This window comes from Polypterus senegalus, chromosome 14 (assembly GCF_016835505.1).
Source record: "Polypterus senegalus isolate Bchr_013 chromosome 14, ASM1683550v1, whole genome shotgun sequence".
NCBI lineage: Eukaryota > Metazoa > Chordata > Cladistia > Polypteriformes > Polypteridae > Polypterus > Polypterus senegalus.
This window is the reverse complement of record NC_053167.1, coordinates 77,170,808-77,242,896: the sequence shown is the minus strand read 5'-3', so window position 1 is coordinate 77,242,896 and position 72,089 is coordinate 77,170,808. Positions and strand designations below refer to the sequence as shown.

General features: G+C 38.3%; 2 protein-coding genes across 2 annotated transcripts in view; both read left to right on the top strand.

Annotated features, from left to right (window-relative positions):
• The window catches only part of LOC120514328 (calcium-activated chloride channel regulator 1-like), a 19,987-nt gene extending 11,553 nt beyond the window's left edge, over positions 1-8,434 (top strand). The window contains exons 9-10 of the mRNA XM_039734651.1: positions 4,261-4,497; positions 7,998-8,434. Coding sequence (XP_039590585.1) covers positions 4,261-4,497; positions 7,998-8,434 — 674 coding nt within the window. The remainder of the gene's footprint in view (positions 1-4,260; positions 4,498-7,997) is intronic.
• Positions 8,435-23,922: 15,488 nt separating this feature from the next.
• Positions 23,923-62,493, top strand: LOC120514327 (calcium-activated chloride channel regulator 1-like). The gene is given in 15 exon segments (XM_039734650.1): positions 23,923-24,081; positions 29,419-29,559; positions 32,247-32,270; positions 32,272-32,398; positions 33,374-33,482; positions 37,732-37,906; positions 42,175-42,396; positions 42,519-42,746; positions 46,947-47,052; positions 49,590-49,696; positions 49,779-50,000; positions 50,724-50,943; positions 52,669-52,836; positions 59,728-59,961; positions 62,081-62,493. Coding segments are annotated over 15 exon segments (2,655 nt in total).
• Positions 62,494-72,089: the final 9,596 nt, after the last annotated feature.

The window sequence follows — 72,089 nt, the reverse complement described above, 5'->3', positions numbered from 1 at the left end:
GAAGCCAAATACATTTGGAAATGTCATCACATGCTTTGTTGTTCCATTATTTAGCAGTCAATACTTGAAATACCCTTCCACTCTACTACTGCTTTATAGTTAGTTTTTAAATCAGTAGGTTGTCAGTAACAGTATGTTTATTTATACTACATGGTACTCTAATTGATAATGAGCCTGGAATGGTGTATTGATTTGCAGTTTTATAAAGGATTCAAACACAAAAAAGAATACCAACCCAAGGTGTCTGTCATGCTTTATTTAAAATTTAATCGTATATAGGATTGAAAAGCCAAACTATAAGCCATAAAGTATTTTTTAATTTCTTTTAAACAACTACCTAAATATACTGAAGAATGTTTTATTTATTTATTCAATCCATTGTTGTGCTTTTGTTTTCTGGCTTGGCCTATTGCTAGGTGACAGTATTTTGTCACTCTTCGTCAGTATTAAAGCATAGCGTCAATGTCCTGAGTCTCTGGTTTCCTCAGAATTCTCTCCAGTTTCTGCTACATTTTCAAGATTATTTTGTGTTACTATTATTTAGAAGGATTTTGAATTTTTTTTGGTTCTCTTTGCATTTCAACTTCCACATGCATACTCCCAAGTTTTGACCGGAGACTACAATATCTTATTAGTCCAACAGAGAGATCTGAAATTTGATACGGCTGTCCAGTGTCGTGCAGGGGAACAGTAAAAGTAACACTTGTGATTAAACTTAGTGGATCATTTTAGAGAGAACTTGAGCTAAAGTGAGAGCTATTCCAATTGGGGCTTAGAGATGAAGGCTTTCAGTATTCACTGACAAATTGGATCTTTCATGTGTCTTTCATTGACATATGGAAACACAAATTCAGAAACAGCGATTAAAATAAAAGAAAGGGAAGTGGTGAGAAAATAATTCTTAACAAGCCGGTAGTTTTAGTTTTAGGTTGTCATGTATTTGAAACAGATAGCTGAATGTCTTAAAAAATGGATGGGAAATTGGAAACTGTGAGCTCATATTCAACCATAGCATACTGGGTTCTGAATTTTTGTCTGTAACTTTTAAATCTTCTTGAATACTGTAGAATATCCATCCATCCATTATCCAACCCGCTATATCCTAACTACAGGGTCACAGGGTCTGCTGGAACCAATCCCAGCCAACACAGGGCACAAGGCAGGAAACAAACACTGGGCAGGGTGCCAGCCCACCACAGGGCACACACACACACACTAGGGACAATTTAGGATCACCAATGCATCTAACCTGCATGTCTTTGGACTGTGGGAGGAAACCAGAGCACCTGGAAGAAACCCACGCAGACACGGGGAGAACATTCAAATTCCACGCAGGGAGGACCCGCGAAGTGAACTCAAGTCTCCTTACTGCGAGGCAGCAGCGCTACCCACTACGCCAACATGCTGACTGTAGAATATACTGTATGAAATTTCAAATGTCTCTCTTTGACTAACAAGATACTGTAGTTTTCAGTCAGTGCATGTATAAGTTAAAATACAAGGAGAACCAGCAGTCATACCATATGCACTTCAGAACAGGTCACTGTGCTGTAAAAATGGTGCCATCCTTTAAATGAGATGTTGAGAAGTAAAGCCAAAGTCCTAATTGTCTATCATCATAAAAGATCCCTGGGCATCCTTCATAAACAGCAGAGTGTATGCCGATGTCCTGGCTAAATTGTCCACCATGGCCTAGTCATTCTGGGCCCCTAATCGTCCCTTGTCTCTAATTGGATATCTCACCACTTTACCACCTAATAGCTAATGTGTGGCAAGTGTACTGGCGCAAAATCACTGCCATGGCATCATCGAAGTGGATGCTACACTTACTATGTAAAGCACTCTGAGTTGTGAGAAAAAGCACTATATAAATGTAAAGAATTATTATTATTATTATTACTTATTCTGCTAAAGTAATTGCTAATAGTAAATTAACCCTGTATGTGTGTGTGCAAAATTGTGTCTAATGTAGAATTTTCATCTCATTCAGAGTGCAGGTTTCCATTTAATTTCTTAATGTGGTATGAGAACTGGTAACCTGTGCACAATATAAAAGGATGGAAAATAGATTAGCTATGGTTTGTAGCATCACACACTGCAATTGCTTAACTAAGCAGAATTCTGTGACCTCACGGACAAAATACTACACTTAACTGTTATAAAAAGAAAAGAAATTATCTTTATAGACTACTTATTATGCATAATAGTGGGGGTCAAGCAAAACTGCTCAGGAAGCTATGGCATGAAAACTTAGAGAATAAGAAAACAGAGCTTAAGAAGAAGGGAAGGGGAAATCAGTAGTAGAAAATTGTTGGAACAGAAAGAGACATTTTAGGTTCTAGTGATCATGCCATAGTGGTGACCTACTGTGAGGGTAGAGAGGGAAAGGTGGACACAGACGACAGGAAATATAGTGAACTGAAGAACAGTTTATTTGTTTGCCAGGTTCAAAAAAGAATAAAGGAATAATGGCAAAAATAACAGAAAATATAACCTATGGGGCCATTTACAAGCTGAAACTCTATAAGTAATATCTCTTTAAAATTATGGCCATGGAGGATGCCCGAACTAAGCCAACCCTGGTGTTTGCGAGACCCGAAAGAACACTGTAAAGTAAATATTCTGGCTTCCACCTAGTTCATGGACCTACAGCATGGTCATTTTAATCTTCAGCTTCCACGGTTCCATAGAGCTCTGTATTTAGTAAAAGTAACAGCAGTAGTTTTAATATTGTTAAATGTACAGAGTATTCACTTGCATGTCGGACCAACATTAAACGCGTCACCACTCTCTGGCAGCATGATGAACAAGAACACATTAATATACAGAGCTTCCTTTCAACAACAGAAAACTCACATTGATGTACCTGATGCACTCCTTATTCTTGTTTCTGCGATCTCATTAAGTGAAACCTTGTGGATAAAACTGTTTCTAATTACATCTGGCAGCTGGAGCAACATTTATCAATCAGTGTTCTACACAACAGGTACATTTGTAAAAACACGACTTATTCCATGATGCTTCTCAGATAATTAGTTTTGAAGTGAATTATGACCATCTATTTATCTGCATACATCCTCAGCACAGATTGCTCTGATGTAATATACAGTATATAGCATCGTATGTTTGCTTTATACATGACTTCGATATTCTTTCTTTTGGGTGGTATAGTCATGCAGTGGTTAATACTGCTGCTTTACAGCTCCGAAGTGTTTTAGGTTCAAGTTATAAGTGTGTACACTCTCCACAAGTTCTGTGGAGTGTGGCTTAGTTGGCTTCTGGTTATTCCACAGCCATTACTGCTGTACCTTTTCTAAGCCAACCTTCCACAGTTTCTTCCATGCAGTCATCTGCCTTGTGTGCTTGTCTGGACGTTCATACAGCCGGTACTGCCTCGCTCTGCTCATTTGGTGTTAGAGGTAACACCATCTGCACACAATTTCCCCAACTCTGTATGCTGACCCAAACCAGGATCCTTATGGAGCATTGCTGGTGGCAATATTCTCAGATCAGCAGAAAAGCACCTAACAAAAGTAGTTTCAGACATGTGCTCTGCAATTTCAGCCGCTTGTTTCTTCCTCTGCACCAAAATAAATTTTGCCATGCTTTTTCACATTGAAAATAAGGTTCCAGATAAAATGAAAAATTATAAGCTAATACTGCAAATTTTGCTTTTTCTTTGCAAATGTTTGGCATTCAGTTATTCAGTTTGCTCAAAAGATGCACATTTAGTAGGAAAAAACCATAGCATAAGAGAAAGTCAAAGAGTAAAGTCTGTAACTGAATACACCTAATATGCAAAAGGGTATACAGTATATGAGGACATAAAACTATATAGCTATATATTGTAAATAAAATTAATAATAAAAGAGAGAAAAGATGGTCCACTTGTCAATACTTAAGTTAACAAAAGAAAGTTGGTTATAGTGAGACAGCTTAAATCTAGTATATAATTTAGGAAGTAACAAGGATACAAAAAAGTCAGTAGTTGTAAAAATATTTTAGAATTTGGACCATTTTTGCTTTGCTCAAGCATTAGGGTAGTATTTCCAACCCTTTTTGGTAACGCGACCAACTTTTTCCCATATAAGACCAGGACGATAGCATTGAGCACATGCAGCAACCCACCTTGACCCACTGAAACACACTTCATGAGCAACTCCTATTTTAAACAATAGCAACTTTTGGGAGCCACCAGTGGTTGAGAAATACTGCATTAGAGGAAGCCACATTTTTCTAAAACAATTTCTTTGTCAACAGGTAAAATTGAAAAGAACCCAGACAAACCCCCAGTACCTGAAGAAGACCTTCAAACTGATTTAGGAAACTTCACCAGGACCACTACTGGAGGCGTATTTGTGGTGACAGGCTCACCGCCTGGCGCACAGCCTCCTGTCTTTCCACCCTGCCAAATAACAGACCTGGATGCAAATATTAAAGATGAAAAGGTTTTTCTCAAATGGACAGCACCTGGAGGAAACATGGACCAAGGCACAGGTAAGTTGATTTTAAGGGCAAAATGCCCTCTACATGCAGAATTAATTCTAGAAAGTTGGCTCTTTCTAAAGGGACAACTATGAGTGCTCGATTTCCAGAAAAATAGGAAATAAATTCTTGAGTAACACCTTACAGGGGATTTTCATATTTTGTATTGCTAAGAGCTACATAACTATCCATCCATCCATTCATTAAAATTGAAAAAACTGAAATGTGTGCACACTGGCTCCTCAACACCCAACACAACAGACACTAAGCACAAGTGCAGCAACACACCCATTTATTTATAAAGGGGAAAAGCTTTTCCTTCATTCCCCTACAGCACCAAGCACAGTACAATAAGCGCGGCACTTTCTTTTCTTTTTCCTCTCTGTCACTCATTCTGCCTCCACTCCTCCTCTGGTAAGCTTTGTCATCTTTCTCCCCACTCTGGCACTTGGACTGAAGGCAGACGGCTCCCTTTATGCTGCTCCCTTTAGCTCCCCCTGCTGGCATTCCCAGAACCCAACAGGGCTGAGCCGACAAATATTAACTCCCATAGAGCCCTGTGAGAATCCGAGGTGCTGTTGTATCCCATCGGGGCTGCCAAGTAGCAATCTGGGGGAGATAGCACCCTTCAAAACCATCTTCCCCTGCCCTTCCTTTAAGGAGGCATCCTGGCCAGGTAAAGATGCTGGGCGTCCCTCACAAAACTTAAAAAAAAAATATATATATGTGTTTTACTTTTTTTTAAAATAAATAAATGATAGCATATAAAATATCAGCTGTTTAATAGGAAGCATTGCAAGAGGCAAAGGCAGTTTGAATATTATGAAATCCAAAAGATTTCTGTAACACAGCAGACATATTTTAAACTATTACTCATATTATCATAGATTTGTATTAACAAAAACGTCACTTGATGTCAATAGACACTAAACTTCATTTCACATTTGAATATTCAACCGCAAAATTCACTAAAAAGGGTGTTGGAGTTTAATTAGACGGAGGGTGAAAGAAATGAACATTATTCCCTATGGGTTTGGCAACACTGTCCACTCTTTTTGCACAAGTCTATTTCTCAGTAAAGGGTTTAGATGAAAGCAAAACTGTCAGCCTGGCTAATCACAACCAACGATGAGACAAAATCACATACTCTGAGGTGAAAGCTACAAGGCAATGAAATTGTATCCAGATTAGTGGAGAAGGAAACACTGAATCTAAGGTTTTAGGTGTCCATTCCGCTTTGAATGGCAGAAAACCTTGTGCCCGATGATGACAGTGTCCTCCCATCAGCCCCAGTACAATCCTGCTACCTGATGGGAATGGCAGACTTCACATTGGTAATGGTTATTCCATTACAACCTTTCTCCCTGATATGCCATATAGATGATACTTTAATCTGGACCAATGGCTACTCACATGCAGAATGATATGCAAATCAGTTGCACTGCTTGTGCGTGATCGGCAAACAAACAAACAGACGAGCAAACAGCTTATGATTTTATTAGACATGCACATAGAAAGAACTGCACACTAAACATGTCAATAAGGAAGTCTTCTATTTAAGATAGAAAATATGGTGAAAATGTTAGTTTTCTAGGTTATTGCATTTTAAGAACAGTGCTGGAAATAGACCAAGTTAAAATTTGGTTGATTATGGAGTAGAAAATGATTCATTCAGTAAAACAATTTCAGCTATTTGTTGGGTTTTCTAATTATTACTGTTGGCTCATGAAATATTTAAGTACCGTAAATGTTCTTACTACTCTTTTGACTAAAAATATCTAATCTTTTATTTTTTACATCTGTTAACGCATCAGAACCATCCCTGAACAATTTAATGAATAATTAACAAATTTTCTCCTGGGAACTTGTTGAAGGCAGGAACCACTGCTAATATTTTATGCTGACATTAGAAGAAATATTGCTTCCTATTTTTTTTTTTTAGCATCAGTGAGTTTTGTGACTGGGTAAGACGACAGTTTAACACAAGCAAACAAGCACAAGGTTATTTTAACAGGCAGCTCTGGCATCAAATACAAAATGAGAAGATTCTTGTTCAAAACATCATGGCATGGGTCAGAACTAAACTAATCTAATGAACTGTAACAAAAAAGCAGCCTAATATTATGATAGTAAACACATTGCCACTGTTATAAATGGAATCATGTCAAGATGTCACACAAAACAACACTACTGATCATGTGGCAGCAAAGCCATTATGAACAAAAGATGCTATCGCTATATAAAACTGCAGTATACATGGGGTAAAATACCAGCACACGATGGTGGGAAGTGATGTCATTGTCATAGCAGAAATACAAATGAAAAAACAATGTCGAATAAAGAAAAACGCATTCAAAAGTGAAAATAGACACAGATCATGACAATTCTGAAGTTGGGCGAGAGAATTGTGCTTTTTTGCTTTGATTTGATGTACTTTATTAATCCCAAGGGAAAATTATCTTTATGCATGACCTTTGGAGGTTAGAGTGCAGGGACAGCCATTGTACAGCACCCCCCGGAGCAATTTTCAAGTTAAGAGCCTTACTCAAGGGCCATATTGGGTCGTAAAGTATTCTCAAATGGGTTTACTTTCCTTATTATTTGGTAATTTCTGAACATTTCCCACTTTCCATTTGTGTTGACTGAAATTCGGTTCACTCATCACATCACATTGCGCCATTCTTGCCATCCTTCTCCAGTAATGGTTGATGACGAAGATGGATATAAATGCTGAAGTGCTAAGGTATACCATACACTGGAAGGGTTATGGGCCGAAGGATCGCTCTTGGGTTCCCATTACTGGCATTCGAGCTGCAGAAAAACCTTGTGCTTTCCATAGCATAGATGTTACCCTGGTAAGCCGGATGTGTGTGTTGGGAAGCCCACACCTTAGAAGAGGGAATCTTATCATGATTTCCTGGGCTTCATCAATATAATTAGATTTTTCAAATTTGTTGTATGTATAAGTTTGGTAAGTTTTGATAAGTTAGGTTGTGGAATATTGTCTGACAGATGCTCTGTGTCGGTAATGTATGGCACTTTACATGCAATATAAAACATGGCACTGTGCAGAGATCAGCATGCTAGTTTTTTTCCTGAAAATATAAAAAACTCTTTTTTGCAAATCAAATATTTTGTTTTCGATAGTTAGAGCTAAAATTATCAGCTAGTGTTTTACTTTCTGCTTTGTTCTTTTGACCCCTTTTGCATATTGGGCTTCTTTGTGAGCTTTTTCATGTCCCGAACTCCTGCCAGCCTTGGACAATGTCTTTAGTGTTTCCCTCTTTACAATTATTCATTTTCTGGTCCTCCTGCTTTAGGTAGGCCTTTGTTTTATCGATTCTTTCTGCCTCTTTTTTAGGGTCTTTGACCTCTTTTAGTTGGCTCCTTATCAAGATGCATAGCACCCTTACTGGGCTTGTATTGTGTTGTTGTCCACCTTGGTTGTATTAGTGATCAAACAGAATTACAGATTAAATCTACTCTTTTTTAATGTTTTGTTTTCTTTACAGCCGCAAAGTATGAAATACGGATGAGTACAACTTATCAAGACCTGAAAGATCAGTTTGACAATGCCACAGTTGTAAATACATCTAATGTTGCGCCTCAAGAAGCAGGCAACATGGAATCGTTTTCTTTTAAACCTGAAGACATTACTATAGAAAATGGAACAATCATTTATTTTGCTGCAAGGGCTGTTGGCAGCTCTTCTCTTATGGCAGACGTTTCCAACATCGCCCAAGGACAAATGGTACTCCCTTATATCCCTGCAGTGCCTGACCCTAACCCTAACCCTAACCCTGGTACTTCCGAGGGGACAGGTGGTATAAATATTACAACTCTTGTTTTAGCTATAACATGCTCCATTGCTGGCATCTGCATTATTGCAAGCATTAGCATGTGTATTGTAAAGAAGACTCAAAGAAGAAGAATAGCTCCAGCCGTATGAGCACATAAACTGGTGTGAGAGACAAGTAACTTAATTATATGTGATTTCAAATATAATAAATGGCATCATAATATCTTTAAATTGATTTTTTTTACAATATGCAACATGTTATTTTTCTAAACTGTTTCAGAAGATTTAAAGTTGTTTGAAATTAAATGAATATAAACTACCGCAGTAGCTTTGCCTAAAGTTGAATTTCTTGGCTTGATGTTTGTTGCATACAGCTTAATTATGCAGTTTAAATGTTAATATTAGTCACAGCCATGACTGCTAAGTGATGGCAACAAATTGCACAAGAAGAGTTTGTGCTATAATCAGGCCAGTCAAGGTTAATTATGAGCTTGACATCCAAGTAATTATGTAAAAGTCTAGAAGAATGATGAAGAGGTGACATTTAATATTTACATACTGTTAAAGATGAGACATGTGCCACAAAAAAGGGTTGAGGTAACCACCCGTATAGTTTTTCCTGGCTGCAAATGGATGAATGTTTATTACAGATGTGTACAGGTTTGAGTCCAAAACAAAACTAACTGGTGAGGAAGTGAGGTAATTATGACTGGAACCAGAAGTGACATCATCAGGCTCATGACCGGAAGGGGTGTCTTCTGGACCAGAAGTGACGTCATTGGGTTTGTGACTGGAAGCGGCATCTTCTGGACTGGAAGTGATGTCATGGGGCTCCCAACCTGAAGTGATATCATGTAGGCCAGGTGGAATATCACGTAGTGGGTCTGCAGTAGAAAAAGAGAAAGGATAAGTGTACATCGCCACCCTCTGGTCTGGTGTGGAATTACCTTCCTTCGAGCCCTTCGAACCTCCCATACGCACGTGTGTGACATTACCAAATATATAGAGTTGTGTTAAACAAGTAATCTGCTTCCAGACGTCTTCCTGGTCTAATGACAAATGCATGACTTCCACTTTCTACTAAATGAAGGCTTCCAGACTACAATGTCCCTGCACAGATGACAGCAATATCATTTTTGTGAAAATTTTCTACAAGTACATAAAGCTGTGATCTCTGTCAGGTTATAAACATTCTTACAAGTGTGGTCACAATGACAGCAGCATATAGAGCTCTTCACATTACAGCGTTATTCCAAAATTTGGTAAGATTTGCACAGTAACAAAATTAGACTGACTGGTTCAATTCCCAGGTTGAAAATCACATTCAGCATTTCAGGATGATGAAAGTCACATTATATTAAAAGACTGTATCCAGAGATGGGAGAAACTGTTGCTTTTGCCCTAAAGAAATGATCTGGAGAGAGCTGTGAAATACAATGTCAAAAACACCTGGTAATTCTAAAATTAATAAGAATTTTGAGCATTCATGTTTCCAGACCTGTTTATACAGGGTGAAAAATTAATGCCTTCACCCCAAATGCAGAATCACTTTGCAACTGCATGACATAGCCATGCCCTACTCTGTTAGTGTCCCGGCATTTTGGATGGAAGAATAAAAGATTGCCAGAAGACAGATGTGAAGGCATCCATGGAGTCCAGATGAGAATATTTCTTTATTTACACAGAGTTATGCACAAATGTCTCAGTCCAGGAAGTGAGCAATCAATTAAACAATTCATCTGCTTTTATAAGTTTTGCCTTATCTAAAACATCACGTCATCTGATTCTTAAAATGCAGAACTTTATCACCTTATCCAACTAAGGCCACCATTAAAATCTGACTTCTGTCGACTCTCCCATTATTCTGAGCATTCTGAGCAATGCTTTGTTAAGAGGGGTGTTTCTCTCACTGATCTTAGCACTGCTTCATAGGAGGGGTGTATGGGCTTTCCTATAAGTTTATCCCCACTTTCTGGAAGGGAGCTCATTACTCATTTACCTCGTTCTAACACTGGAAAATTACATTGATAGCTTCTGTGAGACAAGGCAGAGACTTTATGTGATTAAGCTTTAAGTTGCATTTAGTTAACCTTTGAGTTACATTCAATCCTTTTGTTCTTTGTTCGTTATGTTTAATAATTTATTCTGTTCTAGCTTCATATATTTAATGTTTCTTTGCTCAACTGGGAAGCCATGATAAAGGAAGGATATGAATGTATGGGCATCCCAACCCGGTTGACTAGTGGTATCTTTCCAGGTTGGGAGGCCATTATGAGGGAAGGATAGAGGAATACTGCTCGCTGTGGCTGGTTGGTGGAATCCGTCTGGTATGGCTCCCTTTTGGACACCTCCACAGGGCTGCATGGGAGTTGCAGGTTGACTGGGCAGCTCTGTTATGGTTCTTGGTTGCCACTAGGGGGCGCTGCTAGGAGCAGGCTACCATGTTATGGAGAGGTTCTGCCAGACACGGAGGTGCTTCCAGGTGGTAATCCTGTTGCACTGAGAATACTCCAGGGTTTGGGCTGAAAAGCAGCCACATTTCCTCATCTGCGGGTCAGAGTCAGGAGGAAGTGGACGAGTCTTGCTTTGAAGGGAGTGGAGATGATAAAGGAAAGAAAAAAAATTCTGTAACAGGTGTTTTGTTTAATAAAGATATCTTTCTTTGAACACATGACTTTGTAGTTTGTTTGTATCTGGGTGTTTGGAGGTGCTGGTGTGCAATTCACATACTTCAGCAGCAGCATACTGATAAAAAAAATATATATTAAATTAAAGAGTGATAAAAATGCAGGTAAAACAGACAATAACTTTGTATAATGTTAACGTTTACCCCCCCGGGTGGAACTGAAGAGTTGCAACGATCTCCTCAGTCAACTGAAGAGTTGCAACGATCTCCTCAGTCTGTCAGTGGAACAGGACAGTGACAGCAGTCTGTCAAGCAAGCGCGTGCGAGAGAGAGAGACACACTCACACTCACACACACACACACACAGGCAGGCTTGCATGGGGGACAGATATGCACGCACACACACGCGCGCAGGCCCGCGAAAGAGACAGACATGCACGCACGCACACACACACACACATACACACACACACACACACACACACGCACAGGACAGAATCAGACACGCACACACACACACACAGGCCCGGGACAGAGTCAGACACACACACAAAGGCGCACGTGTGCATTGTTGCAATGTTTCTTTTTTTGGTTGTTTATTACATTACAGATTTTTCAAATGTTCATTTTTTTCCCTGTGCTTAAAACTCATTAAAAAAGGTGTTTTTAGCGAGCGGTCGTAAGGCTATAGCGAACTCTTGCAGTGTTAGTTTTCTCTATTGTTCAAGATTTTCTTAGTGTTATTCAATGTTTTTACATTTAGTTTACTATTACGCTGTGCATTCAATGGTATAATTAACTATATTTGTGCTTAAAATCTTAAAAAAAATATATATTTACATACAGTTCATACGGTCTGGAACGGATTAATTGTATTTACATACAATCCTATGGGGGAAATTACTTCGATTCCACCGAGGTTCCACTGTATTACTGTCCAACAAAATTACAGGCATTTTACGAAAATACAAACCAGTATTACTGAGAGAGAAAATGAAAGGCACACAATACAGTGACACATATTACAGCTACATACAAGGTCCCTTGCCATTTAATATAGACTGTTCCTACTAATGTTTATGCACTACTGTTCTAGCGCCCGTTATTGTAACGGGCTTAATGTTTAGTATACTGTATATGTATAGTAATGTGCAAAGTTTTAGGCAGGTATGAAAAAATGCTGTAAACTATGAATGCTTGCACAAATAGAAGTTAGTTTATTTTAATCAATTAACAATACAATATGAATGAACAGAAGAGAAATCTAAATCAAATCAATATTTGGTGTGACCAACCTTTCCTTCAAAACAGCATCAATTCTTCTAGGTACACTTGCATACAGTTTTTGAAGGAACTCGGCAGGTAGGTTGTTCCAGACATATTGGAGAACTAACCACAGATCTTCTGTGGATGTAGGCTGCTTCAAAATCCTTCTGTCTCTTCATGTAATCCCAGACACACTCGATAATATTGAGTTCAGGGCTCTCTGCAGGCCCTACTATCACTTCCAGGACTCCTTATTCTTCTTTTCACTGAAGATGGTTCTTATTGACTTTGGCTGTATGTTTGGGGTTGTTGTCCTGCTGCAGAATAAATTTGGAATCAATCAGATGCCTCCCTGATGGTATTGCATGATGGATGAGTATCTGGATGTATTTCTCAGCATTGAGGACACCATTAATCCTGACCAAATCCCCCACTCCATTTATGGAAATGCAGCCTCAGACTTGCAAGGAATCTCCACCATGCTTCACTGTTGCCTGCAGACACTCATTATTGTACCGCTCTCCAGGCTTTCAGTGAACAAGCTGCCTTCTCCTACAGCCAAATATTTGAAAGTTTGACTCATCAGTCCAGAGCACCTGTACCATTTTTCTGGACCCCAGTTCTTATATTTTCATGCATAGTTGAGTCACTTGGCCTTGTTTCCACATTGGAGGTATAACTTTTTGGCCACAATTCTTTTATGAAGACCTCTTCTAGACAGACCTCTCTGGACAGTAGATGGGTGTACCTCGGCCCCATAGGTTTCTGCCAGTATTGAGCTGATGGCTCTGCTGGACATTGTCCAATTGTCCACTTTCAAAGGGAATGATGTGTCTTTCATCTGCTGCAGTATATTTCCTTGGCAGACTACTGCATCTACAGTCCTCAATGTTTCCCATTTCTTTGTGCTTCTTCAAAAGAGCTTGAATAGCACATCTTGAAACCCCCGTCTGCTTTTAAATTTTTGCCTGGGAGAGACCTTGGTTATGTAGTAAAACTAATTATCATCTTGTTGATGTGCTCAGTCTTGCCATGGTGTATGACCTGTGACATGAAACTGTCTTCCACAGCCTCACCTTGGTAACAGAGTTTGGCTGTTCCTTACCCAGTTTTAAGCCTCCCACACAGCTATTTCTGTTTCAGTTAATGACTGTGTTTCAACCTACATATGAAAATGATGACCATTAGCAGTTGTTTGGTATAACTGGTTAATCATACACCCGAGTATAATTCTACAAAATCCTTGACCTTTGCAAGTGCACCTAGCAGATTTGATTCTGGTTTGAAGGCAAAGGGTAGTCACACCAAATATTGATTGGACTTAGATTTTTCGCCTGTCAGCTCACTTTGTATTTTTTAAATTGAAAAAAATAAACAATTAAACATTATATTTGTGAAATCATTCTTACTTAACAGCATTTTTTCACACCCACGTAAAACTTTTGCACAGTACTGAAGACCTGTGGTTCATTATGTGGCTTTTATATGTCCCTTTAATGCACTGCTTTATTGAGTCACCAGGTGGCGGTATCACAATTCCGTGTAGCAGCTCATTCAGACATACAGTACAGTAAAGAGGCTTTACTGACAGTTTCACGTTGAAAGACGAACTGCTAATCTTTTCTAGGTGGGCTTCATTGAAGAGGCTAATTTAAACTTACTGGCATAACTAGACTTTGATGGGCCCTAGTGCCAAAAAAACTAAAGGTGAAATTAAATTAAGTTCAATTAAGAAATGGCCACCAATAAATGAGATACATCAAACAAATAAGCTATAAAAAGGGTCAGTGGTTATAATTAAGCTTTATGGAGTTGAGGGCAAACATGTTAATAATAAAGCCTCTGAAAAACAAAAAACATTCTATGACCATGAGTCCCTGGGTGTTGCTCTCTGCACTCACTGCCTGTATTTATGCCACTGTTTGAACTACATTTTTATTTTGCTGATACAGCACATCCTTTCCCTTCTGATTAACACTTGTATTAACTTAACAGATGACAACAAGAACTTGTCTTTTGCATTGCTTCCACAAGTTCCAGCTATGAGTCAGTTTAATGCAAAAATCCTTTCTTACACTGTGGGTTGTACAGTCATACCTGGTCACCAGACTGGAGTGGGTTTTCCCAGAAGAGACAATTGTACACCCTTTTGTGTTTATCACTTTTATGTTTATTCCTTGGTGGTCCCGAGTGAAAGCATGGGTGAATACCAGGCTCAGCTGTAGATCTTGTACAAACTGAAGCTCATTGTTATGCTGATGCTGGATTCAGGAGGTTGTCCCTAAACAGCAGTGTGGTGGGGTGAATCTGTTTCATTCACGGACCATAGAGGGATAAGCCCATACCACATCAGGGAGACTCTCGTCCTAATCCTGCTGATGTTCTGTTGTCAGACAGGGAATGTGGATGACTGGTGCTCAGTTAAATCTCTCCACAAGGCTAGTGCTCTGAGGAAGGATACATTGATGATAGCAGACCTACCAAATGACCTCAGATTTTAAGTTTTTCTAGAAGATCTAGAACATTCCTGTGGCAGCACCAGAAGGCAACTTACACTAAGTCAGGAGACTGTTCTCTTCTTGGGGGTTGTGATTTCTTTGTCCTTTGCCCGGCACGGGTAACTGTCCTCTGTCTGCTAAGTCTCTGTAGGGAATTACCAAAGGCGCACACGCTGCTGGATCTTCAGCAGTGCCAGATCTGGTAGAAAGTCCTGCCTCTCCTGCTGATCCCCAAAGAATTTAATGTTAGTGATTGAATGTCTGCTGTTGATGTCACAGGTTTTCCATGGTCCTTCTGTTGTCAGGGCACTGCGAATGTGCAACTCTATTTTCTATTGCCCGAATCGTCCTTCCATTCCCATTACCAGTACAGCTAAGTTACTCTGGCCCCCTGGCTGCAAGTTAATTAAGACATCCGGTGATTCTTCTTTGTGCATAAATCACAGACCTTGGGTCCTTCCATTTGACAGCATTGCGATGTTCCTGTTGTCACACACGTGTACATGGGAGGCAGCTAAAGGGCTTGAGTGAAGGCAGTTCTGAGGCATGCCGGGATATGGCAGAGTGCACTGACTCTTTTTCTTCCTTTCCTGTAGGCCATTCCCGGGAGTTCCACCTGACTCTCTTGATGTCACTTCCGGGGCCAATGGAAGTAGACCTTAGCGGCCCCGGCCCCTGTGATGTCACATCCGGGCTTGAACCAATGATTGATGAACATGGGCCCGATCCTTATGACCTCATTTCCTGTCTTCCCCTTTAAAAGCCTACCCTTTTCCCTCAGTCTTGTTCTGGACTCAGTTGTATGCACTTCAGTGCTGATTATTGGATAAAAATGACTTTTGCAGCCGGGATACCATATTATACGGGTGGCTGCCCCAAACCTTTATCTGTTTATGTCTGATTTTTGTGACACTGTATATGTGTTGCGAGTCTGGACCTGAATAAAATGCCTACATTCCCATACATATATCAAGTACTTTAGCAGTTCCCCTCCCCTTCCCTTCTACATCTGTAACCTTAGGCAGTTAGATGGAGTAAAAAAACAGGCAGGAGTTATGTTATTACATATTTAATTATGTACTTGTACTATTGATAAAATGCCCAAAATATTAAGAAAGCAGAATACTATGTGAATATTAGCAAATCATATCCTTACATCTTAAGTAGCAATGCATCTTTTGTCCATAGGCAGATCTCAGCTTATCTTCAGTCCAGCTTGCTTGGCTACCTCACGGCCTTCAAATAGAGTATTGAAACAAGCCACATGCCTATCTCAATATGGCTGCTAAGACAGATTTGTCCTCATCATGGTCTTCTCTTAATAACCAGATTGTGAGAGAGAGGTAAAGGCAAGATGAATGACTTCATACCATTCTTAGCACAAAACACAAACTAATGGGATGTCATGGCCTTAGATTCAAAACCAATCATAAACAGCTATACATTAAGCCAATAGAATTAATTTTCCAGTCCCTTCCTCACCTCTCACCAATGAAAGCAGTCAAAAACAACTTATCCCCCAGCTGCTTTGTTTTGGCAGTTTATGACCTTCCTGCAGTGGATGCTCCATAGCCCTCACCATAAATTTCACATCTGGAGTCAGTCCTAAAGACTGGTGGGGTTGGTTAAGTAAACATCAAACCAGCCCTGTTCTTATTAAAAAATAAAAACATGCCTCCTGAAACACTAATATTACATTTGCTTTGTCTAGTTTACAAATAAAAACATACACAATACTTATCAACTCATATAGTAAGAATCACTCCACCATTTAGTGTCATTCCAATCTAACTGTAATTTCAATCTAACTTAATTTAACTTAATCCTGATACTCTGTATGTTCAATTTCCTTATAATAACTACTCATGGTGGCTCTAAAATCCGTACTGACCCCTACTCTCTTTTCTGTTTCTTTTTCCGGTTTCTTTGTGGTGGTGGCCTGTGCCACCTCCACCTACTCAAAGCTTCATGATGCTCCAACAACGATGGATGGATTTAAAGGCAGAAGTCTACGTGACCATCATCATCATCAAGCCCTTCCGTGAGAACCCTAAATCCAAAGAGGACTGTTTCATTTATGTTAGGTAGAATGCCCAGAGGGGACTGGGCGGTCTCATGGTCTGGAATCCCTACAGATTTTATTTTTCTCCAGCCGTCAGGAGTTTTTTGTTTTTCTGTCCCCTGGCCATTGGACCTTACTCTTATTCGATGTTAATTAATGTTGATTTATTTTGTTTTCTTATTGTGTCTTTTATTTTTCTATTCTTTATTATGTAAAGCACTTTGAGCTACTGTTTGTATGAAAATGTGCTATATAAATAAATGTTGTTGTTGTTGTTATTCCTATGTGCTTAGTTATGGCTTCCTTGTACCAGAGTACTGTAGTACTGTACCTAATAAGTTATGTGCAGAGCTGAAGGGGTGGTGAGCCACTTTCTTCTTGTCTACATGCCACATAGCTGACATGCCATATTTTCAATCTCTACCAACACACCCTCTGTTCCTTTTTCTAGGTTATATTCTCTTTTTTTGAATTGATTAGTATTTTGCAAAATCTGGGTGCAAGTCTGTGTTCTGTCCCACTTTCTGCAACACTGTTGCAAAGAGTTATGATAGCACAGGGTGATCAGATGGAAACAAACAGACGATCATTCTACAATGGTGGATGACAGAGCTTGTGATGTAAGGGACAAGTTTTTATAGCTCTCTGCTGGCAGCACAAGAAATGGGCAACTAATCTGTAAACAGTTTGCCTGTTCCTAACCAATGTACAATTCTATCTGCTACGATGCACACATTGCTGCCACTGTTGTAAATGACGCTGCCATTACAATATTATAACTTAATGTAACACTCTTAGGTTTGTTACTCCACCACTGGGCCCATTTATACACATACCCACATAGAACTAATTTAAATTTGCCTAATTCATGTGTCTTTTTGGATAATTGAGGAAGACAAGAGTATCTGGAGTAAAAACCACACAGGCAACTACAGGCCATGGGATTAAGCTTAAAATATTCACTATATGGGGCAGTAGTGCCGATCACCGTGTCTCCATACCATTCAGTAGTTATAGCAGTTTAATGTGGCCGAACAGGCTTGTAGATTCTTAAATGAGTCATAATCTACATAGCCTGTCCTTGTAGGAATTAAAATAAAAATATAATTCAGTGGCTGTTCTACTTTGTATGCTCTGTTTTGTACACCTCTAAGCCTAAATTATTATATTTATAAAGAAAATGAACCCTTTAAATTCCGAGCACATTTCTCCAGTTTTGATGTCACTACACTGGCTACCTGTGTCATTCAGAATTGACTTTAAAATACTGCTTATGGTTTACAAAGCCTTAAATAATCTTGTTCCATCTTATATATCGGAATGTCTGACACCTTACATCGAAAATCGTAACCTTAGATCCTCAAATTAGTGTCTGCTTAGAATTCCAAGAGCAAAACTTAAAAGAAGTGGTGAGGCGGCCTTCTGCTGTTATGCACCTAAAATCTGGAATAGCCTACCAATAGGAATTCGCCAGGCTAATACAGTGGAGCACTTTAAAAAACTGCTGAAAACACATTACTTTAATATGGCTTTCTGACAACTTAATTTTAATTTAATCCTGATATTCTGTATATTCAGTTCATTATAATAACTATTCATGGTGGCTCTAGAATCCGTACTGACCCCTACTCTCTCTTCTGTTTCTTTTTCCAGTTTTCTGTGTTGGCGATCTGCACCATCACCACCTTATCTAAGCACCGTGATGTTCCTACATTGATGGATTAAAAGCCAAAGGTCTACATGACCATCATCATTAAGCCCTTCCATGAGAACCCTAAATACAAAGAGGACTGTTTCATTTATGTTAGGTAGAATGCCCAGAGGGGCAGGGCGGTCACGTGGCCTGGAACCCCTGCAGATTTTATTTTTTCTCTCCAGCCGTCTGGAGTTTTTTTCTGTCCTCCCTGGTCATTGGACCTTACTCTTATTCTATATTAATTAGTGTTGTCTTATTCTAATTCTTACTTTGTCTTTTATTTCTCTTTTCTTCATTATGTAAAGCACTTTGAACTACATTATCTGTATGAAAATGTGCTATATAAATAAATGTTGTTGTTGTTGTTGTTGTTGTAAAGGGTCTTAAAGTCAATCCAGGACAGAGCTAACTAAGTTACAACCATAGTGGGCCTCATCAACTACAATGATGACACATCCTGCAGAGAGAAAGTTGAACATCTGGTGAGGTGATGTGGGGAAAATAATCTCTAAATGGCGATAAGACAAAAGATATGCTTGTAGATTTCAGGTGAACATTGACTGACTATTCCCTACTGCTTACCAAAAGCTCTGCTGTGGAAAGAGTCAGTAGCAACAAGTTTCTTGGGGTGTATATTTCTGATGATCTCACCTGGACAAACAATGCCAACTCTATTGTCAATTGCTCTTTTTTCTGCAGAGACTGAAGGGAATTGGCTTACCACAACCCATTCTTACCACCTTTTACAGGAGATCTGTGGAGAGTGTTCTGACATACTGTATCACTGTGTGGTTTGGGAGCAGCAAAGCTCATGAGCACAAGACTCATAGGAATCTACCTCTCCTCAATCCAGGACATCTTTCAGACATGCTTTCTGTGTAGAGCCTATGCCATTGTGAAAGACGTCTCTTACCCGTCACAAGCATTGTTTGACCTCTTGCCATCAGGTAATAATAATAATAATAATACATTTTATTTATACAGCACCTTTCCCATGCTCAAGGCACTTCACAGTGCTTAAGAAAGAACGGCACGGTATGCAGTATATATAGCATTGTACTAAACCAGATAAATAAATAAAGAAGTGTAATATAGTAAATTCAGAGAAAAAAAAGCCTAACAGACAACATAATTGATGGTCTAGCACACACACACACAGGTTACATGAGCATCTTGACAGAGAGGTAAACTGAAAGAAGGGTAATAAAGTCAAGTAGAGCTAAAAGCCTTCCTGAACAGATGAGTTTTGAGTTGTTGTTTTTTTAAAAGAATTCATGGAGTTCGCTGATCTAATTAATTTCGGGAGGTCATTCCAGAGTCTGGGCGCTATACAGCTGAAGGCCCTGTCACCCGTGGAGTGTAGATTAGTGTGGGGCACAACAAGATTGCCAGAATTAGAGGACCTTAGTGGACGGACAGGCACATAGTAATGGAGAAGGTCACAGATGTAGTTTGGCGCGAGGTTATTTAAGGCTTTGTAGGTTATTAGTAGAATTTTATATTTAATTCTGTAAGACACAGGGAACCAGTGAAGGTGAAGGAGGATGGGTGTGATGTGCTCACTGCTGCTGGCTCATGTCAGGACTCTTGCAGCTGAGTTATGAATAAGCTGGAGCTGTGATATAAGATTAGAAGGGGCACCTGCCAGCAGTGAGTTACAATAATCCATGCGGGATGTGATAAAAGCATGGACAAGTTTCTCAGCGTTAGAAAAGGAGAGGAAGGAGCGAAAACGGGATATGTTACGGAGGTGGAAGTAAGAAAGTTTCTTAATGTGATTTATGTGGGTGGAAAAAAAAGGGAGGAATCAAAAATGACACCAAGATTCTTTGCAGAAGAGGCAGGTCTGATGAGATCACCGCCAAGAGTGACTCGGAAGGAGCTCATTTTATTAAGTTGCACTTTAATCCCAATTTGCAGGAGTTCAGTTTTGTTGCAATTTAATTTTAAAGACTTCTGCTCCATCCAGGATTTAATTTCACTGAGGCAAGTTGTGAGCTGAGAAAGCTATGATGAAGTTCCACCTTTAACATTGAAATAGAGATGAGTGTCATCTGCATAAAAATGATAACCCAGTCCATAGCTATGGATAATATGGCCAAAGGGAAGCATATAAATACAGAAGAGAAGAGGGCCGAGGACAGAGCCCTGAGGAACTCCTTGTGTGACTGGCGCTGAGTTGGATCTGCTGTTGCCAAGACTAACAAACTCTTGCCTATCAGTCAGATAGGATTTGAGCCACCGGAGGGCAGTGACAGAGATATCCAGCATGTTCTAATAATAATAAATAATAATAATTCATTACATTTATATAGCGCTTTTCTCAGTACTCAAAGCGCTATCCACACAGGGAGGAACCGGGAAGCAAACCCACAATCTTCCACAGTTTCCTTACTGCAAAGCAGCAGCACTACCACTGTGCCGATGTCCATTTTGGACAGTAAAATGTCATGTCTGACAGTGTCAAATGCTGAACTGTGGTCTAATAGATTAATGTGCCGGTTTGTCCAGAGTCTGCTACCATAAGCAAATCATTGGTTACCCGTAGCAGAGCAGTTTCACAGCTATGCTGTGCTCTAAAACCAGACTGAAAGGGTTCCATTAAATTATTAGAAGTTAAGTACTGTAGTTGGTGAGTTGGAAAGCTACAACACACTCAAGAACTTTTGACAGAAAAGGTAAGTGGGAAATAAGCCGAAAATTGTTAAGATTGTCAGCATCAATACCAGACTTTTTTAACATTGGGGTTACAGAAGCGGTTTTAAAAGTGAGAGCACAGAGCCAGTGTCAAGGGATGAGTTTATTATTGTTGTAACAGTCGGGATTATGACATGAAGGCAGGATTTAAGTAGTATGCTGGGGATGGGGTCCAGTACACAAGCAGTCGGCCTCATCTTACAAAGCTGGTCATTCACAAAAGCAGATGTGACTGGTGAGAGCTTAGAGAAGGAGCTGGATGGAGTGGGGAAACAGGGAGAGATATAAACAGATGATGTATTTATGTTAGTTGAATTATTTAGATCTTTAACTTTGTTTTGGAAAAAGTGGAGGAATTTCTCACAGTCTTCAGTAGAAGAGGTAGTTGGGGCAGATACGGGTTTGAATAGTTTATTAACTACAGATAACAAAACCCTTGGGTTGTCATGGCCACTTTCTATTATTCTGCCATAATGGGTGTTCTTGGCAGCAGTTGGTGGTGTTATGGGTCCATAGCTTGCTTAGTAAAGGCCATTTATTTTTAAATAAATAATCACCTCACTCGAGGCGGCTTAGCGAGGGGGCGTTGGGCCATAGCAAGCCACGGGGCGATCTGCGGTGTGGGCGTTTCTCACCGAGTGCACAGGTGAGGGACTGCACACATCTGTGATTGTTCCCGTGGCTAATGTGCTGCAGCTGCTATGGCCCCTCACTGTTTATATAGAAGCGCAAGGCAGCTAGTAGGAGGACAGAAAAAAAAAGAAAAGAGAAAAAGAGAGGACGGAGGTTACAGGGAGCGAGGAAGCAAGGCGGTGCAAGAAAGGGACAGACACGCGGAGCGTGTGGGCGAGCGAACGAGCGCTCGTGGGCAGCTGCGAGGGCTTGGGTGTTAGGCCTACACCCAGGGGTTGTAGTTGATATCGCTCCCGCTGAGCGAGCAGGTAGCGGGAGTGACCAGGGGAAGGCGACTGGCCGCAGAAGACCGGAAAGGCAGCGGGAGTCGGGAGGCTTGGTGGTGGAGTCCCCAATGTGAGCGACCTGGCCATTGGTGGAAACCAAGTCTCGGGACTAGGATGAGTGCCAGACCGAAGCCAGGGATCGAGAGGTCTCCAGTCTTGTGTGTGTATGTGTGTGTTGAAGAGGGCAGCTGCAGAGAATGTCTCGCCTGCTGCTAAGCCCAAGCGGGATAAGCAGGTGAGACGCTAGCACAGAAGAAGCACCGGGCTTGTTGTTGTTGTTTTTAAAAACCGCTTCCTAAGGAACATTTTAACCTCTGGTTTTAAAGGATTGTTTTTTTCTATTTATTGTTTTTTAAACCTCCACGTTTTTCTTTTATGGATTATTTATTGAACTTTGGAACTGCACAGCACTATTTATTGAACCCTGTTTTTGTTTTGATTTTTTTAATAAAAGCACTTCTGCTTTTTTTAAACCATCCCCTTGCTCAAAAGTTGTCTCACTTTCTAGCTCACTCGGTGACATTATCGACGATGTTGGGTTCAAGGGCTTCCAAATATCAGATGGGAGCATGGAGCCAGAACCCGCATCGTCACAGTGCTTCTCTGTAAGCTCTTTGGTGGTCAGAGAAAGCCTGGATGTGCTCGGTGAGGCCAGTCTTACGTGACATTCTCTCAAGGTGTCGGCCAGCTGCTTTCATAGATCGCATTTCTGAATTATACCAAGGAGCTGAACACTTAAAGGAAACCTCCTTATGTTTTAAAGGAGCAGTTTTATCAAATGCTGAATGAAGGACAGAGTTATTGTGGTCAACAAGACTATCTAGTGTTGATGAAATAGGTGAAGACAGTAAAAGATCACAAATGGATCCAGAAAGGATAGAGGGACAGATATTTTTAAGGTTTCTGTAAGAAATTTGTCGTTTACAGGTAACAGGAGGGAGAGGTAATGAGACAGTAAAAAGCACTGCTTTATGGTCAAAGAGCCCCAAATCAGTGCTGTAAGTGTTGGCAACAGATAATCCAGATGTACAGATCAGGTCCAGTATATGACCTCCAGAGTGGGTGGGAAAATCAACATGTTGTGCCTAATCAAAACAATCCAGTAAGGATAGAAATCCATTTCTCAGTTTAGATGTGGGGATGTCAATATGGATGCTGAAATCACCAAGAAGAATGACTCTCTGGAAAAAGAAACTCAAGTGGGTTAATAGTTCAGTCAGATCAGATAAGAAGCCAGTTCCCATAACAGCTTCTTTCCCCACGCTATCAGACTTTTGAACTCCTACCTGTCACCCTGTACCATATCCCTATAACATTCCCCCAATTACGTACTTTCATTTTAAACTCTGCACTTTAATATGGATATCGAGCATTGTTCAAGCTTTATAGTCCTGCGTCTCTTTTTTTGTTTCACTGTATTGTGTGTTGTTTTGCCTATGCACAGGGGATTGTAAGTAATGAAATTTCATTCAGTCATATATTATGTATATGAATGAAAGACAGTAAAATTGAGTAAAAATAAAAAGTACAGTAAAAGTTAAGAATCAGTATTAGAGTTAGAGGGAAGGATCACCTTTAGGTGGAAAAGAAGCCAAAGAGAGCAAAAGACTGAGGCCAGTTGGCTTTTGTGCTGTGGCTGACAGCCTTTGGTCATCATAAGATGTGGGATGAAAATATCCATAAGACTTTCATGTTAGAAGTTTCTTCTAAAGCTTATGTAAAAACATGTCATATTTCAGCTCAAAGTACGTTTAAGCAATAAAAACCCCGAGATAAGATATATTCCAGTACAAAAGAAAAATGTGGTGAGTCTCATAGCATTATATACTAAACAATGGCCTATTCAGCCCACTGTATTATTTTTCTAGGCCTGTGTCTACTTTCTGGAATCAAATGTTCAAAAGTAGTACTGGAAAACAATGGATACAAAAATCTTGTTATTGCAATTAATCCGGAGGTTCCAGAGAACAGTTTCATTTTGACAAGAACTGAGGTAACTATAATTTCTTCTCTGTGATTATCAATAATTTGAAAACAAAACTTAAATTATACATATCATAAAACCAAGACCACTTTGCTTAGTGTAAAAAATATGTGCACTTTAAAAATGAATCCCAATAGGCGTGGTAGAAGAGCAGGTGAGGTTGTCACCTCACAATTCTTGTACTCCAGCTCAGTTTGTTCAGGTGGGTTTCCTGCAGAATATTAAAGACATGCAGCCAGACAGATTGGAAGTTCTACATTGGTTAGGTGTGATTCTATTTGGTGTATGTCCTGAGATGGAATAGTGTCCTCATGAGTCCATTACTACTTAGGTTTTTTTGCATCTAGAACTCCTGGTTAGATTATGGCTGAATGGAGATATCCAAATCATCTTTGCTACTTATTGCATTTGCAGGAGCAGACAGTCAGAATCTTTTTAAAAATATAAAGGAATACTTCACCTGAAAATTATATTTTTATATGTTACTTATCCCTATATTGTTTGTAGTGTTGGCTGAGAAAAATTTTTAATATTATGTTTTCGTGGAGAAAGGACATAATAGTTTCTGATTAAATGGAACTCAACAGTGATGCGGTAATCTGCCTGTCAGTCATTACCACTTTAAAGTAAAAGAAAAAAAAAGGTCTAACAATAGTGTAAAGACAACATACACAAAATACAAAGTTAAAACACCTACCTGTTTAAATTGTTGAAGTGTGAGGTGTGCTATCGTGAGGAGTTTAGCTTTGGTTTCAACAGGTTCACACAGCGGGAAGCTCGTGACTGGTTAAAGTCAGGCCTGCTGGAGAATAGCTGCGCGTACCTTGTCATAAAGGTGAGTGTCTCCCTTCTGTTAATAAAGAGAAAAATGCAGTGTGTTTTAGTGTAGTTAATTTTGTGCATTCATGCATCAGTCTGAGAAGGGGATCCCCAAGAGAAAGTCCTGGCTTGTCCAAAGGGAGCGTGCTGGGATGCTCACGCAAGGCCACTTGCCTTTTTAATATCTGCTTTGCAGAGACTGCGTGTAGCACCTATGCAGGATGCTCCTGCGTCCGACGCGATTAGTGTAAAGGGAGCCACGGGTCGCAGGATTGGATGCAAGATTTGAACCCCCGAGTATAAGAGGCACTTACTGCTACTAGGGGTTGTCTTTAGACTCGGTGGTGTGGATAGTGTAGCTTATCTCCAAGTATACCAAACAGAGGCTTGTGCCTTTTTTGTAAATATCTTCTTTTTGTCTAGAATTATAGATATCTCCTAGTTATTGTATTGCTTTGTCGGAGGTATTTAGATAGATTTTGGGTATACAATACTCTTTGTTTTTCTTGTATATACACTGTTTTTTTTCCCCTGGTAAATATTTTTGGGACTCTTTGTACTTTGTTGTGTGTAGGTTCTTCCTGATTGTTCTTTTTTCTTTAGGACGACTATTGTTTTGTGTATATACATTTTTGTCTTTATTTTTCTTTTTGGGACTAACATAATTCACTGTAAATATCATTCACTTTTTGATTTGGAGATTTTTTTTTGTGCACCTGTAAATAAAAACCACTTTTGTTTTTGTGTCTGTGTCTTCATACCTGACTTCTCCCAAGTCTGATCCCAGTTTGTCCAAAACTACAAGACACCCACTGTGCAGTCTGGTGCCAACCTTCCCTCTACAATGGGTGTCACAATTGGCTATTGCAAAATAATGGCAAACAATATGGAAAGTGTTTATAGAAAAAAGAAGGAAAAATCTCATGTTACTCATGTTGCATAACCCACATGTTAGCTACTCAGTTATGCTGAAATTATGCAAGACTCATGCCTTTTTGCCTAAAATATTGTTAAATAGTTACTTCTAGAGTAAACAGTGCAAATCATAAACAGGAATCTAAAGCATCATAAGAAACTTTTTGAATTAAAGACAGGACTCTTGATGAAATAATGTAGAGGCCAGGCAGTGTATTCCTTATATATGTTTAGAGACAAAAATCCCAAAAGAGAATGTCAATACACCATGAGCATATCTGTGCTCATGTTGGAGGAATATTGTTTAAGGACAGTTAACAGAGGGAATATGTGATATTTCAGAACTTAAGACATCCCTGATCTGAACCTGCGACCTAAGCATTAAAAGATGTTACACCACCATGATGTCAGCATTGATCACAATCATTATGAAAAATATACCTAGCTAATTATTCAAACATCACTGCTGCATTTCTATAATGTCTGCAAAAGGGGCACTTTAGAAAACAATAATGAGGCACAGGAGAAAGAACAGAGTCAAGGCAAAGCGTGGGTCAAAACCATAAAGTCAAAAAGGGAGAATATCAAAGCTGAAATGTAAACCAAAAATCAAAATGGCAGAGCTTTGTTTCAATAACCAGCAATTGAATAACAAGTCTCTAGGTTGGATATCTCGGATAGGAAAATACAATTGAGACAACCTTTTATCCCCTTATCAATAACCCCTATGTCAATACCCTAGATGCTACACCCCTAGCAACCAGACCCTTCATCATGATGGTTGAAATCATGAAATGGGTGCCCCAAAATGGTGTCTGAAAAGTCGTTACATCAAAAGCCAATATTTAAACAAAGGCTCCAATCAAGAAAATAACCACAGAATTAAATTCCCTGAGTGCTTACATCCCAGAAACAACACCTCAATGATATTTATAGCCTCATACAAACTTGTAAAAAATTCAAAAGAAACTGCTTGGATAGTCTTTAAAAAATTACTGAACATACTGAAGTATCATCTAAGTTGATGTCTTCCATAAGGAAAATGTGACAAAATGGCTGCCTTTGTGCTGGTTATAATGTGACAGTGATTAATTTATTTACATTAAAACAGAGCAGTACTTGGTACCTTTTTAAGCTTAATCTGGAACTCTGCACTGACATTGTCACTGTGGTGCCATATACTGTAGTAGAGTCGAGGTGAGTTTTACAGTAGGTGGAGAGGAATTTGACAGACCCAATTCTGAGCTGGACTGTTTGGTTGTTCTATGAATGCACAGGGGGCTCAAATAAGATGAGAGTGTGTGTAATGCATTAAAAGCCCTGGCCATGGAAGACTGATATACTACCCTACTGTTAGGGTTTTATTACATGCTCGGTGTTCTGTATTATATAGAGGAAATTCCGTCCAGTGTGCAAAGATGCCCAACTAAGACTAAAGAGTCACATGCTAAGGTAGGCATTAAACTAGTAATGTTACTAGATGCTCGATGTATCTAATCTGTTCTTTCTTAGATTTCTCTTTCTCTAGAACCAAAGTAAAAATACTTTTCAGAATTCCTACACAACACCCAAAATACAGAGTAAACCACAGTGGTAAAAAGTAAAAAATATAAGTACCTGCCAAAAAAAAACAAACTGAAAAATGACATAATCAAAGTAACAATAGAAATTAATAACAAAGCTTATTTCCAAAAATTAACTAAAACTAATCAGGGTATTGTGATATTTAATAATAATTAACAACAGAAAAAGTAACCGTAACCTTAAAATACAACAAATCAGATAAACCTGACAACAGACTGCAGAGCAGCACTTTTTAAAGTCTGTCCTGTTTTCCCACCAGGTGACCCTTGTTCGTATTGCAAACAATTTTAAATTAGAGGTAAGTTCCTCATATTATACAAACTACTTACCAAATTCCATCACTCACTCTGTGAAGCAGTGAATTTTATTGTACTTTAGGAAACATAAGGAGAAGTGTCACTGATTAAATGAAAATGATTTCTTACTTTGTTTCTAATGTACCTGCTTTTGAAGTTGTCTTTTAATTCTTCCAGGACAGATTCGTAAATTACTAACAGGCATGGGTGCCAATAGCAATGCATACTACATTTTTAAAAAATGAAGGAGCAGTTGAAGAGCACAAGGGGGCAGCACTGTCTCTGTAAGGTTGCTGTTGCAGGAGAAGCTCTGATAAGGGTGGCCCACTGCTGTATTAGTTCCTGGGTTATAGGGGCCTGGGACAAGTAATTACTTTCTGTGTAGAGTCTGCATGGTCTCATATAGGTTAGTAATGTTGCATCATAGCCCTAGGGACTTGGGTTCAGCTTCTTCCTTAATCTTTCTCTATGGCATTAGCATGGCGTTGCAGTTTCAAGTGTAGCTGCCTCACAGTTCTTGAGACTTTGGTTCAGTTATTACCATAATCATAATAGTGCATGAAATTTGAGTGGTGCTACAGTGGTAGGTACTGCTGCCACTTAGTTTAAAGAAACCAAATTTCAATTGCTACAGTATCTTTGTAATGGTCGTTATGGAGTCTGCTGGTTCTCTACATTCTCCACTGGCTTACTAATTTTTGCTCAGGTTTTCTTCTACCTCCACATGGTTCCATGATTGTCTTTTTGGTGACTTACTGGTATTAGTAATTGTAGATATTTCTGTGTGTGTGTGTGTGTGTGTGTGTGTGTGGACTTACATGCCATTCAAGACTGATATTTGCTTTGTACCCAGAATGTCTGAATAGACACAAGTACACGGGATCATATATCATGATACGCTTTTTGAGACAATCAAATGAAGGTTCTGTTTCTCCCAAAGCTGATCCAGATCCACCCCATTGTGAGAGCATTTGTGTGCACATATTACCTTGTTATACAGCAGCTTGTTGGATGTAAGATGACAACTGGTGCCATGCTGCTACATACATAGAAATACATAAAAAAATAGCTTTAAATGAACCACAAGGCATTCTCACTCTCTGAGAATGGCAAAGAATGCTGTGGGTGTGAAGAGAAGAACAGTTGTGTCTGAACAAACGTGTTCATTTAAACAGCATATTTACCTACATATCTATTTAGCACATTTTGTATTTATTTATTATCGTAGTTAATATTAATTAATTAACAAATATTTGACCTGTTTATTTAAAACATAACATAAAATGGAACGTCATCCTTCAACCCACTTGATCCAATGAGGTAGGGGGTTCAAAGCCTATTCCACCAACACAAAGTGAGAAACAGTTCTGGATAGGGTGGCACAAGAAGCACATACTTATTAAAAGTAAATATTCAAGAAATTATGCTTTATGAACATGTATTGTTTTCTGCAATGGACTTTCAACCTGATGAAATCTGCTTTTCGCTTTGGGCCAAATGCTGCTGGGATTGGCTCCAGCATCCTGATGCCCTAAATTGGACTAAGTCATTTTGAGAGTATTCTGTATAGTAAGGATTTATTAATTCATGTAATTATTTATATCTGCAGTAAATGTTTAATAATTCATATAATTGTCTATATCTAAGAGCTGGCTGAGATTTTTTTTATTTACAAAGTTATAAATTATATATTGCTGACTTGTGTTTTTTTATATTTTACTTATCATTTCAGGAAATGGTATGAGGAGCGTCTAAATACTTGTTCACAGCAAGCGCAAAGAGATTTTATTTCAAAGATGTTAAAATCCTAATTCCAGCCAACTGGGAAACACATCCTAATTATGACAGACCAATGACGGAATCGTATTCCGAGGTATGGACAAATAACACCAAATTACTAGCCGAAATTCCACAGGATTGCCGTTGGCTATAATGGAGCTGTTGCAATGATGTTTTTAGGACGATTGGGTTATTATTGTCACGTGTACACAGTACAGCGAAATTCTTACATGCATGTGGTAATCTACATGCAAAATGTCGCCACTCTGCAGTTGCCATGATTAGTAAGTAGATCTGCCTTACAATGAAACTTCTTCCAATGCAAATGATGAATTGTGTTTCCAACAATGCAAAATCTTATAGGAATTGAAGTACAGACAAGTGCATGACCCTGAAGAATATCTTTCAAAAGCACCCTTTCAGGATGGATTGATTCTCCTAATATGTCACATTATGCAAGTTTTTCTGTGATTTTCAGTCATAGCCTTCATTTACGTAATCTTAGCAAGTCAGAAGCAGTCAGCAGTGAGCTCCCCTGAAGTCAGTCACGTACAGTAACTCAGTTCAACTAGTCGGTAACTTGCTCCAATATTATCAAACTGGTTTGATTTTGTCTTTACTCATATGGTTGACTCTGTGTGTAGGAGAGCTGACAACCAATGAATGCTCATCCAAAGTATAGAAAATGGCTACAATGAATAAGGGACACAGTTGTTTTGCATTAAAGGCTCATCTATCCGATGTGGCATCTTTTACATACCACAACAGAAAAGAAAAAAAAGGCTGAGACTTCAATAGCGGTTTTGTCAAACAGCACACTATTGGATGTCAGGAAAAAGGGTGGGAATGGCTGTGCTGGGAGGTCAAAACTTAATCTGACATGGTCCAGCGATGAGATCAGCACCTACGGTCATCAAATCAGACATACACCATGACTAGAACTCACATCATGTGACATATCTATCTATCTATCTATCTATCTATCTATCTATCTATCTATCTATCTATCTATCTATCTATCTATCTATCTATCTATCTATCTATCTATCTATCTATCTATCTATCTATCTATCTATCTATCTATCTATCCATTAGCTTAAGTTGCTCTGATAGGAATGTCTCTACACATTACTATGGAATAACTTTACATTTGGGATGCAATGATTTTTCTGTCTCACTTCCATAAATTCCTTCCAGTCTTGCCATTGTTTGCACCTGATGCTGCCAGGATCTTCTGCAACAGGCTGTTATATTAGATAGATAGATAGATAGATAGATAGATAGATAGATAGATAGATAGATAGATAGATAGATAGATAGATAGATAGATAGATAGATAATACTGTATTTGTCTCAAGGGGAAGTTTATCTTCTAAGAAGCTCAAGAAATATATGAAAATAACAAACAAATCAACATCAGCCCCTTCAAATATATACAGGAATTACAAAAGATAACTGTGATAGCAAAAGTAAAGTCAGAAAATTACTAGGCAGATTTTCATAAAGCGTACAGGAAGCAAAGAGTTATGAAAAACATTATGAAAGCACCTTGAACCTACAAAAAAGCATCATGTCCTTCCATCCATTATTGAGCCTAACTAATTCTGTTCACGGTCACTGGGCAACTCGGCAGCACTAGGCAAGCAGGGTGCACTCATGGATGGGAAGATCTTTTCTACAGTAGCTTTAGTATTTAATCACAGTATGTGTTGCTGGATGGCCTGTCGATCTTCACTGGGCTTCTTTGATGACGCTGGAGGATGCTGGAAATCTCTTCTCTTCTGTTTCGTTTTCTTTCTCTGAGCTGATCTAATTTCTTTCTAAAATTACTTTACTCAACAGCATCTCCATGCTCTTTTCTGTTTAAGTTTTGTTTGCTCTTTTTAACTATCAGTATTGTTTCACCCTGTCCTCTGTCTATGTGGAGTTTCCACACCTTTGTGGGGTTTTCTTTAGGTACTTTAAATTTTTGTTTAAAGTGAGATTTTATTCATATACAGTACATAGCTGTAATAAACAGTATGGCCTATAGCTAAAGATTTGCACTGTAAACCACAAGGTTGTTCATTTCATCTCTGTGGCACCTAAATGGTGTTGTAAATAACACCAGGAGGAGAGTCATAACCAGGTGTGTTTTTGATCATTGGTCTTAATAAATGATAAGTATTTCCCCCTAGTAGTCATGGAATCCAATAGATATCTAGGCAAATTATCTTTAATATCATTATGACATGCAAAATTAAATCATACAAATACCAGAGAGGTCTGTAAGTAACTAACTAGTGTTAGTAGAACTAACATAACATTCTCAGACTTGCTTAATCCAATTATTTGCCCTTCAGAGCCAAGGGTTGCCAGAGCTTTTATTGTTAGTAAGGTGGAACAGGCCAGTCAATCACAGTCAACTGCTATTCACTCAACTGCACTCATTCACACTAAACTTGTCTAGAACTACCGGTTAATCAAACTAAAGTGTCTTTGGATAATCTGCTAGAAATCCACAGGACCATGTAGAATACATGCAAACTCCTGCCAGTCTAGACCTGGGTGCTTAGAGTTGTTAGGGCAACATTGGAAAAAACTGTGTCAGCCACTTTTACTAATGTTAACACCTATAAGGTATTAAATGGTGAGGTGGTCTAGTTTGTGAGAAATGCGAAAAATAATGTTAAAAATAAGCATTAAGGTAACTGAACTGTAAATATTAGAAGGAATTATCATATTGTGCGTTTTTTTCCACTTCCTCAGGATGCTCATATGTTCTTTTTTCCCAACTTCTAGGCCGATGTGATCATTGCTGCCCCTTTACATGAACTATGGCAATGACCCCTATACCCTGCAGTATGGAGGGTGTGGTGAAGCGGGGAGATACATTCATCTGACACCAGACTTTTTGATTGATGATAAGTTTCTTCGTATCTATGGACCAAGAGGTAAGAACAATATTAGAACAATTGAAGAATACACCCTATCAAGGTTTAGGATTCCACTGCATCCAAAAGCCCGTGCCTTAGTGGTTTATAATCAATCTCAGAAGGAAATAGCCCATGCAGACAGATGGATCAATACGTATGTTTTAACGACAAATAGATAAAAATACAGCGCTCAATCGATACCTCACCTACTCCTCCTTCTGTGTGTGAAGCACACTATTCATTCTCCATCCTCATTCCAAAAATCACCCTGTCACTTCATTCTTGCATTATGCTTTTGCATAACAACCAGTTGGCACCTGAATAATGATGACATTTTTCAAAGCGGTGGTTCTTTGCTGAGTTTCAACAAACTGTGGCTCTCATATATTTCATAGCAGCACAGTTGTTTTTCTTCAAATACCTAAGTGGTGTTCAATCGTCTTAGAAGAAAAAAAGCAGCTACTATTCTAGCAGAGTGAACCCTTGAGCTGGAAAGTACTTAAGTTAGGCAGCTATACCGAGTTTATAGAAAAGCCTGACATTTCTTGCATGTTTTTGCTAAAGACACTGGTGCAGAGATGCAGAGTCACTTTCTGATTCTGCTTTACAAATTGCAGAATCTAAAGGAGCCACAGAATAACTTAACAGCATTTGGTGCCAGGTAATTACAACCCCAGATGGTTGCCATTCCATCGCAGGGTACACTGCGGTACACCCTTATATCCCTCACATCTATCCAGCTCAGAACCACAAGTTGGTGAACCTTTCTCATTTTTGGGATGTGAACATACACAGACATACAAGGGAAGAAATTCCCAGCAAACTCCACAAAAAAGAGGATTGAGTCAGAAATTGAACTTGGAATAAGAAGGCAAATGGGCTAATCACTTAGTGTTATAACCAGTATTACCCAATTTATACCCTGTAAATCTTAGGAAAAAGATATCGTGTGATGAATTTCATTTTCATTTGCATTCATTTTATGTAATACAGAAAGAGTGCTTGTTCACGAATGGGCCCACCTCCGTTGGGGCGTTTATGATGAGTACAATGAGGACAAACCATTCTACTTTGCCTCAGATAAAAGCTTTGAGGCTACAAGGTACTGCTTTCTCCATTATGAACTACTTTCAAATCAAATACTTTGTTGAAACTCTGAATTGAACATTAATTGTATTTTGCTGCACTACATCAGATGTTTTAGTTTTCTTACAAAGGAAGGTATGGTGATACCTCAGTGCCCAGTGACATGGGTTCTAGTCCTGATATGGTTCAGTTTCAATCCATACCCCATATATGTACTGTGTGTTGTAAGTCATATGTTTTCATTTAACTGGCAACTCTAAATTTGCCCAGTATATGTGAGTGTGAGGGTATCCTTGAGTGTTTCCTAGCATTCCATCCACAGATATTTTTTGTCTTGATCCAAGTGATGCCTGTACAGCCTTCAGTCCGTCATGGCAATATTAAATTTGGACTTTTAATTAATGGTACATTAATTTTCTGATTTAGAGTCAGACCAGCACCTCCTCATAATGTCAATTCTTGTTATACCTTTCCTTTTTTAGTTATTTCATATTTGCTACTGCAAAGAAAATTAACACCATTGTGAATATATTTTTAACTGACTTACTTTAAGCACAAGTTTATGTGTGAACTTGACTGACAGTCTGATAAATTATAAAGCTGGTTAAATTTTCATTGTGGTTTTTGTCATCTGTGAAGCAGGCATGCAGGTGACGGAGAGGATTTAACATTTGCTGATTATTTATTATGTCACCTTAACCTGTGTCTCGAGGCACTCTATCTGGTACGAGAATATCTGAACAAATTTACAACAGGCTTATGTTCAAAATACAAATGGTACAGATAAAGATGTATAATTTCATGGTGATAATTTGTGTGAAATGTTGGAAGGGATTATACGCTGTCTTAATAGTTTAATTTCAAGTTCATTGATAATGACACTGCAGATCTTTTCTCATTAATGACATTTAGCAGATGCTAATATTTGCATCGAGTGTGACGAGGACGGACAGGTTTAGAAACGAGTACATTAGAAGGTCAGCTCAGGTTGGATTGTTGGGAGACAAAATCAGACAGGCGAGATTACATTGGTTTGGACATGAGCAGGGGAGACATGCTAAGGTTAGAGCTGCCAGGGAAGAGAAAAAGAGGAAGGCCTAAGAGGAGGTTTATGGATGTGGTGAGAGGGGACATGCAGGTGGTGGGTGTGACAGAGCAAGATGCAGAAGACAGAAAGATATGGAAGAAGATGATCCGCTGTGGTAACCCATAAAAGTCTTTTGCTTTTACCATTTTCAAACTTTTTTAGCAACACAGGTTTTCACTCACATGTTGACCCACAATTCTCCCAACTGTTCTTTTAAGTACATGGTCAAAACTATTAATGCATTTATTTTGAATACATCCCAGCAGCACTGACACAAAGCAGGAACCTATTCCCCATCTATTTATTGTACTTCTGGATGAGCATTCATTGGTTGTCAGCTCTTATGCACACAGAGACTGATGCTAAATGTAAAGGCAAAAATCAAACCTGTTTGATGGTATTGAAGAGAAATGCAGATAAGTTTTAGTGAGTTGCTGGGCATGTCACATGTTACATGACTAACCATGCCATGAACTGTCCTGTACTCACTAAGATATTAAGGCCATAACAAATGTGAAACATGCCTGAACACCACCAGACAGACACCGCATCTTTATAAAAAGCACGTCTATTTTCTTCCAAATACACAGTCCCGCACAGCACACTGTGCTCCAAACACCAATCACCATTCCTCCAGGCTTCTCTCTCTCTGTCCTTGGACCGCCTTTCCTCTCTCCACAGGAGCCTTGTCCCACTTTGACTCCCAACTCTATCTCCCAGAATGTAGGAAGGCAGGCCCTTTTATTCTCACCCGGATGTGCTCCAGGTGCTCCCTCTGATGAAACTTTCTGGTGTGGCAGAAGTGTCAGGAAAGCACTCGGAAGCACTCCGGGCATCCCTGGAGGGATCCTCCTCCATCTTCCCGGGTGGGGCAGAAGTAAAGCATTCCCGGGCCCTCTGAGATTCGGGGCACCCCCTGGCAGTGGCAACGGGTCCAAATAGGCTTGAGCCTCCTCGCTCTTCTCCCGTGGTCCTCCTCTGATCCAGGGCGGTTGCCACCTCATAGCCCAGAGGGGACTGGGCAGTCTAATGGTCTGGAATCCCTACAGATTTTACTTTTTTCTCCAGCCGTCTGGAGTTTTTTTTGTTTTTCTGTCCACCCTGGCCATTGGACCTTACTCTTATTCTATGTTAATTAATGTTGACTTATTTTATTTTCTTACTGTGTCTTTTATTTTTCTATTCTTCATTATGTAAAGCACTTTGAGCTACTTTTTGTATGAAAATGTGATATATATATAAATGTTGTTGTTGTTGTAGCCCGGAGGATGTACATGGCACCTCCTGGTCCTTCCAGATGTCCCGGCCGAGTTGCAGCCCCAGTGACTCGCCACACAGAAAATTGCTAGAAAAGTTGCATAATGCAACATAGCCTTAAGGAAAAACAATTAAGCCTAGAAAATCAAAAGGCTGACATTGTGTTGCCTCTTATTTATGACATTTATTTGTCTATTAATAGCTGTTGTCCCTTGCCAAACAGCAAAAAGAAAATCATCAAAAATGTTGCATCAGCTCCTAGATCAGGTTCAGTCTATAGTGCCCCATCTATACTTACTGTAGATTAATTTTAGTGCTAGATATTGGGCATCACGTTTTTCAATCTAGGCTGGATTGAAAGGAAGGAAAGAGCCCCGAACAGGGTGGATGTCTATTGTAGTTTTTAACTTTAGCTGGGTTGTCAGTTAGCCTGGACAATGGAGACAGCGATAGACAGCTTTGAAATTCTTTAAAGCAAAGTTAATTCAGGAACAATTAGAAACCTCATTGTGAACAAGACACAAGTCAATACAGAGAGTGCAGCAAACAAAAATGGAAAGAAGGAGAAATAAAGTGACAGCGAGCAGGTCTACAGGCAAACTTTGTTCTTGGTAACCAATGAGTTCCTGTACGATGTAGGCCCTGGGCCACTTTTATGTGTTGCATTCCTACTGCACAACAAGAACTGTAACTTTTATGCAAAGTATATGATGTGCAAAGAAAAGTGATGTTCGACAAAGTTAGGCGAGTTCAGGAGTTCACAGGGGACCTCCTACTATTGCTTACTACTCTCACCCACCTGGTACAAAGGAGGCAGCTATGAAGAGTAAAGCTGTGCGAAGTGGAGTTCATGGGGAAACCATACTCACCTTATTGCTTCCAGTAGATAACCACTTCAAGGGGGATTCCCCACCACCCCCACACTTATTGCTCCAATTAGGTTTGAAATGCAGCGCTCCATCTTCACTGATAACTCTCCAGAGTCCAAACTACTAACAGATTTGCAAGATGGCGACAGTGCTTGTGGTCGACCAATCAGCACAATTCATCGCAAAAACCTCAAACATGATAGTACCTCATTGAACAAAAAAGTACATAACCCTGGAGTAGGAGGCAAAAGAACTACCAGGAACTACCTACTAGGAACTATGGAATGTTACAAAAGTTCCTGAGTCTCTAAACAGTCTCTTATTTCTAAAAATAGTTACAGAGGTGAGAAAACACCTTAAATAACAGGGCAGGAGTAGAGTTGGAGAAATAAAGTGAACAAGTCGAAATGCAATAGAAAAAAAGGAATACAAAGACAACAAATTAATAAGTAACAAAGAAGTTACAATTCTTGACAGAAAAGTCAATTAAAATGCAACAAAAAGGACAAAACTTCAAAGACAAGTGTAAGGTGCATTATTTGTAATTATGGCAAACCTAACAGAGAGCTACAGCAAGCATTCTGACTAAGCAAGAAAGTTCAGTTTAAAAAAATCACTTTAAGGAAGTAAATAGTTGGAATGAAAACCTGCAGCCAATGTGGCCCTACAGGCCCAAAATTAGGTACCCCCATCTATTAGTCACATGCTGAGATGCCACATTGCACAGAGATAAATAACCACTTTATTAATGCTTTGTAAGTGTAAGAGTAAAAGGATTTGTTAATAAAGTTTTGTTACCTAACATTATGTGAATAATAGATACATTATAGGTAGTACTAAAAGTGTCAGTGAATGCATTATAAAATTCTATGTCAACGTTCTGAATTGTTCAATAGTGTGTGTAAAATTCTATTTGAACATAAAATCAACAATTCACATAAATACATTTTTCCAAAGTAAGATACAATCAGTCTCAGCATACAGTAAACCATTTACAAAGTCTGCTTAGAGTTTACTCTGACTTAACCAGGCCTTTCTTTCTGCTTGTCTAGGTGCTCTGTAGATATAACTGGCGTCATGGCAGAATGCAAAGATCCACAGTGTTCTGCAATCAAACCCTGTGAAATAGACAAAGTTACAGGATCACCAACTGAAAAGTGCAAATTTTTTCCAGACAAAAAACAGAGGACTACATCCTCAATTATGTTTGTCCAAGGGCTTAATGTGGTAAGTGGAAAGCGAGGAAGAGGCCCTCATTTCTTCTGTTTAAACTCACAAGTCACACTATTTTGATTTTCTGCATTCCACTGTCTGGTTTGCAGCATGTGATTTAAAATTATAATATTACACTGATCTAACCAAATGAAGAGTAGAAAACCTTGCCATTTCACGTGGTGTTCCTGATGTTGCATTTGTGGTATGTTCCATGGATTCCTTCAGGGTCGTTTCTAGTTTCTAGTTTCGTTTCTTTGTGGCCCTATGCAAGATTCTGTTTGGAGGTACTCTATTTTGTAAAATTACGATGGGGGAGTTCAAACCCTTTAAGATGATCTGTGATGATACATCAATCTGTTACACTTTAAGAAGAAAACAGTCTAGATTTGTATATCTAAAATTTGAATTAACGATCTCAAGTTGACCCAAGCAATTTAAACCTACAGAAAATGACACTAAAAGGTAAACAAAGAGGTGTCTCTATATCCATAAATTCAACAGATGCTCCTCAAATTTTCAATTATGTCACACTGATACAGAATTTTTTAAAATAAGCATAGCTAAAATTGCAATATACAGTGTCCTTTTAAAGCATGCACTCCATTTCAAAGTTGTCACTTTCAGACTTCTTCTGCTTTTATCTCTTTAAAGTATTAAAAACAAGAGTAAATTAATGATATAGAGTGATATAGGGAGAGAATCATTATGATCACAGCAATCAGCAATCAGAGAGAGAGAGGACAGAGAGGTGAGTATCAAGGCACTGAACAGCTTACAATTCAAAGATTTATTCTTTACAGAGATGGCAGAAGAAAAGAAATGCATTATGTAAGTAAATGTGCAAGTCCACATCTATAAACTACTCTAGTAAAAGTCAAAAGTCAATGTGTTCAATCATATTTACTATATTATTTTACTATTATAGAAATACATGTTCTTAAATTTACTTTTGAGTAAAAACGTAAAACTTCACTTTAGTTGAAAATTGCTCTGATGGAGAATCAGGTATAAGAAAGGTGTTTAATAAACAATTACTTATTTCAAATGATAAGACATAATGAGAAATGCAATGAAAACAAATATGGATTAAGTGCTTCAGTTACCTGCGGTGGGCTGGCACCCTGCCCGGGGTTTGTTTCCTGTGCCCTGTGCACCCTGTGTTGGCTGGGATTGGCTCCAGCAGACCCCTGTGACCCTGTGTTTAGGATATAACAAGTTGGATAATGGATGGATGGATGGATGCTTCAGTTTCAAAAATATGTCATAAAGTCTTGTAAAGTACTTACAAAAATCTGATAACTAATCATAAATTAATTATTATTAAACTTGATTTTAATATTAAAATAAATTTAGCATGAATGTATCTTATTTCTTTGGTTTTCATTCCAGTTAATTATCTCCACATATCTTTGCCATCTGATATCAATATTAACATTAGCTTACATATGTGCGTATGTATATAAAGAGTTTAGTTAATAAGTAAATACAAATCTGTTTTGCACACTCACATTCTCACCATATTTATATTAATGTAGTGGTCTATCCAAATAATGTAATTGAAAGATCATATTTCTCCAATATTATAATTTACTTTAATTGTTTTTTGGTTATCATTTTAAGAAACAACTTATCCAAAAGGCAAGTCAAACAAAACCGTTGCCAATGGTTGTATGGGGCATAGTTTCTGACCTACTTGTATCTTCGATCTCATTACTAAGTCTAGTGTTGCTTGACATTGATTTGATCATATCTTCACTGAAATCACTACAATTGCTGCCTGTGCTCTTCCTTTTGCTTCTCTCCTGCACGCTTAATGTTTTATATACAAAGAAATCAAAGATGTAAGCTGGGCAAATAAATATATAATGGGATAGTCCACCTATTTTGCAAATGTGAAAGAAACATTAACTGCTTGAAAGCTACTTAGGGTTAATAGCTGACAAAGCCATTTTGCTGTAATGGCAGGTTATTCATACAGACGTCTGTCATAAGACGGTGCAGTAAGCTGACCCAAGAAAATTTCCAGTTTCTTTACGAATGCGTCTATGACACTGGAAAGATGACCTTTACTTCTTTAGGGTCCATCCGACAAGTGAAAAAAATAAGAACAGATGGCTCATTAGCGTAATAAAATAAAATGCTTAAGTAAATGATATGATGTTTTTTGTTATAAATAAGGGGAAGGGGGAGGAAGAAGAAATTATAAAAAGCCAATTGAAAAAAACATTTAACTTTGCTCTTCTGTCTTGCAATGTAGAATCCAAGTACTGATCTGTGACTGAATAAAAATCTAATTGATTGAACTTGTCCTGTCTTCCTCTGGGGGTTTTCTTCCACACATATATATGTGAATAATGTAATAAAATCATCTGACCTAGCTCTTTGGATGCAAAGTCTTTTTGGTAAGATAGTTAGTTACAGATTTTTATTGCAGGGAGCACAGATTTTTTTTCATTTGAAATGTAGTGAGTTAAAGTAAAAAGTCTCAAACAAATTTAAATACTTAAGTAAACATACAGATAGCCTACATGAAAGTTTTACTTCTGAACAGTAATGAAGTTGTTTTACTTCATTACTTCCCACCTATGATCCATTGCAACATCGTTAACAAATGCTTTACCTTTATTTTATGCACATTTTTTCCTCTTCAAGTTTCTTCTTTTTGCATTTTTCAGCACCAGAGGGGTAAGCCCTTTTTGATACCATCTTAGGTCTGGCACAAGAAAATTAGGGCCTGGAAGACAGCTGGAAAATACTCCGCTTTTTCTTAATTCAACACGAATGAGCAACAAGACTTTCCACAAAGCTGCATGGATAATGACTTAGCACAATAAAACCTTCACTGATGTAGAGGTATTAAAAGACTACGTTATTGCCATTTTATCTGAGCTTGTTAGTGATAAAACAAAAGAAAACATTATTGAATCTGTGAAAAGGGTACCTCTGCTGCTGTTCACATCCTTGTAGAGAATATCCAAAGATAAATGATAGAGGGAGCCAGTCAGGCTGATTATATATCGCCCTTGCCATTGATGAATCAACAAACAATACAATAATGTAGTGCATCTGCGTGTTTATTCTCAATATTTAAAACTTGCAGAAATCAGCTAAAAACATCGAAGCAGCCACCCCTTTAACTTTCATTTTGCAGTTTTACAGCCAGTTGTCTCCCTGGCATACACCCCTCTTCTAGGTGCTCACTTTATAATTGAAGATGCAAATGTAGACTGATAATTTAATCATCTCATTGTGAGCGGTAAGGTGTACATTCTAAAACTGAAGTGGCAACCACAGAGTGAATTGTTTAATTTCACCATGAATTCACACTTGGGGCAGGGCAGACGGCACGGAAAAATTCTGTAGGAGAAGTTATATATGAAACGTAGCCACTGCAACTACCAAAGTGAAACTTGATTTTCACTTTCAGTTACAATAAACAGTGCAGTAACAACCAATATGCCACACTAAAATTTGAAATTATAAAATTAGTTTGATTCATTTATTTAATTGATTTTCCATTATGCCATTAATAATCTCTGCTCAAACAATAAGCAATATGATCATATCTTTGATTTCTTCCAGCAGTCACCTTCCTTGGCAGAAAAAAGTGAAATCTTTAATGTTTGTTACGCTACCTAGCAGCTAGTAGCAGGACACTAACAGATTAAGGAAACCTGAACATATTCTGTGCTATTGTATGCAGCAAGAATCCTTTAAAATCATGACCCATTGAAATCTCTCAAATATGTTACCATCTATTGATGATTATTTACTGTATGGTTGCTGTTGTGGATCTAAATAAATAAAGGTTCTTTCTTGAACCCTCATGTGAATGGACTGTTTTGGGAACCAAAAATGGTTCCCCAATGGAATCACTCTGAAGAAGCACTCTGGTACCTTTATTTTTAAGACTTTAAAGCTACAAGGTTGCAGGCTCAGTCTGTGCCTTTGACTGTTTATTCCTCTAACTAAGGAACACAACATCCTTTGTTTATATTATACTATGGATCGGTCCTGTAAATTCCCTTTGGATGGTGCTCTCGCTACAAAAAGATCCTGTCGGAAATAAAGTGTGGCTTGACTTTGATTTGACTTTTTTTACCTGTGATGAACTGACAATCTGTTTGCTCTATTATCGTACTCACCGTAAACAGTGGTAAATGAAGGAACATGTTTCCCAGTGATTGACTTGGTCTTTTTTAATATAATATTGTGTAAGTCAGCCATTCAGTATTTTTCAATGTGACAGTGGCTGATTAACTAACATTTTGCTCTTGCAGATCACTGAGTTTTGCAACCAGAACACCCACAATGCTGAGGCTCCCAATATGCAGAACAAGATGTGCAAGTCTAAGAGTGTTTGGGAGGTGATTGAACAGTCCAAAGACTTCAAAGCCAGTGTGCCCATGAATGAGAATGCTCCCCCACCGACCACTTTTACTTACCTTCAAGGAGGAGACCGAGTCATCTGTCTAGTTCTGGATGTATCTTCAAATATGAAGGTGTGACACTAATGATCTGTTTTTCTTTTTGTTTTATATTTAAGCCATCATGTGAATCAATTCATATTATAAAAATTGTTCTGTGAATTTACAACAAATTTAACTGCAGTTTTATTTTCAAGATTTCCCAAAGAAAGGAAAGGCTCCGACAGGCAGCAGAGCTCTTCATTCTTCAGTTCATTGAAACAGGTTCCTTCCTTGGAATTGTGCAGTTTAATTCTAAAGGAAAAATTCTTCAAGAGTTAACTCATATTGAGGATGATAATTTTCGAATAACCCTTGCAAATCGTCTACCCAATCTTGCAGAAGGTGGATTAAACATCTGTGAAGGAATCAGGACAGCATTTAGGGTAAGCTGATTGTGAGAATTTAATACTTTACAAATTCTTTGGGACTTTCTGATTTACAAAGGGTTGGGTTTGCACTGTTACCACACAGACATACTCTGGGGACTTCCACATCCCAAGACAGTGCAGGTTATGTTGGTGGATTACTGTTAAGTGCCTCTAAGTGAGGATTAGAATGAGTCTTAAAGCAACTGGGCACCCTGTTCAGGTTTAGTTCTTGTCTTGAAAAATCCTACAAAGGGCAACATACCTGTATTACAATAAATGAATTTAGATGTTATTCTTTTCCTAAGACTTAAATGGGATGAGAGTACATCACTTATAGCCTGCAATCTCAAATTTAATCTCTATAGAGATGGCTCATAGAGAGCATTCAGTATTGTATTATTAATATGTAGCCTTTGTCAGAATGCCCCAAATCTCACAGACTTACCACTGTTTATAAAGGTATTGTAGTATATAACTTCTTCCCACCTTCCCTTCTACATTTATAACCTCAGGCAATTAGGTGTAGTAAAAGACAAGCAGGAGTTAAGTTACAATTTAATCAATGTATTATTGATAATATTCATAAATAATAACAAATAGCCGACGCCCACTGTAGCATAAGGCGGTGTAAGAATAGGAACAGAAAACGGTGAGAAAGGAATTCAGAAATCACAAAGAAAGAAAAACTTCTTGAAAGACGCAGTTGTGAATAGGTGTTTTGCTGGAGACGATTTGTGTCAAGAAATAACCCACTGATAGGAACAGGCCGTTGCAGGATCATGGAATAGAGATGACATTGTAAAAAAACCCATCAACAGAGAAGATACTGTCATTCATTTTATAACAAAGGCTTAGGAAACAACCATTGCAGTATAACGAAAATAGCAAAGAGTGAAACCAATGCCAATGGTCAAGAGAGTACCTTCCTGTAGCAGGCTACGGAAAAGACTCCCAGGCGCACACATGGCTGAAGTAAAAGGTCACGTGGTCAGGCTAGATATAGGGCGGTGACGTGACACCAATGGGGTCATGAGAGAGGAGTGGGGAACGCGGTAGTCTGAAGGAGGAACAGTAATCAAGAAAAGCGGCATGGGGGTGTATGGGAGGCTGCAGGCAGCGTGGGGAAGGGTTTGGAAGAGGAGGACTAGGAATCAAGAAATGGCGTGTTAGCTGTGTGTGGGGGGGACCGGTTTTGAAGAGGAAGCAGGACGAACTAGAAGAGAAATATATATGAGATAGGATTTGTAATACAGCCAGCAGAAACTGGTTAATAGTTCTACCAATGCAGTAACTGTAAAAGGCCATTAGAGAGCACTGCTGCGTAATGTGTATGGGTGCTGATTTGAAAATGAACTCAATCTGTGAAACTGCAGGGACTCTCCAGTAGAGGGCGATGGTACTTAATGTAGGAGGAAGCAGGATGAACCAGAAGAGAAATATATATGAGATATGCAAAGTACATTTGAATATTGGCAACCATACAACCTGATGTGTAGTTTCAGGCAGCACACAGACTTGTTAGTTACTTAAAATGTCTCTAGTTAAGGCATCATTTTGTGATCAGCTTTCTTCAGAACAGGCCACATGCTTGTCTCAATATGGCTGCCGAGCTCTGCTCTTCATTGTGTTGTCCTTTACAGTTCATGGTGTGTGATGGTCATCAGTTTGGTGAGAGATAGAGTAAGGGAGTGAGCAAATGTATAGGTTTTCTGTCCAGCCCCTAGAGCCAATAGGACGCCATAGTACTTAAAGGCTTCTGATACAAGCCAGTTCCAAGCAGCCATACTTCAGACCAATGGAGGAATAGAACACCTTCACACATGCCCTCAAAACCATATGTTAAGGTAAAGCTTGGCAATTACGCAGCCTGGCTTTATGTGGGGGTTGAGAGTGAGAGATTTTAACAGAAAAACACTTTCCAAACTGGTTTGAGGAACATCCCCCCAACCGTATCGTAAAATTACAAAGAGACTCAGTCCTAAAGGGGGGGGGTTAGCAGGTTAAACTTGAATGCTTCTCACTAATGTAACACAAATATTACATTGCTTTGCCTAAGTTACAAATAAAGACATACAAAATATTTATCAAGTTGTTTGCAAAATTTCACATCACAACAATACCTAAACTCCCAAAGTGCAAACATCTCTGATATAGTAGCTATTCATAATTGTTGCAGAGTTCCCTTCCTTAAATAACAGCTGAGACCACTCCTGCACTGGTTCCTATGGGTGTCTTTTATTCAAACGATCTGAGAGAACTCTAACATATGAACTGTTCAATTCATTGTGTCAAATTCCCTCCATTAATTTGGTGAGCTGAGCATATAAAGACTGAGATCATTTGCATAATGCAGTTTTATAACACACATTATATCATATCACAACAGTTCAGATATTTTAAAAGGCTTTCATAAACAACTTATTAATTTCACTGAATAGTATACAAAAGAGTTTATTACACAATGTATGTACAGTACACCCCCAAAATTCGCGGGGGTTATGTTCCTAGAGCACCCGCGAATTGTGAAAAAACGTGAATTTTAGATGTGGTTAAAAAAAAAGCCTATTTTTACAGTTTAAACCCTAAATATGCCCCCAAAACACTTTCATTTAATTTTAAACTCAGCTTAATACATTACCTAAAAAAGAATTTAAAGGTAAACCTGTATACTGCAAAGTACTGTACTGCTATGTTTCCCGCATAGCTTGAATGTAAAATACAGATGTTACCGCTATATGTACTGTAATTCATGCAAGTGCGCTTTCATTCCCAGAAGCCTTAGAAGGTGCTGGGCCTTTTGGCTGCATCTTGGGGCTTTAACCCTTAAACTGCCACATACTTGGGGGTTAATGCATCCCTGGACGCCAAATACTTTTTTGCTGCTCTTTAAGTAAACGTCACTATTCACAAAGAAAAAGTGAAATTTTAATGGAAAACATATTTTTTCATTCAAAGAGCATCACGATTACTGCAACACTGGTCATTTTACACACAGCCAATGAACTGTAAAAACTATTTAAAAAAATACTGGAACAAAATGTACAAGGTGTAACTGACGCCATGGATGAAATTACAAGCCAACTGCGCTTGAACTGGCTGCATGCAAGCACACAGAGGTAAGCACTGATGCTGTTAGGCTATAGTGCAGCGGCTCAATCCCAGAGACAGTCAGGCTGCAGTGCTGCAGGGTGTCACGCTTGGGTCACAGAATTGAACAGAATCATATGAAATTGTAGAGACAGGAACTTTATTCAAACACTTCAAACAAACATGTCTCTTTCAGAAATAAAATGAGCTCGGTATGCAGTAAATCATCGATAAAAAGAATAGGCAAACATCATAGGGGAGCACAACGGCAGCGGGACCCGCAACAAGAGCAGAGGATGCCTGGGGGAGGAGAGAGAAACAAAGCAATCAGCCAAAAAGGACACGTGCTGTTCAGGCCTTTAAGAATGCGTAGTGTTGCGCGAGAAGCAAATCATGCGACACAGCAGCCACAAGTAAGGAAGCAATATGAAGGTAGTCTATCAGCATTTTTTAAGAGAGTTTTCTGAAAAACACTCAGCTGGGGATGCATTACATACAGTCAGTCAGCAGCAAGGATAAATGAATAACGCTGTAGCGATCCGGTGCCACTAAGATTCACACTGTCGAGAAGACTGCAATCTAATTATTTTTATGGTGGAGATTCCAGGGACGTACCCAGCCTTGGCCGGACCCACACACACTCACAAACAGAGACAAAAACAAAGTAAACTGGTAGTCAAACAGCAAATAAACAATGTAATGAAAACAAATGAAATAAATGAAAACAACGATACCACCCCTGTTTCCCTTACGGCAATTATACATTAAATACAACAAAGCACAACCCCAGTAAAGACCCTAGGTGTCATTTAACCTGACAACACAGACCACAAGAAATAAAGACATGTTAAAGTTGAGATTTAATTTTCACGGAGGTGAAGGCAAGAATAGACAGAGAGCAGGATAATCCCAAATTACACATAAAAAGAAGCCAGGATTCTAAACTGTTTGTCAGGGTCAAAACAAATCCAGATTTTGTGTAAAGTTGTGCACCCACTTTAATGACTCTGCAACAGGTAAGATCCCCAAACCTAAACCAACTAAAAAACCTACCCATCACAGATTAATGTAGAGCTAAATGTCTTATCCACACTTAACATAGAGCCTCTTTTTTTTTTTTTTATAAAGGTCTTCAGGAATTTTGACCAAATGACATATGGTGATGAGATAGTATTGGCAACAGTGAAGAGAATTATAGATGCGTGGAATAAGTCACCAAGCAGTATGGTAGACAGTAATTTGATGTTTGTTGTTATTTTAGACAATCTAAGTGAACAGGATTGGCAAGCTTTGTTGGGCTGAATGGCCTGTTCCTTTCTAAGTTTTTCTTACGTTCTAATGTCATTTTAACTTGACTGGATTTTGTCTAGACAGACACATTCTGTATATAATTTAGTTATTCTTCCTTTACTTACATCTTTACATTTATTTATTTATTTTGCTGGCTCTTTAATCCAAAGGCACTTAAAGATCTATAGTACTCTCCATACTAAAATTATTGTATATCTTAAAAATGGGATACCTGGAATGATGGGTTCAGAGTCATTTTAGTCAGAGGTTGTTGCATTCAGTTCCATGCCTTAGTTGATGGCAGACCATATTATTTTCATCAGTAATTTTGTAGTTTCGGATTGCCATTTAGTAGCAAATAAACTTTATAATATTATATAATTATATTATTTCGTCTTGAGTCCGTCTGTATGTGATATAGACAATGGTTGCCATGACTTCTATATCCCTCTACAACAACAGCGAGGAATCAGTGCTCCTGGCAGAGTTTTGTTCTTAGGCTTCAAGTCTTTAATTCTTCAATATGATCAATTATCGACTGTGGTATTTGACTGTTTATTTGGTGCATACTTTGTTACTGACCGAAACTGCATTATGACACTACCATTTTACACCTCCTTTATCCTTCACTTGTAAGCCTAGTGGTGACAAACTTAAATGGTCTCACCGGCCTACATACTCAGACCAACACACAGAACCAGAAACATGTACATTACTCCAGACCAACAGCACAGGCAAGATGCCTTAGAACAACAAAGACAATGTATTACAAACCACAGAGCGACATTATCCGAAGATCAGCGGCAGCAATTCTTGCACCTGGACGGTGAATGAAAAACAAATTACACACACAACCTTTCTCAAGAGCAGTGGCAAACTGCCACACAACAAGAAACATTACGACAGAAGAACTACAGGGATTCCATAAAATTGACAGCTCAAAACAAGATATTCCCTTTATGTAATGGCATAGGCAAATACATTGTCTTTGTTTGTTTAGCATATTGTATGAGTATCACCAAGTCACAAAGACAAACGTTTAATAACGTCAGAGTTTATTTGCCAGGCCCTGTTTTTACCCATGGCCAGTTGTACACTATATTTTCCAGAGTTACATTGAAAGCGGGGTTAAACGTACAGGTACTTGCAAGTTACACACAGGGGAATATTTTTGCTCACAATAACATTTATGCAACAAATTATGTTTACTGACAATTATTATAAACATTAGTATATTACATTACCTGATGGCCACACTTCACTACTGACACATCACACATCCCTTCTTATCCAATATGTTCTGTTAACCTGTTCATGTTACACTTTGTATTGTAAATATTCATGCTGTAAGTGACTATAATAACATCCCATAATAATTATGTGACTATTGTAATATTGAGTCCTCTCACAAGTCACTACTTGAAATAATCTCCTTTCTTACTGTAATGTGTGATGTTCTTCTCTCCCTCATCATCATTTCATTAACACTTTTATTCTGCACGATTTGCTAGTTTTCTATTAAAGTTTCAAATTCACTAATACTGTGTAAAGTGGTCACTGTTCAGTTCCATGCGGAATTCTGCATTGTTCCCAGAACTGCTGGAACAGAATTAAAAACTCTGTAATTCTGTATAGGAACTGTCAGATTTGAAATGGAAAATGAAAAGAAAGAGTTTAATGTCATAAAACTTAAGTCACAAAATGCATATGATAAAGTTGTTTCCAAAGCTAGTCCTAATGTAATGTGTCATGAAAAATTATATTCAACTAGTGTACAGATCTGAAAGCATATTATTTAAATACTTCTCACTCTTTGGGTTTTCATTTTTACTGAAATTTATAGTTAAGGTGATGCAAACAAATTGTGCCCTCTAATTGCTGATTGGCATATCTGATCTGAGGTTTCCTTGTGACACTGTAATGCAAAAAGCAGCTTCCAAAAATTAATGGATGTATGATTATATATTAAAAAATTATTCAAAACTCAATTTATCTTACTTTATTATTGAAGCACATGAGAAATTCTGAAAGAAAGGTGTGACGATTTAACCTATTAAACTCATTGGCTTACTTAACAAATACAGTGTACAAAATAGTGTTCACATTCTGTATATTCATCCAGTCTTTGAAAGTGAAACATTGCTTTCCTTTTCTACAGTTGCTGGCAAACTGGATAATGCACAATTACATGAAAATGTAGAGCAGAAGAGATTATGATGGAAATTATTACAATTATCATTTTGAGTTTTTTTAAATACATTGCAAAAAAAAAAAACTAGATAGTAAAGGGCCTAAACCATTTACTATACTGCAAGAGAAAGGGGGCATTAAATTATATCCTGAATAAGGTAATCAATAGAGTTTAATGTTGATCAATCTAATTTGGTTGGAGGTCTGACAGTTAATAACAGAATTCCTAAATGGGGACATCAGTCTATGACATTGGCTAAGTCAGCTGCTTTTTTTCTGGAAATCTTCTAGGAGGCTTACAGCTTTCAGCAACTGATAGTCCTGACTCCAATGGGCTCATAGATGCATTTGCTGCAATTTGTTCAACAGGTGGACATTTTTTCAATCAGACTATTCAGGTAAATAAAATAAAGTAAACAACTGCGAAGAAAAAACATATGTATGATGCATTCTAGACAATAATCCATTTTTATGTTCAAGCTTGAAATTGCTGGAAAGAAAACTCAAGGCAAAGACTGGCTAAATGGAACTGTGTCCGTTGACAGAACTATTGGGAATGATACCGTTTTTGTGGTGACGTGGGAGACAATGGCTACACCTGCTATTTATGTATTCAGCCCAAGTGGACAAGACTACAGTGCTGATTTTGTAGTAGATATGGCCTTAAAAGAATCTCATTTGAAAATCCCAGGGACAGCAGAGGTAATGGAGCTATGATTAACTGAATACTTTTACACTGTAATAACTTTTTTAAGTTCATGTACTTCACATACAGTAATGTAAAGCATTAACATTGTTGTCTAATACATATTAACACTATAACCAATTGCTCATATAATAACATCACATTAATGTATTTTAGTAATTATTTCCAAGTACAGAGAAATGTGCTAGGTTAATATATTTCAGGCCTGGAGCATTACAGTTTATGACTTATTTGGTCACTAGCTTGGCTACCCCGTTTACTTGTAGGCATTGTGCACAACCAGAATATAACAAAAAAAAAGCACTTTGGTGCACTGGAGAGAAGAATTAGGCATATTGGACTGCTTCTTGGAACTATGGGTGAAAAGAGAAGACAGTGTTAGCGACAGCACCCACACTAAGCCCAAGGTGGTACTGTTTACCATGAACGCAGCCAGGAAGGTGACCCCAAGGAGCACCTGTGTGACAATCTTACCATCAAACATCTGTTTTTTTTTTTCCTTACCAAAAGATTTGTTCATAAATATTCATATATATCAAATTATAGAAGACAAATATTTTAGTAAACAAAGTATTAAAATGAGATTTAAAGCAGTGTGTTTATCTATATTTATTTAGGACTTTTTTTGTAGTCATGGGATTATTTAATTATCTGAGTCATGCAGTTGAAATGACTTTGCATTTGTATTTTGTATTTGCATTTGTATTTTTGTTTCTCAGACACTGACTATGACGGTGACATCTCGTGCAGGAAGTTCAAGTCAGCCTTCAGTGACTGTTAACGCTTACATGAATAAAGACAGTACTAATGCACAAAGTCCATTTAAAGTGTATGCCGAAGTGAGCAAAGGATATTTACCAGTCTTGGGAGCAAAAGTCACAGCATCCATTGAAAGTGATACAAATAAAGAAGAGTTTCAGCTATTGGATAATGGTGCAGGTATGGCCAGAGTTTTTATATACTATTCTGTCAGGAGGTTTTAGAGAATATTAAAGGAACTTAAAATGAGTAATGATTTTCATCTACATATTGTAAGAATGATGCTATATAGACTCGACACAGATTAGACACGGGAGGCACGTGTGGTGGTCGCTGGCTCCCTTATAGTTCACTCAGAAGTGCTCCAGGTGCTTGATCACTGATTTCCGGCTGCACTTCCGGGTGTGATGAGTTGGTTGCCCACATGGGCTCAGGAGTCCCAAATACAGCGCCCCCTGGCAGTACCTGCGGGATCCAGGGCTGCACCCAATTCCATTTCCCAGGATGCCCTGTGGAAACCTGAGGCACTGTTCCACCCCAGGGAGGTGGCCAACTAGCGTTCAGGGCGAGATATTGCAATGCCCATGGCTGCTACCCCTGAGTATAGTGTGTAGGGGCGTCCCGGGTGCGTAAGGACACCAAACCCCTGTCACAATATGTTAAACATATTACTCCCTGAGCCACAGCAGCTGGGGCTTCATGTATAATGCTGTGCGTAGAATTCACATTAAAACATGGCATACAAACAAAAACAGAAATGTGTGTATGTAGAAAAAAATCCAGATGCATAAATCTGTGTGTACGCCAACCTCCATGTAACGCATATGCACAAGCCTGCCGCCCCACCCTGACTCCTCCCAGAAGTATGCCTCTTTGAATATGCAAATCAATATAAATAGCCCCTTATGTTTTGTGTTTTGTAAAAAGACAATGGCAATAGCATGGGGAAAAAAGAAGAATTTCTGCAAATATCATGTAGATGCACGGAAAAAGTTACTATTTGTTGGTTTAAGCAGTGTTATAAACAACAAAAGGAAGTTGATCGAGTGACAAAGGGTGGTGGAGAAACTTGAAAGTTCAAGTTCAGAAAGTCGCACAGTGCCCAAAATAAAAAAGAAGTGGTCAGATATCAAAGTCACAGTGAAAAGGCGAGTCAACTTTAATCTCGAAATTTCCACTTTAATCATGTAGTTTAATTTGTCGTTAAAGTATAATGTCAAAAACTCATCTTAAAATCATTTAATTTACTAGTTTCTCAAATCTCATCATAACTGAAGTAGCACGTAAAATGCTTCACATTCTATGTGTTCTTCTATGTACTCTATGTGTGTGAATCATTATGTATTATTAAATGGGCTGGCTTTCTCTTATGCCGACAGGGTACAAAATACATTCCATTCATGATATTACAGCTCTCTGAACAATTTAAATACTAAGAGTATACTTGATATCATTTTCATGACAATAGGAATTAAAGCATGTATTAAACATAGGGGCATGGTGGCGCAGTGGTAGTGACGAACTGACGCCCTGTCCAGAGATTGTTCCTGCCTCCTGCAAGATGCCTGTTGCACTGTGTGTAACTCTCGATGAAATAATTTATTACAGAAGTACTGTCTCTTTCAAATGTATTAACCCCCAATTCCTGTCCTTCCTTTTCTTTCTCCAACCAATTGCCACACAATAAGTTCTTTAATAAATGTAAAACTATCTGTAAGCTTTGAACGCTGATTCTTTTAAGAAACATTGAAATATTTTCATAGTACGTGTTTAATTATTCCATCATCTATCCACCCAGGGTTGCGCAAGTCTCAGCAAGCGTAAGGCAGGAACAATCCCTAGATGGGGATATGTACATATGTACAGTATTTAATGCGACTGATTCAATATGGTCTTATTTTACAGGTGCAGATATCATCAAGAATGATGGTGTTTATTCTGGCTACTTTTTTAAATTCAGTGGCAATGGTAGATACAGCCTAAAAGTGAAAGCCCAAGGAATTGAAAAAGTGACAAGGCTGTCTTTCCGAAAGGGGGCCCGTGCCTATTACATTCCTGGATACCATGAAAACGGTAGGGAGCTGAATACACCTAAAGTGTGTGTTTGCAAACTTTATAGTTCCAGTATTTACCTGCCAATACTTTAAACACCCTTCGTCTCTACAGCTACTTCACAGTTTTTGAATAATGTAGGTTTTCCTAATAGCATATTGTCATATATAAGATATTTGTAATGAGAATTGGTCTGAAGTGGTATATTAAGGTGTCTAGCATACTTTATTTCACATTAATCATATACAGTATTACATATTCTGTTCTGCACCATTTTGAAACAAATAGTAACAAAAAAAAAACTGCCAGTCTAGAAATTAGCTAGATATCCTGAAATGGATGATAAGCTGGTTCGAGGAAAAATAGTAAAAAAATCGGTCAATGCAAAAAGTTACTATCACAAATCTAAAAATATCGAGCCTCGGAAGTAAACCAGAAACCAAACATGTAAGCAAAAAGTAGCCAAGCAAAAGTCAAAATCTGAATCAACAATTCACAGCACAAAAAATCATGAGGGTTTGGAATACATTTACTAGGATACTAATAAAAAAGCACAGCCAGCAAAACTGCCACTCCCACAGAGGAAAAAAAGTCACAGATGATATGACCCTAGTCCTGAACCTAATGACAAACGTAGCAACCTAGGAAGCCAAGGAGACAGAATGGCAGCATCCACTAAAATCCATAATGGCATCATGGTAAAAATAACAGTAAAGAAATTAACAAAACATAATCATTAAAAATGGTATAGAATGGGCGGCATGGTGGCGCAGTGGTAGCGCTGCTGCCTCGCAGTTAGGAGACCCGGGTTCGCTTCCTGGGTCCTCCCTGCGTGGAGTTTGCATGTTCTCCCGTGTCTGCGTGGGTTTCCTCCGGGCGCTCCGGTTTCCTCCCACAATCCAAAGACATGCAGGTTAGGTGGATTGGCGATTCTAAATTGGCCCTAGTGTGTGCTTGGTGTGTGGGTGTGATTGTGTGTGTCCTGCGGTGGGTTGGCGCCCTGCCCAGGATTGGTTCCTGCCTTGTGCCCTGTGTTGGCTGGGATTGGCTCCAGCAGACCCCTGTATTCGGATTCAGCGGGTTAGATAATGGATGGATGGATGGTATAGAATCATGACAAAGCTAAGTCTTTGTTTTTTAATTCCTTCAAACAACCACCTTATTGTTATGCCTGACTAGAGACTGGCAGGAAGAAGTGCTTAAGAATCAGAAGTTGAATGGAATTTTACTCAAATAATCAATTTTGAATCATTGTTTCATTAGACCAGACATTATTATAATGAAATCTTATCTCCAGTATGTCCATAAATATAAGAAACAAAACAGAACATGTGGAGAGCAACAGAGTGACAAGAATTTGCACATTTAGTTAGTTACATGTTGAAAGAATTGCATCTTAAACATCATTGCCTCTTTTGTTTGAGTAATGTTTCCAGTTTTGTAAATAATACAGAAAAGCTAGTGAAGTATCAACTTTCTAAGCTTTTGCTTTGATATACTATATTAAACCCGAAAGGGAAATTGTCTTTTTGCCTGACCTTTTGGGGTCAGAGCACAGTGTCAGCTATTGCTCAGCACCTCTGGAGCAATATTCAAATTAAGGGCCTTGTACAAGAGCCCAACAGAGTGGGATCCTTTCTGTCAGTAATAGGATTTTAACAAACAAAATTCCATCAGTGCAGATCCTTATCCTCAGAACCAGCACTACATTCCTAATACTTGTCAGATATTCTGTTCTAATAATGTTAATAATATAAGCACTGTAATACCCCATCAGATGCTGAATAATATTCATGAAGAATGTGTCATCACAGTATGAAGTACACACAGCAAAAGCTCTACGTAATCACATTGAGGAAAATTTAATGTCAGACTTGGAGGACATTCACAAACTTCCACAATACTTAGAAGTAGTGCTACATGAAAGAAACTTTGACAGCATTGGCAATGATGAAAAATAAATAAAGGTTTAATGCAGTAATCGTAGTATTATTATGTGAAATGCATACTTGCATGTCCACCCAACAAGCAAAATGTCACTGTCTGGCACCTGGAAAACAGGAATGTATTAAAATGAATAACTCCACTCCATGTAATATAAAGCACAAATCAGCTTACACATTGCACTCTTTCTACTAAACACCTTATTATGATTTAGTTGCTGAAACATACAAGGCAATCCTTGTTTTTTCACTATACAGCCCGGCAACTTGAATTGATCATTATTACATTTTAATTGCACCATGTATCTTGGATTCCTTATCACTTAAGTCCCATTCAAGATAGACACAAATTTATGTTTTATGATTTGTAACTTTTGTTAAGTTCCAAAGTAAGTATCTTGATTAGGGGCTTGGATCGGGTGGACTTAAATTGAAGAGAGTCTCGATGCTTGCTTCATTGTTTTGATCCCACTTAGCTATTCTGAGGGGACCACAGAAAAATTAGTATGTAATGTCAAGGCTTATTAATCACCCAGAGATGAGTAGCTACAACACAAGGACAGCAAGTAGTGAAAGAGTATGTAATAGGTGTATGGATAGCCACAAAAGTCACAGAAACAGCATCTGAGATGATGAGCATATATGAGAGAGAAAGAGATTAATACATGTCAATATTTTTTGGCTTTCATGGAGCCAGACAGTGGCAACACTGTTCTTGTTGGTTGGACATGCAAGTTAGAATTTCACATGACAATATTACAACAACATTTAGCAGGGCAACGTCAAGGATTAAAATCAGCCAACTGAGTACAAGACAAGAGGACCAAGTGATCCCTCAGCAGAGAGAATATGCTATGTTAGATATTAAAAGCAAAGAGTGTCTGATTCTTCAACTATCTGTTTTAAGAGAGAGAGAGAGAGAGAGAGGAGGAGTGAGGCAGAGAAAACATTAGAAAACTTTATTCTGGCACCTAATTATTTTCACAATATCAGGTATTTTCAGCTGTAAAGGTAATACCAAGGGAAAACATAAATAAATAAAGTTAAAAAAATACAATAAAATATAAATACAACCACAGCAGCAGATTTAATTTTGCACCAGTTTGCAGACTCTAGGACCTTATGTCAGGCTACCAAAAAAGTTTGCTGATTGTTCAGTAGAATTGCATTCAACTTAGTAATTATATAAGGTACTTATCGCTTCTTTGTCAGGCAGCCCTTCCAAAGTAAATGTGATTTATCAACAACAACATTCTGCTTTGGAAGACACAGGGTTGAAGATAAATAAGATGAAGACAGAATATATGAGTTTTAATGACGGCCAGGATTGAGAAGTTAGCCTGCAGGGAGAGCTATTGTACAGAGTGGATGCATTTAAATATCTAGGATTAGTCGTAGCCTGAGATGAAAACAATTAGCAGAGATAGCAGATAAAGTGCAGCGTGGATGGAACAAACGGAAAACGTATCAGGAGTAACGTATGATTAAAGAATTAAGGTAAGGTTTTTAAGGCAGTGGTAAGATGAACAAAGATGTATGGAACTGAAACATGGGCAGTAAAGGGAGAGCAGGAGAAGAAGTGAAATGAGAATGTTGTGATGGATATGTGGAGTTACAAAAACGGACAGAATAAGAAATGAGACAATCAGAGGTACAACAAAAGAGATATCTAAAAAAGTACAGAAAAGTAGGTTGAAGTGGTATGGACATGAAATGTTGGGAGACAATGAATATGTAGGCAAAAGAGTGATGGGAATGGAGGTACAGAGGAAGAGAAAGTGAGGAAAGTCAAAGCAGAGGTGGATAGATGCCGTAAAGGAAGATCTGAAGGAGAGGGGCTTGATTGGAGGTGCAGGGCCAAGCTGTTTGGAGCAGGTTGATCAAGCACATCAACCCTACACAGAAGTGGGAAAAGATGAACAGGAAGAAGAAGAAGAAGAAGTTCAGATGAGGAAGGTCATATTTCACTAATTTGCTGCAATTTTATGAGGTAGCAACTAAAACAGACAAAAAGGAGAGGCTGTATATGATATAGTTTATCTTGATTTTAAGGAGGTTTTTGATAAGGCAGTACATGAAAGGTTAGTGATGAAACTAAAGAAATGAGAATTAAGGGCATGGTCTGTTGATGCTGCGGTGGGTTGGCACCCTGCCCGGGATTGGTTCCTGCCTTGTGCCCTGTGTTAGCTGGGATTGGCTCCAGCAGACCCCCGTGACCCTGTGTTCAGATTCAGCGGGTTGGAAAATGGATGGATGGATGGGTCTGTTGGTGTGTGCAAAACTGGCTCAAACACAGGGAGCAAAGTGTTATGGTGAGGGAATTTTTAGGCTAAAAGTGGTGTCCAGCAGAAGGTAGTGCTGGAGCCACTGGTCTTTTTAATATACATAAAATATCTAATAAGAATATAATCAATAAAATGGTTAAGTTTGCAGATGATACTAAGCTAGGTTGATAATGCAGAATCAGCTTCATTGTTTCAGAATGATTTGGGTAGCATGCAGACTTTGGCAGATTTGAAATTTAATGTAAGTAAATGTAAAGTATTACAAAAATGAAGTACAAATGTTAGATTTGAATACACAATGGGAGGTCTGAAACTTGAAAGCACACCTTTTGAGAAGTCACAGTGGACTCCTCACTATCTACATTCAGACAGTGTAAATCAATCAAGAAAGCTAATAGGATGTTTGGTTACACTGTCTTTCATGATGTGTGGTTCTACTAAAGCTATTATATAACAAACTAGTGAGGCGTCACCTGGAGTACTTTGTGCAGTTTTGGTCTCCATATTACAAAAAAGATGTGTCAGTGCTAGAGAAAGTCCAGAGGGAAGCGACTAGGCTGATTCTGGGACCGAGAGGTTTGAGCTGTGAGGAGAAGTTGAACAAGTTGAGCCTTTTTAGCTTACACAAACTAATATTAAGAGGGGACATGACTGAATTGTTAAAAATTCTAAAAGGAATTAGTACAGTAGATCTCAGTTGTTATGAATTCTGCAACAATAACACAAGGACATGGGTGGAAATTATTAATGGCAGTTTCTGCACAAATGTTGGGAGGTTTTTCTTCGCACATACAGCCACAAACACATACATTAAGGGACCAAGTAGTGTGGCAGACAGTAGGGCTTTAGAGACCTTTAATTCTCAGCTTGATGTTATTTTGGACACTGTAAGTGAACAGGATGGATGAGCTTGTTGGGATGAATGACCTGTTGTCATTACAATTTTTGTGACATTCTAATATTCTAATGTTCAAAGCAAAAGGATGTGGCAGGGCACCATTTACAGCTTCATCTACGGCAGCAAAAATGGCAGAGCCAACCCAGTTAATGAAGATTGTTAATTTTCTTAAACATTAAAACAAACACAGTTAACATTGTTGTTTTCGCCAAAGTAAAACAGATACAAATAATGTAAGCAAATGGCATTTTTCATTAAGAAGAATTGGTTTGAAAGATAAGTTCTCACTGTGCACTTCAACAACTGTCTTAGCTTGAAAAATGGACATTTGTTAAGTTTCTAAGCTTTTTCTACATGCCCCATAGCATTCAATGTAAAGTGCCAGTATGGGCAAGATTTTTTTTTTAATTTATAAAAAGTGCCTAACTTTAGAACAAAATTTCATGTGGCAAATATACAGTATATATACCATGTTTGTGTAAAAATAATTTTGACTTAAAAAATTAGAATGTTGTTAAAATGGAAATTACAAGCACTAAAGCCTGCCAGGATGTTGTTTCATCATTAGGAAATGTCAGTCAGTCAGTATCCTACCCGCTATATCCTAACACAGGGTCAAGGGGATCTGGTGGAGCCAATCCCAGCCAGCACAGGGTGCAAGCCCACCGCAGGACACACACACCAGGGACAATATAGGATCGCCAATGCACCTAACCTGCATATCTTTGGACTGTGGGAGGAAACCCATGCAGACAGGGGAAGAACACGCAAACTCCACGCAGGGAGGGGCCGGGAAGCAAACCCACACTACCACTACGCCACTGTGCCGCCAGGTTAAATGTCATTTAAAAAATAAATGATTTAATACATATTTTTATTCTATTCTATTATTATTATTATTATTATTATTATTATTATTTGTATGTATACCCTACCAGTGAAAAGTTTTACAACATCCACTTTTTTTCAGTTTTTTGAAATTTAAGCAGCTCAAGGGCAGTGAATAACCAACAATGTGCAAAGGTATGCAGTAAACTACCACAGATTAAAAAAATGTTTTGGTTACCAAAAAATGAAAAATAATGTAATTTTCAGAGTTATACAAAAAGGCCCTGTTCACTGAACACATAATCGGTTAACAACTTGTAGCTTTTCTGCAGCAATATAAGTTGAGTAAGCCTTGAAAGTTGATGCAAACAATTCCTAAAGGTGTTCCAACTTTTGTTAATTACTTACAAACCCTCTGCCTAGTAAAAGCAGTGTTGGAACAGATAATGTTGCTGCATTCTCTGAAGCATTATTTGTAAAGTATTTCTATCGTAATGGTGAGGAACAAATGATTAAAGAAAGGAAACAGACAGACCATTTTAACACATAATGGTCTGAGTCTTTCCTTCAGAGAAACTGGAATGAAAGCCAAGGTTTCAGTGAGTCTCCTTTAACATAGGAAACGGTGACAGGGACAGAGTGAAAACCACAACAGAATCAGAAGACATGTTGTTTAGAGTCCACAGCGTGCTTTATAGACATCGTTTTCTTTACATTAAACCTACCAGGAGCTTGTTCAATATAATAATCCTCTTTGATGGAATTGTTTATAAGAGTTGTGAATAACTATAAGTAAATACTAAATCTCACACATACTGTACCTCATATCCTCTTATACTTAGTAATAAGTATATTCTTTACTCTTCTTATGTCAGAAATGGTATTTACAAAAAAGAGAATCATAAATAAAAGCATTTACATTTTTCTAAATTATCATCCTAAATTGCTTTGTCAACAGGTTATATTTTCCCGAACCCACAGAAACCCCCTGTATCTGAAGAAGACCATCAAAGTGATTTAGGAAGCTTCACCAGAACCACCAGTGGAGGTGTCCTGGTGGTGACAGGCATGATTGGCTTACAATCTCCTAGCTTCCCACCTTGCCAAATAACAGATCTGGATGCAAATATTGAAGGTGAACAGGTCTCTCTGTCCTGGACAGCACCTGGAGAACACGTGGACCAAGGGACAGGTAACTATTTCGAATGCACTTCCTGTCAAAATGGTCTTTAATTTCAGAACCACAATAACTTTAACTCAGTAAACTGGATATTTTGCTCATACAAAAGGGCAGATTACAAGGAATAATTTTCCTAACAAATTGCAAGGAATTTATTTTCACTTTTTATTATTAAAAGCAACTTAATGACATTCAAGAAAACTGAACTAAAATATATTTCTTTTGTTTTTGACATCTTATTTTTTCAAATATCCAATTATTCCCAAAAAACTATATAAGAAACTAGGGCAGTTAGTAGGTGATAAGATCAAAAAAAAATCACTAAAATAGCAGATGTATTGCAGGCTATTGTGTATGTTGCTATTGATTTTTATTGAAAAACTATAGCAATTTATTGAGAAAAGTGCAAAGAAATCATTTTGAGAGTATATACTGTTTCACTCTTGGTGTGCCTTGAAATTGTGTTCCTTATTGTTGGTGATAAGGGTGATACTCTTGTTGGTGATAAGGGTGATACTCTTTTTCCTTATTGTTGGTGTTGGATGGCGTGGTGGCTCTGAGGCTAAAGATCTGCACCAGCACTTGGAAGGTTGCTGGTTTGAATCCCATAAATACCAGAAGTGACTCTACTCTGTTGGTCCCCTGAGCAAGACCCCAAACCTGCAATTGGTCTGTTCTGGGTGTGACGTTAATCTGCATCCAACCCTGCAAGCAGGTTCCCCAACATACTGGGAAAACCTGGGGATTAGTGGAAGGATTGGCACACCAGCCACTATAAAAAACCTCACAATGTTCAGTGTGGTGCTGAGGTGTCACCCGTTGGATGGCTGCACTTGGATCTCAATGCGGGTGGGATGATGGCTGTGGCAATGCGCCGTAATCAGTGTATGCTTCCAACCTTAATTGTTGGTGGTGTTAAAGAAATCCTAACTTAATTCTAGTCCTTGTAAAGTAGGGAATATTTTATAGTTAGTACAAAGCTGAGTGTTGCCAATTGTGGTTTTAGTGTTACCTACCTCCTTAAAAGTTTGGAGGAACACTTTACACAAAATTAAGTAAACACACAAATGTATAAAAGTACTGTGAAATGTGACAATACCTAAAGAAAAAGAGCATGAAATCTAAACATAAATACATTTATTAATTTTGTCCATGATATTCCTACAAAAGTAACATGAAGTACAGCTTGAATTTAAAACTGTCTTTTCCACTTGTCAAAGCGGGTAGGGTGGACACTGGCGAGTACAGTTTTTTGATTGTTCAGTCATCCGCAGAGTGGACGTTATATGCTTTGCTTGTCCAGGGAATCCTGGAGATGGGTCCAGCTGCAGACCCCTACATCTCTGCGATTCAGTATCTCCACTGGATAGCCAATTGGATTGCAGGGTTTTGTCAACTGATGTACTCGACTTGCATGAGTCAACAATCCCCCAGTTCTAATCTTAACTGTAGTGTAACCAGGCGTATCACTGACGTATAATGTAAGGTTGATGAGTGAAAATGACAGTTTTAAATTCAAGCTGCAGTACATGTTACATCTGGAAGAATATTACTGACAAAAATAAATAAATAAATAAATAAATAAATAAATAAATAAATAAGCAAGCAACAAAAAACATATTCTGTGACACATTTATTATGCAAACATTTCCTGCTCTTTTTTGTAATTAATTTACCCATTTCACAGTACTTTTATTTATTTGTGCGTTTCTTGATTGATTTAATTTTGTCAAAATATTCATCTATCAGTAAGGTGATCATTTTTTTTGGTAAAAATGGCTCCAACTCCTGCCTGCCTGCTTTCTTTTGACTTAACAGATACAGTGTCAGAAGTCCTGGTAGAACTATGTTTTTGGCATTTGTTCTGATAACATTTTGACTCATGGGCTAAGATGGCATCTCTGTCTGCTTTGTACACCTCGCACTATCAGCATTGCCTTGGTTTTATTTATCCTCTGTGCCTCTCCTTTCATGTCTTTGCACAAGGGATTTCTTACTTGCCTCCTTTACAAGACACTAACATTGGGCTAGTACTGTGTCTTTCTTTGTGTTCATTGACAGTCCTTGAATCTTTCTTGAAGAGGATCAGGCAAAGTCACATCATAAATCGGTCATTTTCCTTTCTTTACAGCCTCAAATTATGAAATAAGAATGAGTGCAAGTCACAAGGAACTGAAAGATCACTTTGAAAATGCCATACTTATAAATACGTCCGGCCTTGTGCCACAAGAAGCAGGCAAAAGAGAATATTTTACTTTTAAACCTGAAGGAATTGTCTTAAAAAATGGAACAATAGTTTATTTTGCTGCAAGGGCTGCTGACACCTTCTCCTTCAAGGCAGACATTTCCAACATTGCCCAGGCAACAATTATGTTTCCTTACATTCCTGCAGTGCCTGTGGACCCAGAGTCAACTATCGATATTACAAGTCTTGCTTTGATTACAGTGGTCTCAATTATTGGCATCTGCATTATTGCAGGCGTTAGCATGTGTATTGCAAAGAGGAAACAAAGAAAAAGAAGAAGAACAGCTCCAGCCGCATGAGCACATAAACCTGCAAGGGCATAAACAAATAAATCAATTATATTTGATTGAACAAGGAAAAAGTGAGTTGAACTATCATTGAGAGTATTTCAAAAGAGTAACAATAACATCTATTTTTTTCTGATGTATTGTAGAAGATTTAAAGCAGATACATTCTGTTTGAAATTGACATTATACCAGTAGCTTTTTTGTAAACAAATAATAATGCCCAATGTTTTTCCATGTGAAGAATGGTTTTCCATCTTTTTTATGGAAGACATAAAGACAAACAAATAGGCACCACTGAAGAACACATTTTAATGCATTGTTTACCAGCATCATCGCTATATAATAAGCATATATACTTCTCTAACGTATTCACACGAATATGGAAGTCCCTTAATATACAGTCCTAAACTCATCTTTATATAAACAACACGTATGGTTCTTTTGAAGTTCAATCTTGTAAATATATTATTCCATTCATTTTATTTCTCTCACTGTATCTCTGATTAGCTCATTGATTTTTTCTTTGTAACAGTTCATGTGTAACTAAGATAGGGATGATCGATGATGTCTGTGTTCTCTGCTGTAAAGTGCCTTACCTATAGTACTGTATGTTACTGCTAGTACTAAGTCAGACATTCTGGAAAATCTATTGCTGGGATTTCCTCCTTCAAAAGAAATTCAATAACTGCCTGTTGCAAAAAAAGCCTGTCCCAGTCAGCCATTTTCTTATACGTCTGTATGAACCTGTAACTAAGGCAGGTGACATTTTTTTTAATTTGATGACAGGAAATTGATGGAACTAGTAACTAATGACATGACACAGTTATACTGTGAGGCCATTCCTGGTAATTTCAATATGTTGCCTACTTCTTGGTTGAAGTTGTGTAATTCAGTAGTGGAACTGAATCCTTATTTAGGGGAGTAATGCTATAAACCTTCAGTGTTGGTAGTACATACAGTTCTAATAGTGAGACCAACAGCAGATAAACAGTGTAGAACTCTGGGATTGTGTAAGAATCATTATTTGAAGAAAAATTCTTAAATCAATAAAACCAGTGAAGAAGGTTTTTTTACAGGATATAGAAGAATAAAAATACTGATGAAAAGAGTGTTTCTTTAAACACAATAAACATTCATTAAAATCTTTCTATTAACTGTTTTAATAATAAATATCTTGTGCAGAACATAACAGAAACAATTCAGATTCCTTATAAGACTAAAGAAAAGCAGCCATACTCGCTGTTCATTTTTCCTCCAAAGTCGTTTTCAAGGAAAAAATGTCAAGAATATTTCAGTCATGAAACTACAGCTTACCTCAGTTCCTGCTGACCACTGCCACACACTGAACCCGTCAAACCCCCCATTTTATACATGCCAGCACCATTCAACTAATTTATCCACTATCACACTATCATCTAACAGGTTCATATTACCAGCAAGCTGTAAGTTCCCAGAAACCCTCTGGCCCTAAATGGCTGCAGTACAAACTCACTTTTCACGCAGCACTGTTACAACATGGCGTTCCCTTAACCTGCTTCGGTGTTACCTACCGGTAAGCCCAAATGTACCTTTCTCTAATATTACTGTTATTATTCTTCTCTTAAACAGCCTAAAGAGGATAAAAATATGAGATACTTTTATTTAACTATGAATAGGTTTTGATATAAGAAGTTCAATAAATATCTCTTAAATGTTGAGGTGCACCTGTCCCTCTATATATAGTGCCATATTTGTGTTTTTTTCCCAGAAAGACACAACCCTTCAGTTTGATGATAGTTTATTTACCCCTTTATCTGACACCCACCAACTGGAAAGGCGTCTTTCTTTGAATTGCCTTTCCCAAGATTTCTTCCATTTTTTTTCCTACAAGAGTTTTTTTGGGAGTTTTTTGTTTGTCTTCTTAGAGAGTCAAGGCTGGTGGGCTGTCAAAAGGCAGGGCCTGTTAAAGACCATCACGGCAGTCCTTGTGTGATTTTGGGCTAAACAAAAATAAATTGTATTGTATTGTAGTTTGAGAGAAGTCTCATTTTTCAGACTAGTTCCACTTATGTTTTTTTCATCCACATTTCTTACACAAGGCATCTGCCTGCACACAAAAAGGCAGCATGACAGTGGAAGTCCATTTCTGACTCACAAGTGACCAAAAAATGTGCAAACATTATCAATATAGAAGTCTCCAAAAGTCTGGACACACATACAAACATACACACACACCGAACACGCACTAAGGCCATATTATTTCTTTTTTCTGCCATTTCTTACATTGTATTAATCCCCAAAGGGAACTTTTCTTTTCCTATTCCTTAGTGTCACCAATTAATCTAACTTGCATGTTGTTCAACATTGGGATGAAGAAACTAGAGCATCTGGGGGAAATTCATGCAGGCATTAACAGAATATGAACTCCACACAGGGAGGACCCACAATCTTATGGGTATCTAAAGCCAGTGGTGGAAAGAGTACTGAAAATTTGTACTTAAGTACAGATACTGTTACATTGCTGAAATAATACTCAATTACAAGTAAAAGTACTAGTGTTAAAAAAGTACTTAAGTAAAAGTACAAAAACTACTCAGACTACTAGTTACTTTTTGGATGTTGATATTTAATGAATTATCAAAAACCATTAAATCAAATCAAGTATATGAATGGATCAAATTCAAGAAATTTGTGTTCTAAAGAAACAAAGATTAAACAGCAGTTTTGCCTGTAGTATAAACTTTTACCAGAGTATCAGCAAAAGCTGATTCTCAAAATTCACAGTGTCTATCCAGCTTCGTTTGGATGTGAGTAGTAGACCAGCACAGCTAAAAAGCCGTTCGCATGCAGCTGATGCAGGCAGAGCTGTGTTTAGCTTAACAGACAGATTCTTAATGGCTGGGAAGGAGTGAAGTAGCTCCATCCTGTCCGAGGCACATGCAAGGTAACCAACAACAACAACATTTATTTATATAGCACATTTTCATACAAAAAGTAGCTCAAAGTGCTTTACATAATAAAGAATAGAAAAATAAAAGACACAGTAAGAAAATAAAATAAGTTAACATTAATTAACATAGAATAAGATTAAGGTCCAATGGCCAGGGTGGACAGAAAAAACAAAAAAAAACTCCAGACGGCTGGAGAAAAAAATAAAATCTGTAGGGATTCCAGACCATGAGACCGCCCTGTCCCCTCTCAAGCTCAATGGGACTTTGCATCATTCTGGAGAGTGGTCTGGAGAAGAAATCATCATCATCAGATGACTCTGTCTGCTGATGCTCACTCTCATGCTCCGTGGTTTCAAGAAGTTGTTTTAGGTATGTCAAGGCCTTCATTGGAACACAATTACTTTAATTTATGTGACTATTTTTAAATATCCACAACAAATGATACCTTAATATTTTGAGGAACTATCATGGCTGAGATATAACATATATACACTTATACCAGTATGCAGTCATAGCAACATGCAAATATATAAATTTGAACTTACCAGCCTCTATAGCATCTGCTCTGTCAGTCCAGGAGGTCTTGAACTTGGGTAAAAGGACTGCAGCAGCAGCCAAGTCTGGATCCGCCATCATCTGTCCAAAACACTTCTGCAGGCCATTCTGCAGGGCTTTGATGAGTGGCATTCAGGTCTTGCTTGATATCTCCAGCCTGTTCAGTTTTGATAGAAGTTGGTGGATTACTGGCAGCAGCCATCCCATGTAGGTGCTGGACTCTGACTGGAAAATGTTTGAAGCTTTTACCAGCGGCTTCATGGTGATGCAATACTCCTGGAGGAATGCAACTTCTGCAGGACTCAACCTGGAAGATAAAACGTGTATAACATAAACAACTAAGCCAATCATGACTTTAATAGAAAGAGATTGCATACATGGTATTTAATATTACTCATATTTTCACCTTGAATTCATTCGTCACATACACTTCTCATGGCATCTTCCCCCTTCTCGTCAATGATGCGTATTATTCTTTCAATGGCAAGATAGGTTGAATTCCACCATGTTGCACTGGAACGAATGATCTGTAGCCCACACTTGTCCTCTACTACTTCACTAGCCAAATGAGATTGCCCAGTTTTGTTCCAAATGCCCTGGCATTTTGCAAAGGTTGCACGGAAAAGCCTTTTGTAGGTGTCATTCATGCACTCTGCAAGAGCTGCATCTGCTGTTGCCACAAGATTTAACAGGTGACATGCACATCGTTGATGTGGGGGTAGTTGATATTCCATACCAAAGTATTCATCAAGGATTACACTTGTATCATGATATTCAATATGGTCACTCACATCAAGAACATAAAAGTCTGCTTCATCCTCATCTACCTCTGCATCATTCTGTGCCCCAAACAGATGGAAAGCTTTGTTGAAGTTGATAAAGATCCACTATCAGTTGTCGTCCTTACAACTTTGTCTCTAATCTTGTATTGGCAATGGACATCATCAAGAGCACTAGCAAGCATGTCAAATGTGTGAGACCCTCTCAATCTTTTGCTCGATAGTGCTGCAGATCTTCCTTCTAAGGACTCTTCCTCTATCCAGTGGCAAGTGACGCCAAGGTAACTTTTCTGATGAGCTGACCAACAATCAGTGGTGGTTGCAACAAATTTGGCTTTACCCAATTCTGCAATTATAGTTGTCTTCATGTCATCAGCAGCATCACAGATTCTGGTATGAACGGTGGACCTGGAGATGACTTTGGCATGAGGTTGCAATGTGGTAATTAATTCTTTGAAAGCTGGTTGTTCAACTACTGCAAATGGCTGTGGACCTTCACATATGAAATTGATGATAAGCTTGTCAACAGTTGCTTGAGGGACATGTTTGCTTACAGGTGCCAACATTACATCTGGTAACTTGGCTTGCTTACTTGCCGAGAGCTTGTTTGGTGTGGCTGTGGTCTTCTGTTAATGACTAGCTGATGTCACAATGATGTCATGGTACTGATCAATCTTTGATAGATGTTTCCTCTGGAAAGATCACAGAGGAATTATACAAAGGAAAATGTAAATTATATCAGCCAAACTATATATCAGTCAGACTCTAAACTTCCTCATATCACTACTTTTAACACTAAAGAAAAAAAATTAAAAAAAAATCATTCACCTAGAGTAATTATTTAAGCTAAACTTTGATTGTTTAGAATGAAGTGTGGTAAATTTGTTTAATCATTAGAAACCAACCATACATCCATTTTTATATTTTAGGGAAGGGGGGGTGAGTTAAATTTCTCCAGTCAAACCCATTTACGCAATTCCAGTACAGTCAAATACTATGTATTTGGCCCCAGTGTGCAGGAATATTAAAAAAGGAGGCAAATTTTTACATAAATGCTGCATGCAAAAAATGTTTTTTTTTCTTTGCCCCAAATTGCGTGGGATTAGTATTATATGGGCATGTCTTTAAAGCTGATACTTGGGTAGCGCCATAAGCAATTTCATTCTGATACCTTAATGCCCGAGATTAAAGGCATCACTAAAAATGAGCTCTAACTATCATGGGTGCATAGCTGGCACCTTTATTCTTGTGGGTTTTTTGCGATACAAGTATCTTTTCTTTAGCTTTAAAACTGAGCCTACTACAGCTTCTATATGTGGCTGACTGTGTTGTCGCCGCAGCGGCTCTTTGAGGGTTAAGTGACTGAAGTTACTCAGATAACCTTAAGATAATGCAAGTGGTTCCCCTAATATTTTGTGATAGTATTTTTTAGTATAGAATATGCATGCGTGCAAGCGCGTACATAGGTTAGCTAGCTCAGTTATACTTGAATCGCAGGCTAACGGATGACATTTGTTGGCTTCAAGTAGACAAGCTAGTTACCTTAGATATATTAAAAAATGAAAATAGTATCTCAAAAAAATCGCTGTAAGTTTTCTTATCATAATGTGTTTTTTGAGATTAGAGGCTGAAGTCTTGTATGCCGAAATCACCGCAGATGGAAAACAAATTATGCCCTGCATTAGCACGCTGTCTGCTTTCCTCCCTCTGTACGTGAACAGCTTCTTCAGGTGCGGCCAGGGGCACTCATCCTCCGGTATTTCTTGGTCTTTTTCACTGCTTTGAATGTTGCTGTCCTCCATGAAGTTTGTTTCTCCAAAACTTCAATCCTTAAATTACTCCGAGCTCCTTCACTGTGCGATTATGATCAAAACCTGCTGCAGCGGGGGCGGGTGCTTCTTTCCAGTCCAAATATCAGGGGTCATTTGTCCGTTTGCCATCGAATACTTTTATTGACTACCGAAATGGCTGTCAAAAGTCTGAATATTAATTCAAATTTTTGGCGTACTCAGGAACGAATTGTCATTTTAATAGTAGCGAAGTAGATTCTTTACTTTAATTCGTACTTAAATACAAGTAAAATTACAGTATTTTAAAATATACTCATAAAAGTACAAGTACCCGAAAAAAGTACTTAATTACAGCAACGTGAGTAGTTGTAATTTGTTACCTCCACCCCTGTCTAAAACTATAATTTGGCAGGACCCCAACTTTTTGTCTTAACCAGGGAATAAGACTTAAAAATTATAAAACCAGGTTAATTTTGTTAGCTGAAAGATCACATCTTCCTTCTTGGAGAACAGAGTTAACAATTTTGTAAGATCCACTTAAAAAGTAAAGATCAGTTTTGTTTGGAGAAATATTGGGTTATTCAAGTTCTTTACTCCAACTGCTATAATTCCATTTGTACTCTTTGACATAGCATATATGGATGCTCTGAACCACACAGTGAAGAAAAGTTTATGGGATAACCTTATCTCGTATGTACGTGAATATGTGAGAACATCTCATACTGCATAAAAGTATCCCAGATGGACAATATATTTTCACGTACCTATAGGATAGGAGTTATCCCATAATTATTTTCATTGTGCAGTTCAGAGCTTCAGGCCCTGAAAAGTGGTATATTATGGTGGTGGGATATCTTCATGAATCAATATTGACTTTCATGAATGTGTACGCACCAAATATTGATGATAAAGATTTTGTTCTTGCATTAATTCCAAATATACAATACAATGCAATTTATTTTTGTATAGCCCAAAATCACACAAGGAGTGCTGCAATGGGCTTTAACAGGCCGTGCCTCTTGACAGCCCCCCAGCCTTGACGCTCTAAGAAGACAAAGAAAAACTCCCAAAAAAACCCAGTAGGGAAAAAATGGAAGAAACCTTGGGAAAGGCAATTCAAAGTGTGACCTCTTTCCAGGTAGGTTGGGTGTGCAGTGGGTGTCAAAAAGAAGGGTGTCAATACAATACAATACACAGAACAAATCCTCAATACAATATATGAATAAAAATTTTAGAAGTATGTAGCAGAATTTAACAGTAGATGATATCAGATAATATGATTTGGATTTGTTTAGAGTCCTGGAGACCTCATCCATCAAGCTGCCTCCCCCATTTGGCCATTCCACAGCTGAAACATTGCTTGGCCAGCCAATCCGATGAAAGGACCCCTTTTTCCCATGATTCCTGCGATCCTCCATCAGGGATGACTTTACCTTAGGCAGGCAAAACAACTTGGCAGGTGGGCCGTGGCACAAAGTGACACATTTGAGTACCGAGAAGAGAAACAGAATAGGTGAAGGTTAGTATCCAATTATATCTATCATGTTACTTATGTTATGTTATGTAACAACAGAGATGCAGTATGTACAGTTAATCAGCAGCTCTAGTCAGGATATGCTAAACTGAAGTAGTGAGTCTTCAGCCAGGATTTAAAAGTTGAGACTGAAGGGGCATCTCTTAGTAGAAGGCAGACCATTCCACAGTTTAGGGGCTCTGTAACTAAAAGCTCGACCTCCCACTGTTATTTTATTAATCCTTGGAATCATAAGAAGACCGGCATCTTGAGATCTGAATGTGCACTCTGGTATGTAGGTCATGATAAGTTCAGACAAGTAAGCCGGACCTTGGCTATAACTTTATATGTTAAAAGGAGGATTTTGAAATCTGCCCTAAACTTAACCGGGAGCCAGTGTAAGGATTTAAGAACTGGAGTTATGTGCTCGTATTTTCTTGTTCTTGTAATAATTCTTGCAGCAGCATTTTGGATGAACTGGAGGCTGTATAAAGAACAGTTTGAACATCTAGTGAACACCACATTGCAGTAGTCAATCCTACTAGAAATAAATGTATGTGTCAGAGGGGGACTTTTTTTTTGTACACTGAGTGGTTCCATTAGGCACCCATTGTTGGGACTGTGGGTGAGAAGGTAAAAGGCTCTCTGCAGAATGTAGGTATTTGCTGTATTGCAAAAGAGTCACCACTTTGAAGTTTTTGGATGTTTGAGATTACAAAAAATACCTAGTTGTGATAACAGAACTGCTCCTTCCTTGGAGGATGTATGTATTTACCTGAGTTGGAAATTAACATGTTTGACAATATTGGTTTCTAAACAGCAGATCTGTACTCATTAATGGTTGGTAACAATACATTTTGTTAACTTGTGTTTTCATTATTTGTTAAACCCAGGGCATTTAGATGTGCCATTGTTTAATCCGATTGTACAGAACTGATAATTGCAGGGACTGAATGAGATTTAAGCTTCTGGGCAGGAGAGGGACGGTCCACTGAGAACGCTACCAAGACACTCGGACAGAGCACAGGGGCTCGTAGGCAGACAAGGTTACCTGGCTGGCAGGACGTGAGGCACAAGGATGGCAACACTTACTTCCAGGGAGGAAGAGACAGCTCCACAAGTCGAAGCCAGTTTTGGGTCCAATGAGAGAGGGAAGCCGCATGAAAGGACCAAGCAAAGCTAGCAGACGAAAAATGAGGCGTGCCTAGGTCACAGCAACACAAGGAGCCCAGAGTGGGAAAAAAAAGGAAAGACGAAGAGACGCTGACAGGGATTCAACAATTTGACACAACTACTGTTGGGAAACGAGTGTCCGGTGAACAGAGTGCATCGGTGGACAGCTGAATGATTAAGTTTTGGGTAGCACAGTGCGCAAACTGGACTCTGCACCACTGAAGGTTGTATCCTCCAATTATGTTTTCGATGGACTTTTAGAGTGAGGACTGTGTGTTTTCCTTTAAAAAAAAAGGAAATTCGTTCTTGATATTGTTAGATTTTGTTTATGTTCAGTTATCTTTCTTTTTAATGTACTTATGATTGTCTGGTGTAATAGAAGTTACTGTTGCTTTCACTGAAACTACTGTTGTGTCTTTCATTGTGTGTTTACTCACCGCCCAATTTAAAGAAACCTGTGTGCTATTATTGGTATATTTCAGGAGTTCATAGTCTCTTAACAAAACTGGGTGGCGTAGTCGAATATTTTAAAGGTGTCGAGGTTAGATTACCTGTAAGTGTACCCAGACACCTGTCACACATGAATTAATTTCTCAGAAACCTGTTTATTTAGAAAGCGCCTTAATTTCCTAACATTTTTAAGATGGAAGAAACATGATTTGGACATCTTTGTAATATGTGCTTTAAATAACATGCTAAAGTCAAAGATAACTCTGAGATTTTGGGCTGATTCAGTGAAATTAATGGTGATCCCAACTGAGTTAAATGATGACAAAATATTGTTGTGATCAGCGTCATTCCCTCCAACAATTAACATCTCTGTATTTAAAGATAAGTAGTTCTCATCCATCCACTCCTTTAATTCACT